Genomic DNA, 72,089 nt, shown 5'->3' with positions numbered 1-72,089 from the left:
AGTATCTCAGGGAATACCAAACTTGTGTTATTCATATTGAATTACTGATCAAATTTTTTTAGCATGAATTATTGATCAATTTTTGAATTATTATTTTAGTTAGAATATATATATATATATATATATTAAAAGAACCAGATACGAAACCAAGTCAAAGGACAAAGCTTCAACCAACATCAACCAATGCCAGTTCGAGTACCTAAAGCATTAGAACATAAAATATCTGCAAGAGGGGAAGGGGGTTATAGGAACCCAACCTAAATGGCACATTCCCTCATAAGCTGAACTAGTAAGCTAATAGGCAGCTAGATTAAGAGATCTAGAAATCCAAGAAAAAACTAACAAAATCAAAAGAAGATTTCAACTTCAATATATCAAAAATAAGGTAATTTGGATGTCATTCAGACCACAGCTATCTCCATTAGTTGCATCAACGAGCACCTTACAATCAGATTGAAACTCCACTTGATGAAAGTTTAAGTCGAGAGCCATTTGCATTCCTTTCCTAAGAGCTTTAGGCTCCACTATCCAAGGAGATACATCCTCACAGGGATTGCAAATCTAATCTAAAGGCTTAGTCTGAAAGTCACAAAAAATAATTCCTATGCCTGCAAATCTACCATCATAGCTAAAACTGCTATCAGTGTTACATTTGATTTTAGGATGGGAAGGAGGAGACTAACTGAGATGAGGAGATGGAGCTGAAGTTTCCCTATTATCCTCATCAAAGTCATTAGCAACCTAACCACGAGCTAACTAAAGTTCATTTAGTAAAGATTTAGCTTGTTTAGCCATAAAACATGAATCAATAGCATAGTAGTTATAAAGACAAGAACACCTACTTTTCCAAATTTGCCAACACATCATAGAATTTAAGCTATCTTAAAATCATCAAAATAAGAATCAAGAAAAACCCACCATAGCCAAGGCACAAAATTAGATATATTAAGGCTATCAACATGTAAAGAAACATAAGAGGAAAACCAAGCCTTTTTAACCTAATCACAGTGAAAAAATATATGCTTAGAAGTCTCCTCTTCAATTGAGCAATAAGGGCAAATGCTAGAGTTAATAATGGAAAATCTCTTTAATTTAACCTTCATAGGTAAAACCTCTTTAAAAATCTTCCACACGAAATGCTTAACCTTTTTAGGAACTTTTAATTTCCAAAGGTGTTTTTAGACCTTGTCCACATCTGAATAAAGATTTTTTCTACTATCAGTAGCTAAAGATTCAGCTTTCACACATCTATATCCTTCTTTAATAGTATAGTTTCCTTTAGCAAAACCAAGCCAAACTAAAGTATCATTACAAGAAAACTAAGAGAGAGCTTCAATTTCCTCAGGACACAAGTCATCATTAATTTCAAACAAATTCCAGGCACCATTCCTAATTAACTCAGCCAATTTCAAATCAAATGGGCCTTTAGGATTATCATTATGAGTCAGGCAATAGCCAAGGATAAACTGTGAAGGTGCTCAAGTTGATCTTTTTTTTTTTTGTCTAGTTTTTGAAAGGAAAACTAGTTAGGGTCTATATTTATTTACTAGGAATCAAAGATTCTTACTTGTTAAAGAGGACCTTACTCCCTAACAGTTCTAAGCAAGGGCACTTATGGAGACTCGATGGTCTTTGAAGGTAGATCACCTTACCCTTCAGCAATTAGTACAACAAACTTCACATCAACCCTATCACACAAAAATAAGAACATCCACTAAGCAAACTTCTTTCTTGCACGTATTCTCTTTCCCCTTCTGCTTCTTACCCTTTAAGGAGCGCTTAATCTTTTTACTTTCGACAAACCCCTTATTCTAATCAAGCTTAAACTCCATATCACGCTAATTCTCCAAGACAAATGTCTTCCAAACCCGTGCCTTTTTAGCAGTAGAATCTTCCCATTCCTTATCCTTACTACTCTTAAAATTAATCTTAGTAAGCTCTTGAACTAGAACACACTCATAGGGCCTAGGTCATAGAATAATTTTTGATAGAATTGTTGTATCCTCATCTTCTGGTGGAAATGCAACAACATAAGCAGGATTACTTTCTATATATGTACCTTTTGGGGCTTTGATAGCTAGACTAACCATAATAGGTTTTGGTGGGCTCATAACAAGCTTCTTAGATTGACTCTCCATGTTGACTACTATTGGATTCCCTAAAAAACAACTCTTATCAATAATATTAATTGAAGTTAGGCTCAGCTTACCCATATCATGAGGCCCATTTAAAGTATTTGTCTTTACCTTTTCCCCATCACCTTTCTTTAGGCTTTTCTTACTTAAATTACTGGGCCTATCAAAATCTGGTTCCCTATCCTTGTCGTGGCTTGTTACCTCTATGACATCCTCCTGATTGCTGACAACTACACTTCTCCCCTCAGTGCTAACCACATTTGTCTTTTCTAGAACTTATATTGGAGTCACATTTACAGCTTTCTGTAGTGGTGTGCCAAAATGCATCGCTCTTAGTCTTTGCTCCACCATAACAAAATCATGCTTAACATCCCTTACTCCTAAATGTGCCTCCCCCACGCTTCTTTCAGAGTCAGAAGACTCACGCGCCACCTCCATATCAACTAAAACGATACCATCATGAATAGAGATAATAGTTGACATAGTTCTCATTGGATTAATACCCAATGAAGCATCATAAAAAGGAATTTCAAGATTAACTTCTAGCATTACATGGTCTTTGATACACGAACATTGATCATGACCAAGAACTCCACGTTTATAATAGAAGTTTTTTAGCTTTTCATATTTAATATTAACCCAAGCATTAGATAAACGTGGGCGAGAAACCCAAAAACTAGCCACCAGTGGTTTACAATTTACATAAATCCACTTCTACATGAATGAAAACAAAGTCCCTAAACAGAGCATCATTTAATTTTGGATCCTCAAAACAAATTACCTCCCAACTTGGCTTCCCATAAGCAAAATATTTTTCACTATCATAGCTTCTTTAGGAAGATCTTGAGCTTGAATCTAGAATAGATATTTATCCAAACAGACCTCAAAGATGTAAAGCATTCGTAGCCATGGTTGAACATTCAAAAGATGGTCAGTAACGTTCCAAGGACCATCGTGAAGAATATGTTCACAATCAGCTTTAGAAGCAAAATTAAAAACATACCAACCACTGTGCTCATTTATCTCCACCTTCTCTTTCGGTCTTCAATTTTTTAAAATCATACCCACTTATCAATAAATAGCTTACCCACATGTAAACACTCTTTTTCCTTCTATGTTATAGCTTCAGCCTACTCCATTGGAACCTTTTGTTTTATCGAAGTGCTTGCCATCATACATGAGTAGACCCAAATCTCAAATTAAACAAAAAGAGCCACAAACTAAAATAAGGAGTGAGAAAAGTAAATGATAAAGTAGAAGAATGGATAGGAAAGGAAAAGGAACGAAAGCGATGATAGAAAGAGAAGAGGGATTGAAACGGAGAAGAAACAAAAAGCAAAAAAGCCAGAGCTTCTCTAACAAAAGAGAGGAGTTTCTCTCACTTGGGAGAAGGGTGAATTGATGGAGCCACTTTTTGAATGATTTAAAAATCCCAATTATTATAAATTGGAATGTGAAAATTATTTTAATTTAAATTATATTAACTTTCTTTGGTCAATCAATATAAGTCACTAGCGTCTAATACCAAACCTCATATAAGTAGAACTATTTAATATTTGTGGTTTTAAACAGTCCGTAAAACTTATATACATTGAATGTTGAATTGATGATGTTTAGGTGATTAAAGGGCAAGAATAGATGTAATTAGATTGAGTGGTAAAGGATTCAAAAATTAAAGACTCTTTAAATAATTTTTGAGTTTGAGCTTTATGAATAAGGACAAAAACATGTGAAGACAACTTTGCCCTCGTCGTGATCGGACTTGGTTTCAATTCATATTAACAGCAACAGGTGATATTAGATAAAGATGGTCTGTTAACCAAATTTTTTGTTTTTTTTAAATATAAAACAGAGATGTGGGATTAAATAAATCTTTCTTGGGCCTTAGATAGCCAATAGCATACCGAGCCCAAATATCATGCTATTAGGCTTTTTCTGGACCCATTTTATTATAACAAGGCTTGAGAAGTGAACAAATTAATTAGAAAGTATTTTTTCAAGTATTATTTAAAAAATATAAGATATTTTAAGTATTTTAAAGTATAACTAATATCCCTTCTGTTTAGAAATATAAAATATTTTTAATCAAGTCTCATATATAATAAAATAATTATTTATCTTTAAACTAATATTCTCTTTTCATATTTATCCCTGTGTAATACTCCTTTCATTAAAAAACATAAAGTATTTTTTCAAGTAGATGAATGTTAAAAATATAAAATATTTTTAAGTTTTTTAAGGTATAATCATTAGTACTTATATTGAATAAATTATTTTAAATTTATTGTAAGGTGAAACAGCCTATAAAATATGTAAATATGAAAATAGGATTAGTTTGAAGACAAGTAACTACTTCATTGGGAGTGAGATTTGATTAAAAATATTTTATATTTTTTAATAAAGGAGTGTAATGTTTTACTCTAAAATAAATATAAAGTGATTATTCAATAGGGATACTTTAAAAAAAATACAATCATTGCGCCTTAAAATATTAAAAAATTCTTACATTTTTTAACATTCAATCTTTCAAAAAATATTTTATATTTTTGAACGAATGAAGTATATTTTTTAAAAAATAGTATTAATTATGAGTGTAATTAATGAAAATTTCTAATTAAGATAATTCATTAAATAAAGATAAATATAGGAATGTACAAAGAGTATTAAATTTGGATAGCACAACATTTTAGAGGAAGATCGTTAGTTGTTCAAAAAAATAAAGAAATTTAATTAATATTAAAAATATAAGTAAGTTCCTATACACACAAAAATCATAACGATTTAGGCACTGTCTTGAAAGGAAGATTGAAGACCAATATATTAAAATCAAAAAGTTATCTATAAATTTATAAAACGCTAATTTGAGTTGTTAATATTTACAAAGTAATTTATAAATTTTGAATAAATATTTTAAAATAATAATATTTAAATTATTAAATAAGAAAATATTTAATATTTTAGCAATATTTATTAAATTTTATTTTAATAAGACTTTAAGATATTCAGTGCTCATAGAAAAAAATTTTAAGGTGCTCAGCGCTCTTGGAAAAAGAGTTCAGGGGTAAATTAACACCAAAGAACATAGTTAGAGTTTTACCTGTCACTATACATGACCCCACGAACATGCAACATCAGTATATAATGACAAAGTTAACGGTTCATTAACATAGAGGTTTTTTCCTTCTTAAAAAAATAGTTCAAGAGTAAAATTATCCTACTTAAAAATATAAAATACCCAACACTTTTAAAAAATAAATACTTAGGCAAAATTAGACTTTAATTTAAAAAATAATTTTTAATACACAAAATCATTCTTGGCCTGAACGGGTCCTTCACAACCACAAAGTCGTTATTGGCCTGTACTATTTTTGATATAATATTTGGGTAAATATTGTTTACAGTGTGATATTTTGATAATTTTTGTTGTTATTTATCATATATTGGTAAAAAAAAAAAAAACTTAGTTATTGTGTTAGCCGAGAAAAGGAAATGGATCAGTGGTGTGCACGGAGAGAGAGGGTGTGAGATAGATATCTAACATGCTATTTTTTTTTAATTGTATAGAACTTGACTTGATAGAAATCTAATTTTATAACACAATATGTTAAATTAAATTTTAGTTTATAGATGTAACATGTAAATAAATATTTTTAAAAGTGGAGTATTTTGATAAATAAAATAAATGCACTTGCCAACTACAACTTAGTCATGCCAGACAGAGGAACATCATTTTGTCTCGCCAAGACAGCGGCATGCACTTGTCCTGTTTGTTAGATTCCCCTAAAATCTGAATTTAATTGCAAGGTGGGGGAGGATTTAAGATATTCAAATCTGATTAGTAAATAAAATACTCTTAAACTTTAACCATCTCATCATCAACTATAAAATTATTCTAGAAAATGGCTTATTATCAAGGAATTAAAAACTCAATCGGTTATTAATATATCAATTTAAGGGTCAAAAATGTATATAATGGATTTGTGGCCAGATTTAACGTGAACAAATCATTTCATTCAACTAATTAAAACGCTGATTCAATAATTTATCAGTTTAACTAGTTGCTTTGACCTGATTTTCAATACTCTCTCCATTTCAAATTATAAAATATTTTTAGATAAAATCTCACATAACAATAAACCTCATTAAATATACTTAACAACCTTTTTTTTAAATAAACTTTTAAAAATAGTCTTCATTTAATATCCTTAAATCTATACTTAATTAGTATTAAATAGAGAGAGAAAAGATAATATTAAAATAAATTTATTTAATAAAATTTTAAATTTTTAAAGTATATTATATTTTGAGATGATAAATCTTTTTTAAAAATATCTTATAATTTAAAACAGAAGGAGTATTATGCTTATTATGCAAAGGGCCAAAGGAGTACATGTGGAGAATTAATTAAATTTTTTTAAATAAAAATAGTGAGATATATTTCAATGTTTTCATAACCGGATCGGATATTGAATCGAAAAAGTTAGTGATTTACAATTCACATGGTTCAATCGGGTTAGACCGATGGTCAAACTAATGACGTAATAATTAAATTAAAAAAAATTATATATGTATATAATAATCTAAATATAAGAAATACATATAAAATTGCTATTTAAATTAAAAAATTAAATATTTTAACTTTATTATGACTTAATAAGTTACATGATACAACATAATATCAAATGATTAAAAAAATTAGTAATTTTTTAAAAAAATTTGATAAAAAATAATTTTTTTTGAACAGTTCGGTTTTTAAAAACTGAATTCAGTTCCTGATCTGACCGTCGGTTCAAAACGGTTCAACCCCTAAAATAATTTTTTCATATGAACCAGATCAAAAACTAAATCAATTGATAGTTAGATTGGTCCAACCGTCCGGTTCGATCCAGCTTTAAAAATATTGATATATTTGTGGTGTGGCGCAAATTGTGGGCCCATGAGAAGGGGGCGATCAAGTTGAGTGAAAAAGGGGGAACATGAAAGAAGTGCAAGTTGGGGAGGGAATGGGCATGTTACAGCTAGCAGCTAAAGATTTGTGCAATAAATCTGATGGGGAGAAATTTCAATGTCAAGATATAAACAAGGCAAAAGAGGCTGCATGCCGACACAGATCACCACGTGACTCTCCCCCAACGATGTTTACGCTCCCAACTTGACCACGCCTTCCTCCCTTTAGCCTCCCCTCCCTACTCTTCACATTACAGCTCGCGTCCTGCCTACTTCCCCCAACATCCCTCCCTCTAACTAACCGCCCCCAACCCCCGTCGAGATTTTTTTTAATTTTAAATTAAAATGTGATCTCAAATTTATTTATATGTATCTTCTTAAATGCTTCCCAAGTCTAACATAAAAGTATGAAACTTACTTTCAAGGTATTGTATGCAACTATTTATGATAAGCTCGTGAAAAACGTACTCCATCGTATTTATAAAGTATTTTAGACGTTTTTCACATTCATTGAGAAAAGTTATTACTCCCATGCTTTTTAATATAGATAAATTTTAACCAACTAATCCTAATAATTATGTTTAACATTAAAAATATTTGAACTGCAATGTTATTGTAATTAATGTTTACTTTTTTTTAATTTAATAATATCATCCATTTAGAGGGGCAATTTAAGGAAAATGTATTAAGTGCATCTTAAAATTTATAATTTTTCTCATAAAAAATAATGAACCTTATTATAGTTTCTTTTATAACAAAAAACAGAGCAACTATGTTGCTTTATTTGTTAAAAAATATTTCAATTATTCAATCATACCTTTATTAATTAAAAGATTAAGGGTCATTTTTATTCTTATACTATATATAAAAAGTTAGATTATATTTTTTAATATATTTTGTGTATAAAATATTTGAGATGAGGGGTAAAAATAATCTTTTAAATAAAAGTTAAATAACAAAAATATTATTAATTTAATAAAAATATTAAAAAAATTAGTGAAACTCACTAATAACTAACGAGGGAACGGCAGCCCACATGAATGCGTTTCCCTTAGCCCACACAAAATGAAGACAAGGCAATCCCCACATGCCTCTTCCTCTATAAATAGCCTTCAACCCTCATCTGCATTCTGTAAGCCCTTCGTCTTCCATCAATCAATCACCCAAGAACCTAAAATGAAAAACCAAAGAAGGGAGAATCACGCTGTCTCTACGATCGGCAGGAAGAGAGCCAAGAAAGAGGTTCAGAATCAGAAGCTTAAGGTCAAGGAGGAAAAACAAGAAGAAAAACCAGAGGAGCAGAGAAGCGAATGCAAAGATTTCGGGTCGGGCGAGAGCGATTCTGGATGGACACTGACCCACTGGGACGAGCTTTGCTGTGATTGGCTATGGCTGGGCAGTGTCGTGGATTACGAGCAGATGTCATGGGGCTCCGTTTGGGACATGGGTCTCGTCGGAGAAGCTTTCAGTAAGTTATACGGCGACGTCGTTTGGGACGATGATATCTGGAATTTGAGGACCCAAATTCCCAATTCATCATGCCACAAGTAGCCAAATCATATATATATATATATATATGCTCTTCTCTGTTCGTCAGGGAACGAAACTTTTATGACTTTTTATGAAATTGGCAAATGACAGTTGCTGTGTGCTGAGAATTTGAATGCTGAAGATTGATCATTCTGCCTAACTGTGTCACTAGTGTTATGATGCTCCATGCCCTATGTGTATTTTGTTTTTTACACTTCAGGTAAATTCTTTTGGGTGAAGGTTTTGATGCTAAAAGTGAAATCCAGAAAAATACCAAGTGAATCTCCAAATGAAAGATGATCAATGTAACTTTATGCCTATTTTTGGATGAAGTTATCTCTGGTTCAAGATTACAGTTAGGGTGAATTGACCAAACATCTTGCCTTTTTTTTTTTTTAGGTTTTTACATTGTTTGTGTTTTATGAATATTGTTTTCTTTTAATAAAATTTAAATTTATAGATATGACCCTTATGTTTGGTAGATTGGATATTCATTTTTGGGTGGTTATTGCATGTGAGCTTCAAGGCTGTGATTTGACTAATTTCCATCAAAATTTATAATTGATCACCTAATAAAAATGAGATAATGATTCTTTGACCCCAAAAAAAAAAAAAATCAGATAATGACCAATCTTGGCAAGAGTTGTCGAAATATCTGGAAATTTAGTCTGCAATACTATAACCTTTTTTTAGTAAATAATCCGATGTTTGATGCTGACATCTCCGGCTAATCTGGAGCTGGGTCGGAATCTCTTTTGATGGAAACTCTACTGCCAAATGCTGGTGAAATATCACGAGACTAGAATCTTTATTGTGAGATTAGTCTACTTCCCAATTTGAAATTGGTGTTATTTTAATAAAAAACAGAGATTAGGACACGTACTTGGAATTTGAATCATCGTGAGCAGGCATAAGTAAACTGATAAAATTTAAAAGTCAAAAACAAGACCAGAAAAAGAAGCAAAAGGCACGGAGAAAAATCAAATCGGCAGCGAGTCAAATGTAACCAAACAAAATTTTGAATCTTTTTATGATAGCCCAGTCCATATTCCCTGTTAGCCCATAACAATCAAAATGGGTGTCTCTTTCTATTTATAATTTATACGAAGTCAATTGTTTATCAGATTTCAACACTTCGTATAAACTAGTCACGGGGTGAAAAATAATAGATAGAGTTAAGCAATAAGAAGGTGTGGTGAAAGGGGGTAAAGTGTGTTGGATGTGAGAGGAGTTGATAGTTTTGAGTTTTAAATATTGGTTAAGCACAAGAATTTTTAATTATTAGGGACAAAAAATCAATAATAACAATTAATGAAAGGTATTTCTCTTTATTGCATGACACTGGTTAGAATTTAGTTGTGTCATGCACATGAAAAGGTTGTGGGCTGTTTTTGTGTTCAGATGTTAAGATTGGGCATTGACTGATCAAGATGAAAAGACTATGGGTGACGATATCAAGCACATGCAAGGTCATATTTTGATCAAGATCGCTTGCCTCCACATCCATGCTTATCTTGAGCAACCAAAACATTGATCAATGCCAAGTATTTTATGGTTTACTTTAATCCTCCATATCCATCCTAATCCGCTATACAATTAAAAAGTGTCATGTAGGCCAAGAAATGCTACAGTTTACTTTACAAAGGTAATTTCAAAAGCCATTTACATGCAGGATGCTGTATCGATCTAATTCTTTCGTTGTCTTCTGGATGTCCTAGCCTGAAGTGTTAGGTAGTTCAATTCGTGGCAGTGATGACTTCATGTCAATCTCCATGCGTGGGCCAAGGAGAATTTGGATATAGGCAATTATCAGAGTATTTGCATAGAAAGCATAAGACATGCTGAAGGAAGACATTTATATATATATATATATATATATATAGAAACATGCTCGTAGATTGATTATTATAATGTTACTTATTGCATATGAATAATAATATTTCGAGTATTTTTATATTTTAAGAAAAGCCCTTATTTTATTAAACCACATCAATGCACCACATTCAAATACTGAACAATCTTCATCAATACAACCTGAACAAATAAAATGATTCCTACTATGAGTCAAGTAAGATGATTTTTTTTTTCTATGACCATAATTTATTGCAAACAGATTTCATCAACAAAAATGAAACGAACAGGAAATCCACAAGTGAGACTAACATACTATCAATACTAATGGGCAGAACAAACATCATTGATGATTTCATTGTCAACATTCATCATCCCATCATGGCTGCTACAATCTACATGGCAAATAACACATTAAAAAAAAAAAAAAAAGAGGTTGGAAAGGAAACACACACATAGCGTCATCTTTAAAGAGCCATTAACATAGGATCCACAATGCATAAATTGCTTCACCAACCTCCCTCATAGCTCCCATTTATTGCCTCCCTGTTATTTGGAGTTTCCTCACCTGTATTTTCACAGCCTTAAAGCTTAGAAGAGGTGTGGTACAGAGCACTGGTATTTGAATTTTTGCACTCACTTGAAAAGTATAACAAATTTTCAGTACCGAGAATTCTTACAAATTTAAAAGTAAGACACCAAATGGAGAAGTAATCAATGACAAACTTCAACAAAATTATAGAAAAGAAGCTACCCCACTTAGTTATGTGCTGTAGGCATCGCTGTTTCTTACAAAATGGTATTCAATATTTTTATATTTTAATAAAAGCCCTTATTTCTTCTAATAAAGGATCTGACGGAAACAACCAATGGCGGTGGAAACAAAATGATATTTAATATTTTAATAAAAGCCCTCATTTCTTCTAATAAAGGACCTGACGAGCCCATTTTGATTGAGTGGCTTAAACTATCTCCACATGAGACCCCACAGTCATTGAGCAACCTCTTGGCTTTTGCAATACTTAAGGATCAAAAAAAAAAAAACTTAAGGTTCAAAAAAATAAAGAAGGCCAGGTGACCCCAACAAAATATGCGTGGGATCCACTGAAATTAATGAGGCAAATTAATACCTTTGCTACTGTTCAAACATCGGTGCATCCACAGAAAATTGACGGATTTTACAATTAGAAGAAGATTAGAATAGAATTAGATGAATAGATTTTTGTTATATAAAAAAGATAAAATATTTTTAATTAAATTTCATTCCTTAATAAAATAATTACTTACTTTTAAACTAACTTTATATTTTTATATTCACCTTTATTAAACACCCTATAATAAATATAAAGTCATTATTAATAGGGGCACTTTAAAAAAAGACAATGATTATATCTCAAAAAATTAAAAATATATTATATTTTTTAACACCCAAATTTTTTAAAAAAATTATATTTTTAAACGGAAGAAGTATTATTTTTATCATTATCAACAAAATCTACAAAAGAAAATAATTACGTCATTTTGAAATCCATATCAGCATGTCTATGTTGCACGGTCGCACTACATGTAAAAACAAATTAATTAGTACTATAACTTCAATACTTTAATTCTTATATGGTTTCGATGTCGTTGTTTTAAAATTATGAGATGACAGGTAAACTCTAAAGAGTAACTTTTTCTTGAAAACTCACTTTTAATTAATTAAGAGAGCGTGCATGTGAGAGAATAAAGTTTTTAATAAAATATATTTATAAAAAACGAGGTAGCTTTAAAAACAACAGTTATTTTTTTTTATCTCTGTAAAATTATCAGGTAATTTCTCGGGCAGCAATTCTTGGAATAACTTAGCATCCATTCCCATACTCCTTCAGTCTCAAATATAAGATATATTTTGGTTCAAAGTAAATGACATCAATCTCCCTTATCCTCTCCATTTAATTTTGGCTAAAATGCATATGGTTGCATATAACCTCTCTCACTTTTAAAAGTTTAAAATTAATTTTTCAACCTTTAATTTTGTTTTTCAAAATTCCTAATTGTTAATTATATTATTTTTTTCATGAGGATTAAAATGTTATTCAATTAAAAAACATTATTAAACAAAAATATTATATTGTATAACTATTTATAATAAATTTTTATATTTTTTTGGATAGTTGAGGCATTGATAACCAAAAAAAAATATTATTATTGTATAAAATTTTAAATATTTGCATTTATATTATTTTTATCTATTTTTTGTTATTAATGGTGCATGATTTTATTGTTTTAAAAGATAAATTTTTATTTATATTTTCATGTTAGATTAATATAATGCACATGGCTAAAATATTTAAAATTTTAAATATTACTATGTTATATTAATTTATCTTTTAATATTAGAAAATTATACATCATTGATAACAAAAAAACAAAAAATTAAATATTTAAAATTTTATATGATGATAATAACATTTTTTCTGGCTATTATCAATGCCTCAACTATTTAAAAAATATAAAAAATTTATAGTAAATAGTTATATAATATAATATTTTTGTTTAATAATATTTTTTAGTTGAATAATATTTTAAGCCTCATGAAAAAATAACATAATTAATAATAGGGGGTTTTGCAAAATAAAATTAAAGGCTAGGAGGGTTAATTTTAAATTTTTAAAGGTAAGGAGAGTTATATGTAACTGTCTCAAAATTTAGGAGGGTTTTATACATTTTGGTCTTTAATTTTTTTGCCTCACATTACCCTCATTAATTTCAGTTTTTTTTCCCCACTTTCTTTATCTTCTATATTCAGCATCCTCGTTAAAAATGGGTATTTACAAAAATTAATAATTTAATGTTAAAAAATTAGTTAACTTAATATTATATTGGCTTTGCATTTCCTCCATGGAATGTAATATTTAATTTATTAGTGAAAAATAAGATTTTGGTCTTTACAATTTGGGCAATTCTGGTCAAATTCCTCGTTGTTTATTTCGTTGAGAGTGTGTCCTTATAATTTCAAACAGTATTGGTATTCATCCTTAGATTTAAATTCTCTATAATTGAGAATTGTGAATTTCTATGAAGCTCTTTTAGTGTGTTATTTTATTATTTTTTATGAAATGAAAAATATTTTTTTGAAATAAACGTCGCAAAAATTCACGGATTTGAACTTCAAAAACATTAAATCCAAATTAGCATGCTTAGACGTTCAGAAATGGGCTAACAAAGATTTTAAAAAAAAAAGCTGTTAAGTTGGATTATGTGGCAGACATATAAACATGGGAAAATTTCACTTAAATCCCCTAGACCAGAGATAATAAAAAAACCCAGAATTTCTGAAAATTTATTGTAAATTTAGGGTGCTGAATTAAAATTAAAATTCTTTAAAAAATAATAGGATTGTCCTTTCTAAAAGAGAAGAAAAAAATAACTGAAAAAATTGAACTATAAATATATAAGTTAGAAATAAGTAAGGTGGGGTAATGAATAACAGTTTGAAGGATAATAAATAATATACAATACGAACACGAACAAGTCGTACTAACATGAAAGCAACATTTGAAATTAATTCAAATGAAAGTGTTGTAATCAATAAATAAAATGGAGTAATGAACAACAATTTAAAAGGTAATAAACAGTATATAATAGGAACACAAATAAGTCATGTTAAAAAATTTTAATAGGATTAATCTTATTATTTTTTTAGAGAATTTTAATTTCAATTCAGTACTTTAAACTTGCAGTGAAATTTTAAAAATTTAAAGAATTTTTTTATTATCTTTGATTTAGGGTCTGTAATGAGATTTTTCTTATAAACATATTGTGTAACATCATTTTCAATCCACATGGCATTCTCTGTTCTTTTTTTTTTTTTGAGGTGGTGGGGGGCGGGGATGTTATCATTTTAGATGCTCTATTTGTTTCCATTAGTACATATCTAACGTCTAAACGTGCTAAGGATGAACGACAACGACACTCGTAAATTACAGGGACTCCCTCCCAATGAAATAAACTACAAGGAGCTTGACCAGAGTTGACCCAAATTGTAGGGATCAAAACCTTATTCCCCCCCCCCGGGGGTTTTTTTTCACTATATTCGATGAAGGAAATGTTAATTTGGTAAATTAAATAAAGGGCATGATAATTGATAAATAAGAGCGGTTCAAGAACTTCAAAATCGGAAAAGCTAGCGATGATCACATGTCGGGATTTGAAATTGAACGCTAACATGCATCGTGGTTTTTAAAGTGCGAGCAATCTCATTTTAATTTCCTGGGTGGTCACCATTTATTAATTAAAAGTTCGTTCTTTTCCACATCTGCATGATGAGACAGATCATATTGCTGGCTCACAATAGCTACGGTGGAAGAGACAGCAACCTACAATAGCTAGATTCCTTCCTAGACTAGCGCGTGCATGGCACACACCATCATTGGCGACACTAACATGCCTAGCAACAGTTACAAACAGCAGCAACCACGGAGGAAAACAGTCAAGTGTCCCTAGTCGATAAATATGTTGGCGAAATTTGCAAAATTTGTTCCCATGAAATGTGAAATCGATATAAAACGTGGTCAAGAAAATGAGATTAATTTTAATTAAATAAATCTTATTATGATTTGTTTAGTTAAAGATGAAAAAAGGGAAAACTTCGATAAATTACTGCATTATTCGTTTATATGACTAGATACAAACGTTCCTCATAAAACCCGTATTAATGAGGCTAGTAGCGAGGGAGAAATAATTATAATTATATTATAATTAATACTTTTTTTATTTAAACATATAAAATATTTTTAATCAAATTTTACTTCAATAAAATAGTTACATATTTTTTAACTAACCCTATCTTTTTATATTAGTCCCTATTAAATATCCTATAATAAATATAAAGTCATTATCAATAGGAGTATTTTTAAAAAAAGATAATGATTACATTTTAAAAGACTAAAAATACTTTATATTTTTTAATATACAACTTCCCAAAAAATATTTTATATTTTTTAATGAAGAGAGTATAAAACATAACATGTGTAAGATACTTTTGGGCAGAAAAAACTTGTGTAAGATATTTTCTCTATTTCATTTTATAAGACATTTCTTAATGTGATTTAATATTTTAAAATATAAAATATTTTTTTTAAATAAAGTTTTACTAATGATGATTATCTTAATTCTCATTATTTTAATCTTTTTTTGTCAGAAAATTTCACTCCTTAAATATATTTATTTTTCTCTCTTGCTAATCAGTGAAGGTATTCTTTAAAGTTTATAGAAAAGTTAATATTGTAAATTGTATTTGGTGAATTTCATTTATAAGTGTAATTTTACATTGAAAAAAACAGCTTAAGAATTAGGATGGAAGAAGTGTTTAGCTTCCGATGGCATAAATCTACGATTTAAATAATTAAATCCTTTAAAATTGAGACTGAATTTGAAGTTTACTTTGATGTTAGTATTTTTCATTATTTTATTACTTTTTATAAAAATAAAATCATATTAAAAAAAGTGACAATAAACTTATTTGCACACAAAAATAATTACAAAATGAATTGCTATTGGAATAGAAACATGTACTTTCTTTATTTAAAAATGTAAGGCATTTTCTGATAGTTGAATATTTAAAAATATAAAATATTTTTAATTTTTAATATATAATTATTGTCTTTTTTTAAAATATTTCTATTAATTAAATTATTTATGTTTATAGAGGGGATACTTGTTTTTTTTGAATAAAACTTATTATTAGTCTTTATTTTAAAATTTTTTTTATAAGTCTTTAGATATGATTCTGTATTTTATAAAATATAATTTTTTTTTAAAAAAATAAACTTGACAGAAGTACAGATTTCACCAAAAAGAAATCCTTAGACGTATACAATTGTTGGTAATTATGTGCTTCTCTTTGTCATAAGTTCCAACCATTCTTTTTTAACATTTTTACTATTGATTTTTTATTGGCCCGAATCACACATCGACTCACACACACTTTTGAGTCTTGAGCACGTACTATGAATATGAACTATGAAGGATGTTTCGCGCGTTTGAGTTAAAGATTCTTTTGAGGAAAACCTTGAAAAAAAAAATATTTTTGATGATTAAGAAATAAAAACTTATTTATACTAAAAGGTCTTAAAAATATGACAAAAGATTTACCTTAACCAAAAAAAAAATTAAATCTCTTTTACCAAAAATAAAAATAAAAATTTAAACTCAAGGTTATCTTAGAACTTATTAGTAATATTTGAAAACAAGTACAAGTCTGTCTGTCCATCTTGAATGTTACTTCCTATCATTAATCAATTTATTTTGGCACTAAATATAAATATAATACATCAAAGTTATACATATTTTTTAGCAAAAAGAAAAAATGAAATTAATCAATTTTTTAAATAACTAGGTCATGGCAGGGATTTCCCGTAAGTTATGGGTACTTTATTGCAACTCTCGCAAAACCTTTTCTTTCTGTCTTGAACTTCGTACAAAGGTGGTCACTTTGTTCATAGCTTTTGCACTGCCTCTTTCACTCCGCGCTTGCTCTGCTTCAGCTAGGGCTCCATTCTTTCTCTTCACAGGTACAGAGAGTTTCTGAAGCTCGCATTGCAGTTTCTCTCTGAAAGCAAACAATGGTAGAGGGACGAGGCTCCACTCTTGTGCACATTTTGGTGGTGGTTTTAAGCTTAGTCGCCTTTGGCTTCGCCATTGCTGCCGAGAGGAGGAGAAGCGTCGTGAGCTTCTTTTACTCTTTCTCCATCTCTCGTTGTTCTCAATTTCTGAAATCTAATTATAGCGTTTTCCTGTCATCATATGCGGACTTCTACATGAAAAGCTCTGTCATTATTACTTTTTCTACTTTTTTTTTTTTTGGGAACAAGAGGGATTTTAAGTTGGTAACCTGAGATCTACGTGTTCAATTGTGATTTCTTGGGCTAGTTTTAGATTTTACCAAGGTTTATGTTTTAAGCGATAATTTTGTGTCTCGAATGGAAGAGGTCCTTGTTTGCTAAATGCTAATTGCTGAGAGGAGACGACCGTGCGTTGTCTTCTACTTCCATGGTTTTCCACAACTTTCTGCATCTGTGGATGATTGCTTTTCTGTGGTGGCCGGTGAATTATCTCAAGGAAACAAAGAGGAGTTCTTCATCTATTAGTGAAGCCACTGCGATGGACGATGACATTAACTTTGCATAGGTTACTTTTTGAATGTGATAACTTTGCATAGATTACTTTTGAATGTGATACCGTTCCGAGCTAAGTATCGGGTCTTTTTTCTATTAGATTTCTTTAAGTTTAGTCAGCTGCATAAGGTGCTTGATTTAGGAATGTACAGAACAGAGTGGTTCTTATGGTTTCTTATTCCAGATATGCAAACTTCCAAGCATATCAAATTTTCAAAAGATCCTAAAATGGTTGCCCTTTTAAAATGTTAAGTAGGATCACCCCTGATCATGAAGTTTTTTATCACTGAAATGCTTGGATTATGATTATGGGTTATGATGTCTGGTATCGAACTTTGTAAAAATGATTCGTTACTGTATATAAATTTTGTTCATTTCTGGAACCTTTCAAGTTGGATATGGCTGAGCGGTGCTTTGTAGTCAAGGAAAGTTATTAGTGCTGCTGCCCTGCGAATTTAATTGTAGCATTAGTTGTTGACATTTTTTTTATTTGGTAATTATTATTGTTTGTTTTGCACTTTTTGTTGCTAGAAGTAAGATGAACAAACTTTAGTATATTTGTTATCTCATCTCCTTTGATAAAATACATTGATCTTCTTCCTAAACGTGGGAAGGTTGTATTCATCACAGTACATAAGATTTGGGGATAGAACAAATAGCTTCCAACTGCATGTGCCTCATATTGAAGATATAAGACTTACGTTTCTAAGTAATGACTATGAGTGGGCTATTTTTTTTTTTTGGCCTTCCTTTCTCTTCACTGTCTACCTCTTTATGTCTATATTTGATATGAACATCTGATATTGTTGTCTGAACAGTCATAATTGAGCATGTTCCCCATTTTATTGCTGAATTTATTATGAGGGCGAACAGTTTGGAAACTAGATCTTTTGAGGCACTAGAAATCTTTATTTAGCAATTGTGTTATAAATTGTTTTGGCAAAGATGAGAAGCATGAGATTTTGATTTCAGTTGTTGGTTTTGTTATAATCCAGTACCAAATGACTATGTAGGACTGGGAACCCTAATATTGCTCTTCATTTAACATGTCTGTGTAAAAAAATTTTAATGGAATGAAGACTAGAACAATTCTGCCATGCCCTGACCACAGAGAATTGTTTTCAAAGGTTGCAGCAAGTGTGTTGGTATTTTTACGGGTTAAGTCAAAGCTCATTCACAGAGTAGACTTGCTATTAGAAGGACTCCATTACACCATGGTTTGAAGAGAGGGCTACCTTAGTCATTAGAAATTTTAGCATAGAACATAGAATTCTAAATGAAAACTCTTAGCTTCCGTTTGGTTACTAGAAATGAATGAAATGGAATGTATTGAAAAAAAATCAATACAAAAATGAACTAAATTGCCCTTCCCCCTCATAGTAAGTATAATAAAATTTATTAATATATACTATAAATGTGGAAATTATCACACCCTCCAAAAATTTCATGAATCATGATTCCCAACCTCATAAGCTAAACTACCCCTCTCCATTATGAATTTGCTTCATCTTTTCTTATCATTTCATTTTTACTTTATTTTTCAATCCATTCCTTTCTAATAAGCAAACAATGCCTTAGAGTAGCTTTAATCTTCTAGATCCACTGCATTAAATGTAACATTGAAGTTATCCTAGGCTATTATCATCTGGGAAGTTGTTATTTGAGGATTATCCACAGCTAATTGATTATTTCAATGCTTCATAGGCTGGTGCTTTATGAAAAACATTATAAGTGGAAAATATTGAAGAAAGATAAGAGTATATTGAAGAACACATTTATGAGAAACAGTGAAGTATTTAATTTTTAGTGCTTTTTTGGAATTATAAAGGCCAGGGGTGATAGTTTTCTTGATCCAGGTGTTTACAATTTGGTTGTACTGGTTGTTTGTGGAATAGAAACAAGTCATCTTAGTATTTTCTTGCTCCTTCCAATCAAACGTCTTGCAAGACCTAGATTCAGGAGAATGGCTGAATATATCTTACCATTATCTACTGCGGTTTATATGCTGTGGCCAATTTTGTTTCAAATGTGTGGCAAGCTGTTCTTAGTGTTGCTATTGACATGCTTATTACTTTTCAGTTTTTTTATACTATTCCTTTCTATTTCTTGACAGGGAACCTTGTACAGAGATGAAAGAACAAATGAAACATACTGCATCTACAATTCTGATGTCGCAACTGGATATGGTGTGGGTGCATTCCTGTTTCTTCTTTCAGGAGAATCACTGCTTATGGGAGTGACGAAGTGCCTGTGTTTTGGGAGGCCTCTAACACCTGGGGGAAATCGAGCATGGTCCATTATATATTTTATGTTATCTTGGTATGAATTCTGGGTAAAAGCATGGCATCTTCAATTGCTTGTTTTATATGGACAGAAATCTCAAACCTGGCCCACTAGATCACCAACAAATCTTTTTAAAAAAGGAAAGGCAGATAGCATTCATTGCAATGATAAGTATTTATCAAATTCCATAAAACTCTCTCCAATTGATATATCCAAATACTCAAACGGCTCTTTCAATCTTCAGCCAGAAAAAAAAATTGCCACTTAACTAGTTTAAGTTTCTTTAACCAATTAAGATAAACCAAAAATAATTACTTAGCTAGAGTTGAAATGTCATCTTAGTTTTTTAGATTGTTAGGATTTGTTATAAAAAGGGGCAAACCATGGCTTATGTCAGTTGGCCCATTAACTTGTGGATTAAATGGATCTTAGCTAACATGACCCCAAAACTATGCAGGTTGACAAAATATAAATTGAACCCACCATTTTTATTTGTTAAACGTCCAGTTTGGTGGGTTTGAACTGTTTAGATAATTCATTAACAGATTTGATTCATTTTCTGTGTGCATCAATCCTCATCCATTTTGCCTAAGAATTAGTGCGAGGTGAATTAAAAGTTATCCCGTTTCAAAATTATGAAAAGTTCAAAACTGGAAACATTCCTTGTCCCATGTAATAGTTTGTGCTTTTTCTTCATTCTGGATAAGCTTCCTGATAGTTCTCATTCCCAAATGTTGCAAGTGAAAATACCATGCAAAGAATAGCATTCCTTCAACAACCCTGTTCAGAGTTTTGAATTTCCTTATTTATGTTTTATGCACTTGCAGGGTGAATTTTCTGGTTGCCGAAGCATGCTTGATAGCTGGTGCGAGCAAGAATGCGTATCACACCAAATACCGGGAAATGATTTATGCTCAAAACTTCTCCTGTGAATCTCTGAGGAAAGGTGTGTTCATTGCTGGAGCAGTTTTTGTTGTCACAACCATGATTCTTAATGTATACTACTACATGTACTTCAACAAGGCCACAACTACCCCACCTTCTCACAAAGCGAATCGGGTAAGCTCCACAGTTGGTATGGCTGGTTATGCATAAATTCTCCTGATTATGGCACAAGGGTCCCTAATTTTGAAGCTTGAAGTCAATGACTGTGTATTGTCTTTATTGTAACATAATGGCTTTCGGTTGGTGGCTTTGCTTAGGCATCATGTTATGGTGTTGCTCTTGGATGCTACTGTATTTAGTAATTATAAGGCAAGCTATATATATATATATATATCAAGGCTCATGAAACGAGAGTCTATTTAGTTAAATTTGTGTGAAGTACACAATGTTCAGATTTAAAGTTTGCTAAAATTTTTAGACTTAAAATATATGAATTAGTAGAATTGAACTTTAGGTTGCTCTGTTGTCTAGATGAGGGGAACCATTGGAAACACCTACTGATGAAGCTATATATTACTAAGTACATGCAGAAAAATTCCACTTGTCTTGTGTAGGTGAACAGCTTAAACCACCACCTAATTCCTTCCTATAAGGGGAACGGTAGTCTTCAGGGTGGGCCATGTGCTAGTTCAAATGATTCAAACTTATCCGTCCTTTTTTGGGGACTATGAATCTTAGCCATCCTTATCCCTAGCCGAATTTAATCACGCTGTACTGTCTCAACAAGGAGCATATCAGTTTTTGCCAACAGAAAACGAAGAAAGATCATAATTCATACCGAACATTTACGTTCTGGCTTTTTTGGGTGACTGAAAAAAAACCTAGTCCTCACCAACCAGCCCACCAAAAGGTGTTAGAACATGCCGTTCTGGATTTGGGCAGAAGTTGACATGTAGGGTTTTAGTTTGGATGAATGGAAGGGAAAGTTGGAAGGGTTGGAAGGAAACAAGGGGTGTGAAATTTTCAAATATAGTGATTTTCTAAAAATATTTTTGGAAGTTTTACTTCTTATTTTTCTTCCAATTAAAGTATACTTTTAGTTTTTGAACTTTATATAAAATTTTAATTTAGTCTTTTAATTTTGTAAAGTATTTGTTTGATCTTTTAATCCTCACATTGTTAGTTTCAGATGATTATTTTTTGTGTTAATCATTATTATTTTAAAAAAATTAAATTTAATTAGTCAATATTTGATAATATGCTAATATTTAAAAGTTCAATATAAAAATTTGATGCTTTATAAAGTTAATGAATTAAAATGAAAGTTATATAAAATTAAAGAATTAAATGTATACTTTAACTTTTTTTCTTTCTATATAGATGAAGGTTTAGATTATGATCACAAGGAGGATGAACCGTTATATTTTACAGATAACTAAAATGTTGATCTCTTGCTTTGTACTCAATTGGGGATTCCCTAATTCATTTCCCTCGATTTGGCAAGATTCGCACATGTTCAAAACTACCATTGAATCTTGTATTAAAAAAAAAAAACTACCATTGAATCTAACTTCGTTTTTCTTTTCTTTTCTTTCTTTGTTTTTTAAACAAATATTGAAATGCAAAGCATATTGCATCAATTTTAGGGATCTTGATTCTATTTTTATGACTGTTTCGAATTCTTTCACTCTGTAAATGTTCATATTATGGGCGTTAGATTTCATTAATGTTTAAAAGTTAATGCTTGACCAAAAATAAATGAGAGAGTTAAAAAGCGGTTTTATGAGGATGCATTTTTACTCATTTCTTTGCAATCATCATAAGATAGTAAAAAATAGAGCTGTAATTTGGTGTTATTTCTATATCCCATGCCAACATTTATAGCAATTGTTCAATTGAATTGATGATTTCTATAATACTACAAGGCCATGAGACACTTGTTGAGTGAAATAATTTCAGATACTCATCGTATATGGATCCCAATTTCAAAGACATGTTCCGGTACCTCCGAAGCTAGGAATTGGATGATGATTCCTAGTTGGGCCTCAGAGTTCTTTGTTTGGGCCTGCCCTTGATTTGCCATATGTAACCCACTAAAGTTATTAACATAGATTCCTACAAAAAAAAAAGGTTATTAACACAGATTTTGTCCCAAAAAGTTATTAACGCATTCCTGAAGAAGGAATACAGGGACATAACGGCTTCATTGTAGATCCACAATCCCACATGTTATTGACACCTATATAACTGAATAATAAATCAGTAGGACAACTGATTTTGTTTTTATATACTATGTTGATTATAACAAAAATGTAAAGGATATTGTTTAAAAAAGACCAAAAATATTACGATTTTTAATGTTCTCACAACAATAATTTTAATTGTTAAAATAATTTATAGTTAATTTTCTACGTTTTGTGTATTCAAACGTCTTTTTCAATTTTTAGACATGATGTTCCTTCCTTGTCCATTCCTGTGAAAACTTTGGAAGCTACAAAGTGATATCAGGGAATGGTCGAATGGATGTGGGGAGACATGAAATGAAATATCCAAAGGGGACACAGATCTAAGATCATGGAGGACATCTGACAGTCAAATAGTGTTGTGCGCTGTGCACAGCAATCAAAAGTCAAACATCTAATCACATCCTTGTTCACGTCCAAACAGTGGCGGAACCACATGTATGTAGGGGGCATGCCCCCTCACCTGAGAAAAATAACATACATGGAATATGAGTTTTTATATTTTATAATTTACTCCCTCTCTTATTTATACTTTACCTCTTTTATTTTAATATTTTAAACTTTAAATTCATTTCAATCTTATTTTAAATTTAAATTTAAAATTTAATTTTTTGGCTCAACTCAATGAATAATCCATAATTTCATTATATTTAAATATCAATATTATTTATTAATCTTTTAAAACTTAGAAAAAAAACTTAATTGATTAAAGTGGACCCGCATCGCCCTTGTCCTGAATACTACTCAAGGACAAGTAACAAAAAAAATAATAAAAAATAAAAATTGAAGACTCAAAAATAAATCACATTAAATACTTTTCGTTATCTTACAATACTTACAAGTTTATAATTAAATATTAAATTAAGAAATAAAAAAAAAAGAAATGAGGAAAGAGAAATAATAAATTTAAAAGAGATCGAAAAGTTTTCCTTGCACTTGAGAATTTTATCTTCACCGTTGCCCACCAATTGAGAATTTTCCTTGGCTTGGTCACTGCATCCAAATGACTTCTTATTATCCCCTTTATGTCCTCGGTTATTGGCCAGCAAACTACACAATTAAAATTTTTTTTAATATAAATATTATTTGCATTAGTTTTTGTGTTATGGAAAAAAAATTCCCTAACACCTCAAATATAGCTTTAATTAACAAAAATATTTGTGAGATACACCAAACTTTAAAAGGGCAAAAAGCCAATGGCTTTCACCCAAGCAGTGTTTCATATCAAATTTTAAGTGATCATGCTTCTTGAGCTTCGTTTAATGTCATTTTAAAATTTAAATTATTGATAATAAAATTCAAATTCCTCAATTTTACTTCAGTCATCAATTTAATTTTTCAAGTTTAACTTCTAAAAATTTAGTCCTTTACATTTTTTTAAATTATCATGTCAGTTTTTAAGTTTTAAAACATATTGACTGTCAAATTAATTTTATATATAAAGTATGTTGGTGACTTGAATATATATTTAGCTAAATGAGAAAAAAAATCATCTCTTAAATCAGTTAATTTTTATCTATTTTGTCCTCTATGATGCATTTTTTTAAATTTCTAAGTCTTTTTCTACATAAATAATTACATTTTTTATTAATTTACATGGCTACCCATTTATATTCTATTATTCATATCACCAAATTTTAATAGTGTTATCTATTCTTTAAATAATAAAAATTAAATTGATAACTTAGACAAATGAAAGGGACCAAATCAATAAAAAAATACATTTGAAGTAAATTTGAGAGATTAAAAGTTCATTTATCCTTATTAGTATAACACTTTAAAAGTATAACTTTGCTTAGCACTCTAAATAATTAAGTATAGTATTAGGGAAATGGTTCGTCATTTTTGAGAAAACTCATTTTTTATCGCTAAAATCATAGTCTAAGTTAAATTTGGTGATTTGAAGAGGTTGGCTTAAAACAAGTCATATTTCCTATCGAGCTAAGCTTATTCAACTTAGCCTAACTAAATTCAATTTGGGTTGATGGCCCTAAGTCACACGCTTGATTCTAGAGAACTAGACTAGTGAGCCAACTTATCAATCATTGTTTCTTTCTTTCTTTGGTTTTCTGTTCGTTTTCATTTTTTAAAAAAAGAATATGGATTTTGACAACATGGATAAACTTATAAATCATGTAATTCAAGTTAAATTTATAAATTCACAAACTCTCTAAAAATCAAACTAATACAGTACAAATTTCATACATCCTTGTGTAATTCCAAGTTCAGTGCAGGCATAGATAAACCAGTAAACAACATCGAGCCAACAAAAAAAAAAAAAAACCGATCGTCAACTTGAAAGGAATTAGCTCTCTCCATCAAAAGACCAAAGCCCATATTTTATTAATATATAAAAATTACATTTAAAAAAATTAAAAGGGCAACCTCTTTTTTTTTTGGACAAATCAATTTCTGTCCTATCAATTGATTTAATAGAAAGAGTTAGTTCTTTATAATGTAGTTAATCAAAAATTTAATTCTTACATGGAGAAGTGTCATATTTAGTGACTGACAGTGTTTCAAATAGAATTGTCTTCAATAAAAAAAATAATTATAAATAAAAAAACACTTTAAAATTTTGCATGCCTAAATAGGTTGACCTGTTGGGGCGAAGCCTAAATCACCACCTCTATAATCAACTTAAACAAAAGTTCTTATTAATGATACCTGAAGTCAGACGTTTTAACTAAAGTATATCACAATTCTAAGGACTAATTCCTTAATGAAAAAATTATAGAAATCTTGACTTAAATTCACCACAACTCCATAACAAAAGGACAAAGGGCATATTTTTTCTTATTTTTTTCGTTTACCTATTTACAAATTACTGGACTTTAGATTGATATGGGGGAAAATCTAATCTGATTATTATTTTTCCATCAATATTCAATTTCAACCTACTAGTTATCATGGCATGCATTTAGTACTCCCTTCGAGGCTTTCAACTAATTTACTGAATCCACAAAATTACAATTAACTCATTAAATATATTTTAAAATGAAAAAAATTCAAATTTACTTCTATTAAAAAATAGGGAGAGAAATTCACAATATATAATAAGTTATAAAATTAAATTTACAACAAAAATAAAATTAAAAATAATAATAAATAACTCTGCATATATGTTATATTAAGAATAAAAATTCTTTTAAAATACTCTCTCCGTTCAAAAAATGTAAAGCATTTTTAATTAAATTTTACCCTCCCAATAAAATAGTTACCTATTTTTTAATTAATCATATTTTTTTATATTTACTCCTATGAAACACCTTACAATAAATATAAAGTTATTAATTAATAGGGGTATTTTTGAAAAAAGAACAATAATTACACCTTAAAATATTAAAAATATTTTATATTTTTTAACATCTAACTCTTTAAAAAATATCTTATATTTTTTAATAGGTGAAGTATATTCTATAATAAAAATCACAGGTAGTAGCTTATATATAAAAAAAAAAAAGACTATAGGGGGTATTTTAAAATTTGTGAATTAATAGTTTTTTTTCCCCCATCCACTTGGCACCAAGGAGTAAAGAGCACGTGAATATACTACGGAGGAAGGGAAATAAATAAAGAGCATGGTGCATATTGATTGATTTGTTGACATCATTGGGGATCGTTTTTCTATGTTTCGTACACACTGATTTAATTGTGTTTAATGAGATAAATAATTATAACATGATAAGTTGGGTGAATCAACTATTGGACAGTACTAATGCCTTTTCCCTTTTAGTAATTTCCCCTTTTTTAATTAATTATTCTGTCCGCTTCCATTTATAAGCTTGTTTGGATGAAAGTAAAATTGAGGAAAAAAATAAAGAGGAGAAAAAATTAAAAAATATTTTAAAATTTAAAATAATGAAAAATTTTATTATTTTTAGAAATTTTTTCCCTTAGTTTTATTTCATCTCTATTTTTTCCCATCCCAACAAATGGAAGATGTTTTTTAGTTAAAATTATATATACAAATGAAACCCCTAATTATAGTTTATAATATTAATTTTTATAATTTTTTAAAAACACCTTTCTTTAATTGCGGAGAGGAAAAAATTATTTAAAGAGCGAGATAATGAGAAATAATATAGAAATAATCATATTTAATAAAAATATATTTTTCAAAATATCTTATGTCTTAAGATATTAAATTACTTCTAAAAGTCATGAAAATTATATGTTAAACATCTTATAACTTATAATGAGAAAATGTATTGCATAAAATGAAATCCGTTGGATTTCAACTTTGCAGCTCCCGTGGAGCTAGGCTCTCTCTGGTACATTTGTGATGGCCACTCTACTTCGTTTCTATTAATTAATGTGCCGTTTTCGTTCAATATTTTCATTTTCACATATTACATCATATTTGGTGATAAATAAAAGTCATGAAAACATAGTGAATCTTATCTTATCTTATTTTATCTTACTATTTAGTAAAGTATGTCATTTTACTGTTCATCCACAGTTGGATGAACAGGAAAATAATATCTTATTTATTTTTTAAAATATTTACATATAAAAAAGGATGTGTGAGGCCCATTGTTAAAAAAATGAGCATAAGATTCATAGTAAAGAAAATTCATAGCAAAAAATGATGATAAATATGAGGTCCATGAAAAAATTACAGGCATACCAGGCCTGCCATTTGTTGCTTTAAAATAATAGTGAATATAAAACTTACATTTTTGCTCGTACTTTGTATATAATATAAATTGCAAAAGAAAATGCAAAATTAATAACAAATCATGAAATAATATATGATTCATTATAATACATATCTCATTTTTCTAAAGTTGATGAATAGGTAAAAAAATTCTCAAAGAGAATGAGATACTTATATTTTAATTTGTAGGAGGTAAGATGTAAAAACTGACAATATTTTTTTTAATAAATTGTAATTTCTGTGGGGTGACAAGTGATGGATCTAGGAACATTTATTGTGGGGCAAATTTTCTTCTGTAATTAATTATGAAGGGTATTTTTTAACATGATTTAAAATTTCCCATCATATTAATAAAAGAAGTTTGGCCAAAAAAATCAATGAAATAACAAAAATGTAGGGACCCATAATTCATAAACATCCTGAACAACACATTATAATAAAAAAAATAAGTTATTACTTCTTCCATTTAAAAATATAAAATATTTTTTTGAGAACTCGGATGCTATGTATTTTTTTAATATGTAGTACTCCTATTGATAAATGATTTTATATATAAATATTTTAAGGTATTTAATAAGGATAAACATGAAAAAAATATAGTTAGTTTAAAAATAGGTAAATATTTTATTGAGGGGTGAAATTTGATTAAAAATATTTTAAATTTTTTAACGAAGGGAGTATTTACCAACAAGTATTGGATCTAGCGGAAGAGATTAATTCCTCATAATAGGGCAAACCAACATTTGAATCTTTGTTAAGAGAAATACTTACATATAGTACCTAACCATATTTTAAATAAGATTGCTTCTAATAGGATGATATTCACAATAAATAAAAAAATTATTATTTCTATATTGATTATGTATGAACAAAATAAATGTAAAAATAGAATGAATTTTTATTTTATTTTATTTTTATCTTTCAAATATTAAAATATTCACATATATAGTTAGGAGAACAGTGAAATGAATAGTAACAATAGGGCTAATTATTTTTAAAAGAAATACTCCCTTCATTCAAAAATAAAACGCATTATTTAAGGAGTTAAATGTTAAAAAATATAAATATTTTTAGTATTTCGAGATGTAATCATTATCTTTTTTTAAAGTGCCCCTATTGATAATAATTTTATATTTATTGTAGAGTATTTAATAAGGATACATGTGAAAATATAGCATTAATTAAAAAGTAGATAACTATTTTATTGGGGGTAAAATGTGATTAAAAATAAAATATTTTACATTTTTGAATATGGGACTATAATTTTTTAGCTTTTTATGTTTAACTTTTTTATTTTGCTTAAAAAAATTCAAGAGTACTTCTCAATTATGAAAACATACAGTTTAAAAAAATTATATTATATTTTTATAATATTATACTAAAATATTTTTCATGCAATAAAATATGTGTAGGGATAATAACAAATTGTTATTAGCCGTTTGAATTTAGGACTTTCAAAAGGGTGACGATGTTGCTGTTGGAAACGTTGACAACATGTTATTATTACTTATTAGAAGTACCCATGTTAATAGTATTGAAATTCTTATTTTTTAAAAAATTTGGCAGAAATTATAAATGTATCAGAGATGTAATTTTATTTTCAAAAATACCTATTTATTTAATAATATTATTAATAAAATTGATTAGTGGTTTAGTAATTGACGAGTAATGTCTAACTCATTTGTTTATGAGATTATAAAAAATTTCATAAATACATTGAAAAAAATATTTATTTTCTTACCAATAAAATCAAAAGAACTCATGTGAAATTATTTAGAAAAAAAAATAGAAAGAGAACATATCAACTTTTAATTAAACTTTTAAAAAATTTAACAAATATCCCTGTATTGCACATGACTAAATATATTTACATGTACATTTTCAACAATAACAAACTTTATTTCACTGGGTGAGTACCTGTAGATTTTAAATAATTAAATTACACATATAATTTTTCAAATTTGAAAATACCATTTTTAATATTAGAATTATATATTTTTATTTATATACAAATCTTTCTCAAAACAAAGAGAAAATCAATATCAAAGATTAAATATAGAAAGTTGTATTTTTTTTTAAGCACAAAGAGTCGGATTTCACCAACAATATATACTAGAGATTATTTGTCTCTCAAAATGTTTATTGAAGATAACTAATAGACCTATTTTAATTAAATCATTATAAATACAAGTATTGCGATGCGAAACGCCACTGAAATATAAAAAGAAAAAAGGAAAAGAAAAGAAAAAGAAACCCCGCTGAAATACTAGCGATTTGTTTCATAGAATTCACTGCCTACGCAATTTACAACGTGCATCAAGTTCCACAAAAATTTTTAACGAATCTTTTGAAAACTTTCCAACTTCCAAGTATATGTTTAGAAATAATTTAATAGTGAAAAGAATATATGTACGATTTTAAATCAAATTTAAAATATTCTCCCGCCCATTTTAAATATAAGATGTATTTGAAGGATTTATGATGTTACTCTTCTTTATCTTCCTTATTTCACAATTTCACAATTTTTCTCATTTTCTATCCCCTCCCATGCTCTTTCTCTTTGGGGGATATTCTAAGAAAAATGACATGAATTTTTATATGATAAATAGCAAATAATTAATGAGAAAATAATAATTAGGTTTCAAAGAAATGAATTCCTGATTGTTAGGTCCTTGATAAAAAAATTTATAAAATAAATTATAAATATCAATTTAAATAGTTACAAATAAAAATTTATGTTACAATTTAAAAGTACATTTAATATTTAAATACTTATTTATAATTAAAACTTCTACATTTATAATAATTTATATTGATATTTTTATTTTTTAAAAAATTATCAAGAACTTAACTAACATTAATTAAGTATTTTGGGACCCAATTATTAGTCGTTCAATAATTAACTAACTAAACCAATTTCATTTACTTGTCCTACATTTAGGATGAGAGAGAGTAATTCAAAGCCTTGGCGGCTTGGTGGCACCTACTTTACCCTGGTGGTGCCTCATCACGGGTTTGGTTACATATTTTTTGAATAATAAATTTTTTTTTCTTGGGAATTGCATTTATTGACTTTTAAAAAAAATTATTCATAAAAAAGAATTAGCAATAAGTCACCGTTTAAGAAAAAAACAAATTAATATTATCACTTTAATAATAAATAATTTTGTATTGATTATTATTTATAAATAATTCATTCTTTTGGAAGGTCCTCGGATGTAACCCTCTCCCTTTTTATGACTTGAAAGATTCAACTTCATATAAGTTCAACAAAATTACAAGCACGGTCAGTCCAGAAATAAGGAAATGGGACAAAAAGCAAAGAAAAAAAAAGAGAGAAGCCAAACAACAAATAAAACGCTAATTCAGACTCTAATAAGCTTTTTTGCATTTGCTTTGCCTAAATGTTTGTACAATACTTTTTACAAAACCAGTTACATGTTTATAATTTATCCTGAGAAATATTTAATAAATTAGATATATGTCTATGTATTTATTTGTAAAATTAATAATCTTATCTCATTAATTTTAACTTGATTACAATTTAATTTCTAAAATTTAACTCTGTACAACTTAATTTTTAGGTATAACATATTTAATTTATTGGTCCCTGCATTTTATGACTTAGTTAAAATTTATCCTTTCAAAGACTAGATGAACTTTTTTTTTTTTTGATAGCATAGGGATTAATGTACTAAATGTCTGAAATTTAAGAAATTGAGCTAAGCTTCAAAAATTGAATTGTAACTAAACCAAAATTAGAAAAACTAAATGGTTCATTGATGGAGTGAATCACTTGGACATAAGTTCAAACGCTCGTAAAAAGAAAAAAAAATTAGAGAAACTAAATCAATGATAGAAAATGTAACTTTTGGTTTTTCAACATTTTTTAATTATTAATTTAATTTCTAAATTTTAACTTAAAATAACTTAATTTTAAATTTTATTAACTCAAAACAACTCGATTCTTATAGTTTTTTAACTTGATATAACTCAATTTTTATGATTTCTTAATTCAATAAATTTTAAAAATTGAATTGTATTGAATTAAAGTTTAGAAATTAAATCAATAATAAAAAAAATTAGGAATTAAAAGATTTATCTCAAAAACCATGATTGTTTTTCTTATATAAGAGTAGCAAGAAAATTATTAAGAAAACCACATTCAAGAACGTCTGCAGACCATTAATTACAAAAAAAAAATGATCAAAACATTTTGAAATTGCTTTGAAATCCTTGAAGGGACGTCTGATAAAAAGAATGAATGTGAAAAGACAAAAATTACCCTTCTAAATTTCATTTGTTAACAATATTGCCATGATAAGCTTAAATATAAGAAATAACAACTAACGCTAACAATGTACAAAGGGCAATATTCTAATAACATAGTAATAAAAAAACAACAAGAAGTGAGTGTATTATTAGGGCCGTATAAAGAAGTTTTGGATTTTAAGGTAAAATTATTTAAGAGATATAATGTATTATCATTTATCTATCTTTATATTACTTTTTTAACCTTTTGAGTTGCAAAATCATATATTAAAATTTTCTAATTAAGTAATTTTAAGCTAAATTCTTAGTAAAAATACATTAATGCTTAATGGGAAGATCGATTATATAAAATCTCGCAAATATTTTTTTGAGGCTTAAGGCAGTGGCCTCAATGGCCTAACACTCTACACTGCCCTATGTATTATTTTGACAAGACATGAAAAAAAAACAAGTAACCATAATTTCTTAACTAGTGTGAAAAATAAAAGTGTAATATTTTTTAAATAAGCATGGACTCACATGCATGGTGGCGTTGTTTTTATGAGTACACATATGGAAAATGACAACTAACCACAACCTTTTAACAAGTAAGAATATGAAAAATAACAAGTGTAATATCTCAACAAATATAGCGGTGAGGAATGACAAGTCAAAGTCGTTTTGATAAGTATACATGTAGAAAATGACAACAATAATAATTTAATAAGCTAGTACGAGTGTGAGTAATATAATAATAGAAAGTGACAAATAAGGTTATTTTTGTCATTATTTGTCTTTTGGCAGGTGTCATGTTAGGAATTTTATAGCAATTTCAGAATATTTTGATTTTTTTTAGTAATTAAAAGTCTTAAGAAATTCTTGAATGGGATTTTCTCAAATATTTTTGAAGGGAGTTGCATAAAAGAAAGGTAACAAGTAAGAACAAAAGAAGGGAAAGCAGAGTAGCAGAGTATCTTGTTACGTACGTCAACGTTCATCGTCCAACACTCTCTCACACAGCACGCTCGCGTGATTCCCGCCCCACCTTGCCTCCCTCTCTCTCTCTCTCCCTCTCTCTACGACTCTACCTCTCTCTCCTCCTCTAATTTACTAATCTAATCTCACTACTAATTTAATCACTGATTATTAATGTTAATAATCTAACACAACATGAAATGGCAATCAAGCCCCTGACCCCACCTTTCGAAATTCTTTCTCACCGACATTCATATTTCAAACCCAAAAACCTATGCTCATCATTTTATTGTTTTTTGTGTAGTATTGTACAAGTACATACTATTCTATTTATGATTGCCTTGTTAAACTTGTAATGTGAACCAGCACATTCATTCACATATGGTGTCCTTAAACGTCACTTATATATATGTATAATTAGTGTATGATTTACGTTAATAACACTCTTTCTTGTTTTTATAATCACCTACTACTAACTTAGTCATCAAAACCTATTATATATATGTATGTATATATATATGATTAATTAAAGACTCCTTGTTGTCTTGGTCTTGTAGGTTACGTTGCCCTCCACGTAGACACGGATTAGGAGCCAGCTGGTTTGAATATTCTTCCTCACCAATCTACTAATGTTGACCACTAGTCTTGTTGAATTTTAGGCCTTGCAAATTTTGTCTTTTTATTTTCAGTATAAATTAATAAAATACTCTTTTAGACTAAATTTTAAGACACTTTCATGTATTTTTTGCATATCAATAAAATTTAATTATTTTTTATTCTGATGAAAAAATAGCATGTCTTCTTCTCTTTTTGCCCTTAACCCTTAACTGAATTAGAAAGAAATTATGAAGAGTGAGAAACAAATGATATTTTCCATGCTACACAAGAAACCCATGTTAATAAATAGAAGGATAAAATTGAAAAAATAATTTCTAAAAATGCTAACTGTCTTATATACTGGATTAAGCTCAGTTTAGAAGAATGTCTTACAATTTAAAAAAGAAAGAAGTAAGCACCACAAACTTAATTCATCTATAATAGTACTAATACTAATAATTAAACTAATTAAACAAGTGCAACTGCAAACTTTCATGCGTGGAGTTTCGATCTCTACCTGCCCTATCCATCCCCATTCTTATTAAATTTAGATTTGAATTTGATAACTAATACAAATTCATTCATTTATTAAGTGTTTCGTGTTGCATGATAACACCTATCGATGTAATCAAATAAATGTTAAAGATTTTATCATATGATAATAAAAAATATCAAATCTACCATATCACAAATCAGGTTAGTGGCTATTATTTTTTGAGGAGAGACAACGTAAATGAGTGGTGTTGTAATTGTGAGAATTGTTTTAAATTTTTAGAAAAAAATATATTGATAATTTTAAAGTGTTAATAAAATCAAATAGCTATAATATAGTTGGAACATTTTCATTTATTCAGTGAATTAGTTTAAGCTACTTACCAGATCCAAATCCGTTCCACTCTTAACATATACCATAATATATACTTGAACACCTATTAGGCAAAGCATACGACAATATCTGTTAATTAATTCTTTTGAAATTTTTATTATAAAACTTTTTATAGCTCAGAGATATACCATCTCATGCGAACAATGGGATTGATATTTTTTTATAAAATTTTAGAAAATACAAGATAAATAATAATATTAAAAGATTCAAAGTAAATAGCATGTCAAAATTTTACTATTATAATATAATGAGGGAGAAAGTAAGGCCAAAGAATATGATTTATCTGCGAACTATTATTATCTTTTTTTTTCCAAAGTAATTATTTAGTAGCTAATATTAGCAAGGGAGAATGACATTAAAATTTCCAAAACAATGAATGTATATCAGTTATGTTTTTGATAAATTTTTTATAAAACCAATTATAAATATATTAATTCAAACAGTTGCAATTTCATGAGTTTTAATTACAAATAAAATATTTAAATTCTAAATATAAATATCAATTTGTAATTGTGATTCCTACTTCTAACTGTTTGAATTAATATTTATAACTTATCTTTTAAAAAATTTTATCGTGGACTTAATTATTATAAATTCTATATTTTTTGAACTTTATTTTCATTCTCCTTATTAGTAATCAATTAATTTAAATCACATTGTGTTGAATCTTAAATAGGATGAAGCTTTCCTAATTTTATCTTTTTTTATGTATAACACTTGCATCCAAAACTTAAAGAGGGTGATTTTTTTTTTTCACTTAATATTATGAATACTAAAATAGATATTTCAAGAATTTAACTATTTACGGGTGTCTTTGAATTTCAATTGAAAAAATTGATTAATAGAATGTGGTGATATTTCAATAATATTTTTTAAATTTAATTTTGCAAAATCGATTTACCAAATGGAGGAAAAATTAACTTATGCAAAATGGAGCTTCAAGAATCAAACAAAGCATGAAAAAATTGAGTGTTTGGATGACTTTTTCCAAAGTTATGATTTCAAATCTCATAATTGATTCTAGAGGAGTATCAAATGGACCCTAAATCTTTTGAAATTGAAAATTGATGAATTTTATAAAATTTATCTTTTTTTTTAAAAAATAGAGATGATTTTATATTTTATAAAACATAATAAAATAAATGAAAAATACTGAAAGAGAAAATCTTTACGTAAATTCATTCAATGATGACGACTTTAAAAAAATTTAAATCCATATATTTTAGAGGCTTACCTTCCTTTTATGTTTGTAATACACTAATGCTCATTTTCTTGGGGAAAAAAATCTTACAGAACACTGTATTGGTTGATTTGAGATACAAATCCGTGTTGTATCTTGTGGACCTCCCATCTCTGTCTCTCGCTCTCCAAATAGCGAGCCGTCAATTGACTTCGTTTGCTCTCCTTCTCATCTCTCTCTCTCTCTCTCTCTCTCTCTCTGCATCATATATCCCCACAACACAACCACACACGAGATTCAGAAATTAGAGAAAGATCCGAGTCAAGTTTCATTCTTTTCAACGCTTTACAACAAAGCATCTCCGTCTGGTCTGGTTCCTGTTCCTCCTCGCCCGGAAAATTGATGTGGCTTTCTGTCCGGCCATGTGCTTCGCCGGCGGCAAAACTCTCCTCCACTTCTCTCCGCTGCTGCTTTTGCTCCTCTCACTTCTGCAGATATGGGTCTGCTGTCACCCTTCGTGCCTCCTGGTCGGAGCCATTCGGATATTCCCAGAAAATGTTGCCGCCAAAGTGAGACTCAGTCACACCCAAGACGACGACGACAAGAATCACTTCTTCCAAAAGTACTACTTCCATGGAAACACTTCTGGTCCCACCACCAACAACAACACAACCCATAAGGGCTTCGAAGAAACTAAGAGAAGGGTACCAAGTTGCCCAGATCCTCTTCACAATTAGCAAGTACTAGAATTCTCTGTCGCTTTCCCTTCTCTTATTAGATTTTTCTGTGTGTATTTCTCTGTCGTTGAAGCTCGATCATCCAAAATACCCACTTTTTTCTCATCACTTGCTTCCTATTAATATATATGCGTCGAAGGAAGATTCTGAGGGAAAAAAGAGGATATTTTGGCATATTCTAAAAAAAAAATTATTCTTTTCTATCAATGGAGGTTTTCCAGATTTATGGCGTTTGATCATCACCATCATCATTATGTTTGTGTATAGAAGGCAAGAAGCTGAGAGAAGAAAGCAAAATTTCACGAACAGTAATCTTTTTAATATATATTTTTATTATTGTTGTTGCTCTACGGCGTAAAATCTCTGTGAGTTCTGCAACATGAATCCCTTTTCTGTCATATCTTTCTCCCCTGCAAGCAAACTGCAGATTTTATTATGAGTAATGAAAAAGCAGAGATTCATGCCTTTTAGTTGCACCTACAACAATGTCAAAAAGCTTTCTTTCATTGACTCCATTAAAAAACTATTTTTCGTTCTTTTTTGATTTTGTTTGGTAATGCTATTTTGCTTCTCTGGGTATCCAACTATCCATGAAAAAGGTTTTTGCAGAGGTCGTCCAAAGGGGGGAAAAAGAAGTGTAGAGCTTTTAATGAAGGGCCATTAATGGCCACTGCACAATCTGAAGCATTCAGTGAAAAGATCTTTAAAATGTAAATTTGGGAGGTTTTTGCATCTTTGATTTGATTGATTCTCAGACTCATTTTCTGAACGTACCACATTATCCTTTGTAAATTCTGGGGTTGGTTCATATCTCTTCACCTTTTTCTAAATATTTTGACAAAAGATCTCATTTTGGATTCTCAATTCTGATCTTCACTTCCTTTTAATTTATCATATATAGGACTAAACTTTGATTCAGTACAAATCTGTAGTTTATTGAGTTAGTCAGTTATAAGAACAATGTTGTTTTATATCAAGAAAGATTAGATGAAGCTAGTTTGTTTCAAGTCAAAAGTTTAAAAACTAAATTGGTAATTGAAAAAAAAAATTAGAAACTAAAAATCAGATATTTTTTATATTTTTAAAAGTAATTTTTAGTAATGGGAGGCTTCCTTATTAATCTCTAACTACCTATTTGAAAATTACCACTCGAAAACTTGAAAGAGTCAAACAACTTAACATTTTAAATATCATAAGAGGTATTTAAAAAAAAAAACTGATGAATATTGATAATAATTTTTTTTACACGAACTAAGAATGGCTAGCTTTGATTGCTGGATGGTGCACAAGCCTAGCTGTTAAATAATAATTTCATTAGGACTTTGGATTCTTTCTTGTTTCGTACGAGCAATCACTATCATGTGAGAAAAAGATTAAAAAAATTAATGAAAAAAAAACTTGCATGCAATCTCGTTTTTATATAATTTTTCCTTTTTTTTTTTAAATTTTCAGAAGAATGATGCATTGAATAGGAGAGATATGAATCACATGGGCAAACACATGCTTAGTATTGACATGAGAAATAAATCCTCCTGAACATTGCAAGAAATTATCCTGGCCCTAACATATATTACTATAAGTAATTGAGTAACATATAAAAAATTGAATTCTTACTTCTGAAAAAAAAAGGTAAAATAAAACATTGGAGGTTCGTGTGACTTAAAAAGGAGTTAGCTAGTTTGGTCTTAATTATAGTTTAATTGTTCTGGAGAGGAAACTTTTAACTGCACAGAACATGGGAAAAAATATGAGTGAACTGAATGTTAGGTGATTTTGATTGTGTCTCTCTGTAAACTAATGAGTTTTGGGAAAGCTTTGCTATCACTTTTCTAATTAACAAAATCATCTTTTTGTCTCTTATATCAAAAGTGCAAACAGACATCCACATGCAATATATTGGAAAATAATGAATGTTTTATAATCATACTTTTATGTTTCTACTCTCTACCATTGATCATTTTAAGGATAGTTATGCTTTGTATAAAAGTAAAGCTTGGTTAAGAAGGAATCATTTTTTTGCCTTCTATCTCCCAGTATTAATAAAATAAATAAATATTCTCATTTTAAAGAAAAATTCATTAACTGCTTTTATCTACTCTAATCGTTTTTGACCGCATGTGAGATTATACCTTGTCAATACTTTTATTTGTTGTTTCCTCTTTAATATCTCTGGGAAATGCATTATATATAGTGGAAATAATTTGAGTCCTGTTTAAAAAATTAACATCTTCGTTCATACTCAAAAAAAAAAAATCAATAATAGTTTTCATTATTAAAATGATCATTGTTCGCGGCCTAAAAAAAAATAGCATTGTTCAAAACGCCATAGCGTCCGTCAATAATTGTTTTACAAGAAAACCAAATGTCATTCTCGCCAATGTATACATATGTTCACCTTTATAGTGACAAATGTTAATTTAGTTGATATTGATTTAACCCATAATTCTTCAAATTGTGGGTCCAAACTTCATTATAAATGCTTTTAAACCCAAAAATATGTCATAATTTTAAAAGAAATTCTTAAGTAGAGTCAGAAAAGACAAAAAAATTTAAGATTAAATATGTTTGATAAAAACTTGACATTAATGATAATAAAGTCAGAAAAGGCAAGAAATTAAATATATATTTTATTATAAGAATAAAACCAATTAAAATAACATTATTTAAAATTTTATTTAGATGACTGCATTTAAATTGAACAGACCATAAATGACATAGTACATTTAATTTGTTTAAGAATTTTTCCTAATGTTAGTGAACTTTTGACATGATTCATTTAACTTACCTAAACTTTTTATTAATACAAAAATATATATTTACCATTGTGAATTTATAACCCAAGATCATTTTTTTTTTGACATTTATGATCTTATTTGGAATCGACTTGTGATTATGATGAATGAATGCAGTGTAAATAATTTGTAGTTTACGGCTGGGGCTGAGATGTTTAAATTAAGCGTTGGAGGCACAGAAGAGAACAAACAAAGTCTCGTATTCTGGAAATGTGAGTGAGAAACAGCAGAGAAATCGATGTGGCATGGCGCCACGTATTATGCGGCGATGAAGATGTTTCACCAAATCCTTCCATTGGTTCCTTCTCTGTTTCTCTTGTCTTCTTCCTCTTTGGATTCAGAATCATCTCTCTCCCTCCCCCTCCCCTTCAAAATTTAGCTCATCGATGCATTTCCATGTCCCTACTTGATTTTCCTTCCTTGGGTCAATCTACCTTTCATATTTTCAATTTCTTTTGAATGATTACAAAACGTCCTCTCCTTGATTATACTTCTCATGACAGAAGAAGCTTGCGATACTTTGGCTTCGCTTTATTTATTGTTTCTGAATTTATCAACAGAATTCTCATTACACAATTAGACATGTAAAATAAATTTGTCTACGAAAACTCAGTGAATTGTCCACTTGGATTAATCTCATTCTCATGTATTCCTGATTCTGAATTGTCCACTTCATTTCTTGAAGAAAATTTATGCAAGTGTAAAGTGAAAAGGAAACAAAATTCCTTTCAATGGATGAACACTGAAAGCTACAAAACATCTCGCTGTTCATTGGCACAAATAAATAAACCAGTATGCTCTACTTTTCTCTTAAAGCTTTTGAGATGACTTCAATGGTAGAAGGTGTTGTCCGGCAACAGCCTCCTATGATTTTTGCTCCTAAATCTCGCCATCGCCTCGCGTGCCAGTCGAAATTATCATCGTCAAAGCACTTTGATGGCTGTCAATGGAAAACACAGCAGATTAATACATACTACTCAGTAATTGAAGTTTGCATGCCATGACAACAATAAGTGGATATGTCAACAGTGTATCTCACTAACTAGATATCTATGTTCCGTTGACTTGAAACATCTGAATTGGGTTTGCTTAGGAATCATCCCTTAATTAGTAATTGCAGATTGTGAGAGAGAAAGAAGGAACCTGACTTACTAGCCATTTCTTGGCTCTACCATCCCATACTTCTCCACTGTTAGGATACACAATGATTGCCTTCTTTGTCAACTGGAAAAAGATATTTTAACCATTTCAATGAAGTCTTTCTGAAGTAGAGATTTTTGTATAAATAAATAGAGGAAAGTGGAAACCGCTAATAAAGAAATATTGACGATCTTGTTGAAAAGTTTGTCAGACATGTTTACAAATTCGTTTAAGATTGACTCAGTCAACCAAATCTTCATAGTCATGTCTAAGAATTTTGATTATGAAGAATAATACCCTTGACTATGTCATAGATGAGTCTTGTTGAGAAGTTTGTCAGACATGTTTATAAATTCGTTTAAGATTTGACTCAGCCAACCAAATCTTCAGAGACCGAGTCTATCTAAGAATCCTGTCTGAAGAATTCTATGTGATAAAAAGTATAAGATATCTCAGTACCTGCTTAAATTTGCAGATGATGTTTTCCATGAAATGGGGAGGTGCACAATTTATGCCAACAGCATTTACTCTGTCACTCTTGTTTATTACATCAAGGCACTCCTTGAAGCTCTCTCCTGAGGGGGCATTCTCACCATCAACAGAGGTAAAACAGATCCAAGCTGGAATTTGGATACTTTCTTCTTCAAGCAGTTCAACACAAGCCTGCAAAAATATTATTTTCTTAAATGTCAACAAGTTTCATCAATAAAGCAGGCCCACATGAACTTCACAAGTTGGTTAACTTTTGGGGGGAAAATGTTGAACTTGAAAGTAAAAGAATTGATAATCAAACAGTAACAATCATATATGGCTCGGTGCTTAAAATCATTGGCCTCAATCAAAATATATGATAAGAAACAGCTTCCACAGAAACCTACATGAGTATATTAAAATATACTCCATTTATGATTGATACCCTATCAGATCAAGACAGATTTCTTTTCTTTATATTCCTGCTTCACCTAAAAGAATCTGACAATGCTTATTGTAGAAGTTCTAGAGGCAACACGATCCTTTAGGAAGATCGTACGCTGGATACTGAACATTTAATACATTGACCAATTTTTAAGAACTTCAACATTAAACATTCTGTCATGAGCCAGCTTCAGAACTACAGAGTTTTAAGGTAAATCACAGATAAGACTCATGATTCTATAAACTAAGAAAGTAAAACAGAAAATATAATAGAACTTAATGCCATGTTTTGTCCATCATGTGATCATGGATTCGAGATTTTTTTTTTCCCTTTCTCTGGATCATCGGGAGTTCAAGGATGCTTAACACAAGAATGACACTCTTGCTGGTTTTTCACATTATAGGATTTGTACTTTCTGAATTTTAAATGAATACTGCACTGCAGGTTAGATAAAATTAGCATCTTGTTGGTCTTGAGAACCACCATTGAATTCTCCACTTCATTATTGAATACGCTTTGTCAAGAATCCTACATGGCTGTCATTTGCATTTACTTAACATAAATGTACTTTACTCAATGAAAACTATTGATTGTCGGTAGAACATGCCTCAGCTTCAAGTTTGTTTGGAATAGTTTCAAAAGCAAGCAAATCTGGACCAGCTTCGACAAGAATTTGCAATCTACGGCGGTGAAATTCCTTTAACTTCTCCAAAGTAACGCATGGGCCATAGCAGCCACTGCAAGAAAAGAATGGCAAGCCTAAATTCTGCAATTATATCAGAACTATACAAATAATTGCTGACAAGCATTGATCAGAAACAAACTGCCAAGTTCATAAAAGAGCCCAAAGAACCTGTATTCTGATCCATCAGCAAGATAAGCTCCATAACTTCCAATGGAGGCTGCAACCAAAGCCCTTCTATAGTTATGTCCAGAAGTTTTCTTAATGGAATTCCAGAAACTATCACGAGCCTCAACAGCCAATTTGACGCTTCTCTCTAGAAGTAATTCCCCTTCTTGGATGGACAGTCCCTTGGACACAAACCCTGGAAGGGTGGCCTAGAATTACAGAGAAGTTTCTAAGAAAACAATGAACATCTATTCCAATCAGGTGACAAAGGTTTCAAACATCAGTTTCAAGTCCCTTAGAACAATGTAAGTGGATCATGCAAGCACATTGTTGCAGCTTGATTCAGGAGATAGCAAAAGATCAGATCATTCTGTCCTCCATTCTAATGAACACAACATACATATAACAACGAGGATATATATCTTGTATATTCGAAGCTTGATTTGTTGTTGATACAATGGGAAACAGAACAAATAAATCAAACCCAACAATGTCAATGCAGATTCAAAAACCTACCTGGTATGAAGAAGTCACCAATATATCCGCACCCGCCTCCAAGTATTCCGAATGAACCTAAACAAACAAACCCATTTCCATTAAAGTATTGAGAACAAAACAACAATGCGAAATAAAAAACGACGAAGCAGAAATTGGGGCACAAAGGGAAAGATAGAGAGAGAGAGGGAGAGGACCTTCTTGATGAGATGAGGATTTTTGATCAAACAGAGAGCGCTCCAGAGAGGGTCGTTAATGGAAGCGCCATGTCGTTCAAGCTGGGTGGCGAAGCCTCCATCAGTGACAGCACAACCACCGGCCTTGTCAATGAGATCTTCCAACAAGGAGCTCTCGTTCTTGATGTTACCCATTTCTCTATTTTCTCTTCTCGGGCCCCGAAAACTGTGTGAGAGCCTGAGATTCGAATGAAGCGTTTTTTGTGGTAATTTTAGATATCAGAAAGTAATCTTTTATTGTCGCCGATGACTATGGGAGTTGTTGGGCCTGTAGTTTGGTGAAATAGCGACATTTGGAAACGTGAGTGTGGACAAAATAGCACTTGGGTTCTTCTAAATTCTAAGGGAAACGTGAATCTCAGGCCTTGACTTTATTATTGTTGTCACTGGTACGACTTAACTTTAATCGGTAATAATGGTTAGATCAGCTGTATCCCCGCCTATTTTTTTTTTATAATAAAAAGTTTAATTGAGCTGGGCTCACATATTTTATCGGAATTTAGATATGTCTTTTGGTTTGGAGAAGCTTAAAAAAATACTTATAAATCATCATTAATAAAATTCTTTTATCAATAGTAAAATTTAATTCTATGGCTTTATGAATTATGAACCAAATACTTATTAATGAATGAACCTATATTAATATCTCCCAACCTATTTATAACAACAAGTTATAGTTTACTTTATATATATATATATATATATATAAAGTGGTAGTTAATTATTTTTTTAAAAAAAGATTGTATATTTCATCATCTAACTTTTTATAAAATTGATTTTGATCTCTTAATTAATTTTATAAAATATTTTTTAATCCTCTAACTTTGATATTGTTAACCTCAAATGATGATGATGATTTTTTTTTTTGGGTCATAATCATTATCGTTTAAAAAAAGTATATTTAATATATCCACATTTGAAAATGAAAACAAAACCTTATAAAATTAAGAAAATTAAACTGAAACCTTGTGTAAAGTTACAAAGAACCAAAGATACACTTTTGCATTATTAAAAAATAATCTAAGAAGTATTTCTCTTTACCCACAGCTTTTGAAAAGGTTGCAGAAGACTATGCATGATTAATTCGAATGAAATTGAATTTCCATAGCAAAATTTCAACTTAAATATTTAAAGGAAACAACTGTCAAATACTTGAAGCTAGAGTGCATGTTGTTTAATAATTTTTATTAATGTTGACTAGTCCTATATTCTTTAAATAATTTCAAGTTATATTGGACGACTTTGTTAATTCAAAGCAAATTGGATTTCCACAGGAAAATTCCAACTTGAATATAATATTTAAAAGAAGCAAAATGTCAATGAAACTAGTATTGTTGAAGTAATTTGTATTCATATTGACAACCATTATTTTTTGGTCAAATTAAAACTCAAACACTTGAACCTAGCATTTTTGTTCATGTTGACTACCACTCCCTTTTCTGTGCAACTTTGATTTTTCTGTTGTGTTATGAGAAAAATGCGACTGAGACTGAGAAATAATCAAAGGGTTGAAACTATCTTAAATGAACATATGGTTGCGTGATGAAATTACAAAGTCAAGAGTTTATTGGAATTTCCTTGAACGTATACATATATAAAGCACGTTGTATTTTTATTGATTGAAATTAAACTTCAAATACCATAGAAATTTGATGAAAGAGATGAATTGCATTTTTAATTATCGACAAACGCGCGCGCGCGCACATGCAGAGAGTTTGAAGAAACAAATTAAGAGAGAATGTTCAATAGCTCCAGCACGACGTGGAAAAACGTGTGTCTGAATTTAGTTTTCGAATGTCCATATTTGATTGAAAGGTTAACGCTATTATTGCAATTTTATCTAATTGAAAGTTCCATATTTAAATGTCTTAAATAATGTACAGTAACGCAGCTTGATCGACCTGCAAAGCCACTTTGAGTACTCGACCTCTTTTTTATCCCCAACAGCACGCGACGTCTCGACCTCTGGTAAAATTACAGTTTACAGATCTCAACAATCAAGATGGCTGATAAACAGACAGCTTTTTTATGGTATTAATTAATTAGTTTTATCGACACACTTGTTGATCTCTGCAATATGTATTACACACAACTTTATTTTTATTTTTTTGCATGCGCAGCCGGTATTATGGAGCTATTCTATTTCAATTAACTGGAGGATTTACCAAGGCTTTAGGCTTAAATTCGAAACTTCAACCTTGTTTGCTAAATCAAATGTTTGACAAGAGGATGGATCTAGTAGCAAATGAATGGGGTAATTAATTGAAAATAAAACGTGAAGTGGAGGGCCAAAAAACTATTTTAAAATTTTTACAAGTAAAAAATCTCAGGTTTTTTCAATTTCAATTGTACGACGTGGGGGGCAAGCACCTCTCCTTGTCTCGTGGATCTGTCCCTCACAATGGCACAAGCATAGCTTTATATGTTCAAAATTTAAAACACTTTACCCTCAAATGAAAATTATCATACACTACTATTAATATTGTATGATCTTTCAATTTCTCCCCTTTCTTCTTCATACTTAGGTTGTAATAATTTTATAAACCAAGAAATACTCTAAAGTCAACCCCATACAAGTTCAAGACACAACCCATAGATCCCATAGTTTATAGAAAGTACAGAAATAATGGAGATAAGGCAAAATGTATCATGTGTATTGGTTACCCTACTAATTGCATTATATGGATCACATTAGTAATCACGTTAACAATTAATTAATAAATTAAAGTTTTTCATTATTTTTGATTCAATCAATTAAGAGATAAGGAATAATTGACAGCTATAAGGTTGTATATTGAACCTCTGCTCATCATACTCACTTGTGTTGTCCACTTATCACAGTTTACATAAGTTTATAAAATCAATCTATTTGGGTTTAATATTTAATTAATGCAAATTCATATATATATATATATATATATTTCATAAATATTCCAACATTATATCCGCGAGCACAATTTTAAGAAAATTTTTTTGAAAAGTTTAGCTTTTATTGCAAGTAGAAATGACTTCATATTTCGTCTTTTATATTATTCCTCCATTCATGTTGAATTGACCTGCTTCAAACTAGTTTCTCTCGATTCTCATTACACTAAACATGAAGGCTACCTTACCTAACATATCAACACTTACAAGTTTTTGAGCAAACATATATACATCAACACCTTTAACGCAGAAGTTTAAAACCATTTGGAACTTCACTTGACAGCATGCATACTTCGTGCAGCAAATAATTAAGGCATTAGTTACTCTCATTGAACAAATCTTGGGCCTTGTTAGTTATTGAAATCTCTATATATGTGAAGCATTAGCACACAATCACTTGTTTGATTATATTTCCTAATCTCCTTAATTATTTATTTGTTTAATTACTGTCACCACCACTAGGATGTTCCATATTCTCACCAAAAACATGGCGCTATGCAGCAAAAAACTCAGATACCGATGACATAACAGCAGAAACAACAAGGATCCAAAGTCTCAATCTTGTGGAAAAATCATTGGAGCATAGAAATTCATCATAAAGTGTACCTTGAAGCTTCTGCAATGAATTGGCTTTGGAGACTGGACTTTGAATCCAAGTCTTCATTGAAGCTTCTATGTATACAATAACCCTATTCAAGCAAAGCTGGGTGCTGTTCCTTGAAGCTCATGCAATCACTGCCTTCTTCCTTGAAGCGTTTTTTCAATCTGCTTAGGCCATCCATACACATCCAGGGAGACATAATGTTTAGGGTTAGTCATACGGAAAGGTTTTATATGTTCAAACATATCAAGAGTGAGGGAAAACACAGACAAGCCATTAAATGCATCTTTTTATACTTTTAAGTAATAGCAGGCCTTTCCAATAACTTCCAACTACGAAAAATAAACCAGAACGTAAGCTGATGATGAGAGGGCTCAAAAAAGAGTGGGTGTGTAATGTAACAGTATCGCTCTAAAGGACAACAATGGGTACTGAATCAAAGTCAGATTTCGATTTGTTAGCAATCTGAGAGTAGGATTGGAATTAAATCTCTGCGACTGAAAATGAATTTGGTATTCTTTTAGCAGGTATATTTTAAAGAGTGATGAATATGAGGTTCTTTTTCATTCATCACAAACTGTTTTACATGTAAAACTTATCCCAAGGGTAAGTGTTAGGGTTATAGGTTATCTAAGTGTATGTAGAATTGAATTGATATAAGAAGTCCCATATTAGATAATTTTAAGCCTCAAACGATCTGGTATGCACAAGTTGCAGTCAAGATTAGTCCCATTTTAGATTTCTAATGTGTGCATAGTTAGCAAAAAACTACAAACATGAAAATATAGTAACTAGCAAGAGACACTCCTGGTTAATATAAGTGAGATTCTTATAAACATTGTATAGCCATGTGGATCAAATGTGTGTGTGTGTGTGTGTGTGAATTAATGCCTTATTTCCCATCTCTTCAAGAATATATATAACAATCTACATACAAGCCCACAACATTTTGACGAAAAGAAAAGATTTCTGATTATGCAGAAAAAGGCTTCATTATTCACCACTAATAATACAGTATAAAATAGTAAAATATATTTATAATAAGTTGCCCAATTCACAAGTCAGCTCAGAAAACTTGGTGACCCACCTAAACAAGTCAAAAAGTGTGAGCCAGCAATGTCCTATAAGAGAAGTAAAAGGTACGTAATTGAATAAATACAGGAACAAAGCAACTGGCATCGTCTCCCCATAAGAATGATAATTTATAAATACAACCATATGGCAAATAAATATGTGCGTGTTATAAAATAAACACGAGCTATGTCATAGACATATCACATATATATATTATCAATGTCTTTGGTCCTGCAAGCACCTTAATTCATTGGGCCAGCATATATACAGCTGCTTTTAAAATAGCATCTGTCAGCAGCCTGTCATCTGTCAATTTCTTAGCCTTGTTCCTTAAATGATCCTTCTTTCTCTGTCCGCAACTAAATTACCAAAACAAAATTATGATTAAATATTATAACTTGACAAAATTCACTTTTTTAAAAAGCATAGTATATTATTTTGGCCCAAAAAAACATAGTATTAAAAATTGGGTTAATTAACCTGACCATTTGAATCAACAAACCATTGAATTAGTGATTTAACTGATTTAATGGAATATTTTAATTTTCCATGACTACTATGACCATTGTTCAACTGCAATTTTGATTATTAATTTTTGAATCAGTATAATTGATTTGATTTTCAGTACTTTATTTAAATCATCTAGTAGGAATTCATATATACTGCAAATATGAACATATTACAAAAATAAACTCCTGAGTTTAATCTGATAACAAAAGTCAAAACAGCTTGTTACTCGTCTCTTTCAACATTAATATTATATATGGTTGCTCGTCTCTTTCTGTGACTTGCGCTTTGAGTATGCGATAACATTTTATGACGTTATTTGCATAAACTTCGTGTTTTCTGGGTTCTTCAACTTGACACTAATTTATATTCTTGATATGGATAATTATATATGATCACTTTCTTCCAAACTAAAAAGAGAGAGAGAGATTAAAAACATTCCATGTGACTCTAAGATGGTGATCATTAGGTCAGGCTCGTGATTCGGACAATACACCAACATATTAATTCCATTTAGCTTCGCCAATTTATTGGCTAACACTTCATAGTAATTATCCGTAGTTTTTTTTTCTCTACTGCATTTGGACCCAAATAAGTATAACGAGTAGTTGTCACACTTAATTATCTGTGTGTATGTGTGTGTTTTTTTTCCTCTTTTGGATATTGAGTAACTTCTTAATTCTTAATTTTTTTTATCTTCTTTATCTCAATCATTGAGTCAATTAATTTATAATTCATATACAATAAATAAAATATTACCAAACTTAATGTAAGTCTAAATGATCCAGGCTAGATATGGATGATGTGTCCTGAAACTAAGTTTTTGATATAAAACAATTAATTTATTTATTTAAATAAAAAATGTCCGTTCTCAAATCCTACCAATTAAACTTTTCATCTACTTTTTCTTATACAAAGGAACAAGCCTCAGCCTCAAGAATTAACAATTTCTTTAATTAATGAGGGTGCCACCTGATCCAAGAACTCTTTGCGCCAATTTTTCTTATGATTGATTTGTTTATAATTACTGTTTTTATGAAATTATATCCTATATGATTTGTAACTCTAACAAGTTTTACTTAAAAAAAAAAAAAACTACCAGACATAGCTGTGTCACTCTTTTTTTCCCCCCAGTGCTAGTGCTGTGGAGGTTAGCGAGGCCTACATTTATTTATTAGTGACATTACATATTTGTTTTAGTCTAAACTTGCTGTTTTAATGAAAAAGACAAAAAAAAATGCAGGTTATTATTCATTAAGTGTCTTTTACACAGAATTTAGGATAAATTCATTTTTTTACACTCTTTTTTTATTAGTCTCTATATATTACATGGATGAAAATTTCTTTTTTTTATATAAAAAAAAGTTTAAGCAAGTTGGACCTGGGAGCTCTTCATACGCTTAAGAAAAAAATTCTTGCTTAATAGAATGAGACCTTTTGCTATAAACATGAACTTCTCGGATGCATGATTTTACTCACAAAATTTTTAAGTTCCACCTTCGTGTCTTATAAACTTTTAAGCCAAGGATTCTTTTCACATAGATCTGCAAGGAAATATGTGGCTCAAAAACAAAAAATACTAAAAGAAAAATCAATTGAATTTCAAAGCAAAACATTTGTTATTCGGCAAATGTACATGATAAGGTATTTCAATAAAAACTTGCTTCTTTTTATAGTTTGTTATTTCTATATATAATAAAAATATAAACACCTTATTTTGTTTTTGAACTTATTATTTATGAAAAAATTACAAGTAATTTGAAAATTGTATAAATAAAAAATCTGTTAAAAATGATACCATAAAAAGTTAATATAAGATATTTATGAAATGGAAAGTTGAAAAAAAATTATGATGTGAAAAAAAAAGACCAGCATGACGCAAAAATATTTAAAAAAATTGAAACAAAATCATTGTTGGCAAAAAAAAAAAATTGTTCCTACTATATTGTTGATTTTACTGTTCATGAACAGTGAAAATTATATTACATTTTATATAAGATTATTTTTTGGCCCCATATTACTTCAGTAATTTCAAAGTCATTTCAATTTTATCATAATAAGCACCCATTGCAAGAGCCAAGAAGTTGACTTAAACGTTCCTTTAATCTTTTATTTGGTTTGCCTTTTAAAAAGTAGTTAAAAGTTGTTCACACATATACACAACATCCTCTTCTTTATTTCTTCTTAGTGATTTTTTCATAAGGATTAAAAAGTAACCTTTTTTTCTAAATTATAAGTTTAAAAATATTTGAAATTTAAAATTTATTTTTAATGCAATATCATTCTTATCATTAATAAAAGTTAACATTGACAGTTGGTTAAAAAAAAAACTCAAAAAATTATAAAAGGACTCAAAATAATATTATAGAAAATGAACAAGAAAATTTTTTAATTATTTTTTTGCAATTTTTGATTTTTTTTTATAATTTTATGGTTAACTAATGATTAATTTTAATACTATCTTCTTCTCAAATTATAAGGTATTTTTTAATAAAATCTTACATATTAATAAATCTCATTAAATAAATTTAACAATCTTTTTTTTAAATAAAAATATAAACTTCTAAAAATAACATTCATTTAAGAACTTTAAATCTACATTTAATTAGCATTAAATAGAGAGAGAAAGTGCAAAATTAAAATAAATATATTTAATAAAATCTTAATATTTTTAAAGTGTCTTATATTTTAGAATTGTAAGTCTTTCCTAAAAGTATCTAATAGTTGGAAATGGAGGGAGTATTTGTTAATAATAAAGGTAAAATTACATCGTTTTCAAAATTTCAAAGAAAAGATTATACTAGAAATGAGTTTAAAATGTTATTGGATTTAGTGTATTTTATAATTTAAAGGTAAATTTGTTATTTAATTTTTTTATAATAACCTTATTCGTCGTGATTTTCTACGACTGAATATTTCGTTCATACAAGATTTGAGAGATTTTTAGTCCAACATTCTGTCTCTGACAAATTTCTTTTCTTCTTTATATCGGTTTGTCGTTTATTCCTTTTAGTTGAAGTTCCTATGTCGTTCAAGATGCCAATTTGAGAGCAAATAACACGCATCACCGAAACAATTTGGCCTGATCACACAATGACCTATTCCCTCTTGTCTAAATTATAGGACAAATATAACTAACTCTGGGTCGTCAAAAAATGATAGTTTTTTAAATTTACAAAATAAATATTTTACTTTTCAATTTTGTCTTTCCTATTAATAACCACAATAAACTGTGGCTTGGTAATATTGAGAAAAAATAACTATTACTCTTTTAATTTTATTTGAGTCACTTCTGATATTTTTTTTACTAGGATTGAGGAAAATTTTAAAATTTATAATTTTTTCTAAAAATTCAATAAATTTTTAATTTTGTTCCTATTATAAATAGTACATTCTTTAATAGCTTAATTTCTCTCGCCGGCATTGACATTTAATGGATGGTAAATGAAAAAATCTGTGATAAAAAGTTTGATGATTGACTTATAAGCAAAATTAAAAAAATCTTCTCTTTGTCATATAAACTCAACTATGAATATTTTATAATTAAAAAATATTAAAAATATAATGTGGGATCCATTAACGGTGAGAAAAATGTGGGATAATGAAGAAAGAAATCTTTAAAATTAAAAGATATAATTAACTTATAATTAAGTTTAAAAATATTTGTGATCTTTTATGTACAGTTCAAAGATAAAAATTACCTTTAACCCTAGTTTAATTTACTCACAAATATTCAAAACTATTATTAATTTTTATCACGTAAATTTTTAAAAAATTTAAAACTATGACGTTAACTATTCAAAAGTCAAACAGAGATACAATAATAATAAATAACAGAAAATTCTCCTATTAATTGAAGTTTGTGAAGATATATATAATTAATTTAAATTTGAATATCTTGTAAAAGATAGTAAAAGTTATAAACAGCAAAGTATACAGGAAGAGTGAATGAAAATAGATAAATCAATTTTATTTATATTCTCATTTTAATGTCACTCATCCTTACTTCAGAAATATTTTACAACTTTTACACTTCAATTTATTTAAATTTCTTTAACAGTTTAATCTGTGCACGTGATGTAAAGTATGGCAAATATTATTGATTTAGAAGTTAGGACGGCAGAATACAGTTAGATGTACAATCATATGTTAAATTGTGGTAACGCCTAACAACTTTGGGGACAACGATTCATCAAAAAATAAATATATCTCCAACTAATACCAATAACCTTTTAATAATATAATTATTGCATTCATGTAATGTCTATTTGATTCTCAACGAACCCTCAGTAAATATCTTGTTTTTATTTCAAACTCACTTATCTATATATATAACCCTTATATCCCTTTCTTCAATTTCATTTTCAAATTTAATTTCCCTAATTCATCATTAACATTATGATCATAAAATGGAATATATCTCATTTAGTATGAGTTGTGCTCAACATGATAGGTGATACCTATAGTTTTATATGAATTTTTAAAGTTTTTCTTCCAAATAATGCTTCTAAAAATATCTTTTGTGTGAACACAATACAATGATAAACTATGGCATTCTTTCTCAAGGAAAAAGTAGAGTAAATTAATTAATAATTACATCTGGTAAAAAAATTAATTAATAATTACATAATTAAAACCATACATGTGTTCATGTATATTATATGGCATGTGAAATGAGTTATAGTATTAATTTTTTTATAACATACAAAAAAAGTGACTCGCTACATATTTTATATACCTTTTTTAGGGCATCCCGTAACTAAGACGGGCAATATCAAAAAGAGTTATATATATATATATATATATATTATATCAATGATATAATATATATATATATATATATTAATTACTTACATTTAATTTATTTATCATTCATTCCCAACGGACCCTTAGCTATTTGCTGTTTACTTCAAAGTTCAAACTCATCTCACCCAGACACCTATCCCTATCTTCAACTTCATTTTCACATTCAATTATTTTCCAATGCATCATTATTATTATAAACTTAAATGGAACATAGACGCATTTAATGTTCCAAAAGAATTTGTCAATATATATATATATATATGTATGTATGTATGTATCTGAAGAGTTTAGTATTTTCGCATATCAACTGTAATTTTACATCTCTTAATTTCTGAAATGACTTAGCTGGACATTAGTTTAATTGGAATGTTGGACAGTATAGGACAAAAGAAACAAAAATTGAAATGCTCCGTATTTAAAAAAAAAGGAAATTTTTGGTTAAAATATTTAATTTTGTTAGGGTATTCATACATGAGTAAACTTGAGTTGATATGAAAAGACTCATATGGAATAAAATTATGATTAATAACTAATATACCAATAAAAGAAAAAGACCTGTAAAAACTTAAATTTTGAGTTAAAATATGATATATTTTCATGACTCTGTCTCGGATGCTCATTACAAGTGATGAACACTAATGAGATATGGGCAATCAAATTTAAAGTTCTATTTTTTATTTTATTTTTTATTAAAATAAAAATTTTAAAAATTAAAAAATATATTTATTATTGATCTAAATGGTATAGATTCAATATAGTCTAATTTAATATTAATTTTTTTATAATTTTTGTATATTGACTATTTATATATAAAGCTAGAAAAATAGACTGAGCTCGTCAAGTTGACTTGTTTAAGCCTAAAAATAACTAGGATTGAGTTGCTGATTTAGGGAGTATAAATTGAATTTTGAATTTAAAAGAGTTGACCCTAATGCCTAAAAATATAATGGCCATCCCTTTTAGGCTCTACCACCACCACCACCACTATCACTACCACTACCACTACTTCGACTACTACTACTACTGTTACTATTGCTATTGCTGCTACTTCTACTGCTAGTGCTACTGCTACTACTATTACCACTACTACTACCACTGTTGTTACCACCACTGCCACCACTGTCACTACTACCACTACCACTACCACTACTGCTACTACAATTGCTGCTGCTGCTGCTACTACTACCACTGTCACCACTATCACTATTACTACCACTACCACCACTACCACTATCACCACCACCACTGCTGCTAGTATTATTATTATTATTATTATTATTATTATTATTATTATTATTATTATTATTATTATTATTAATTTCATGTAAAAACATGTAAAAAATAAAAAAATGATCCACCATGAAAGTTATACACGAAGATTGGCTTCATCACTTGCCACAAGAAGATTGCCAATGTCAAGGGCAAATAACATTTCATTTTTTTTTAATGAATATTCAAATATGAGGACATCATCTGTTAATGTTAGATTTGGTGAATCAAGTTCTAGAGCTTTAAATGTTATAACTCATCATACAATTTATTTAAAATTTATTTTTTTATACTTAATTTTATGTGTAATAATTTTTTTAAATTATAAATATATATGTTTATTAGGTTTCCCTTTGGCTTTGAGGGTCAGGGCTAAGCTTCAAAAAGAAGAGTCTTAAAATATTTTTGAGCCTAGTCCATTTAGATACTTGTCCTTTAAGTTAAACACTTAAATATGAACTGTTTAGAGTAAATTTAGATAATTAATTAATAAAAATTATTAAAAAATTAATGTTGAATTTAGATAATCTAAATTAAATGTAGACTGTCCCATTAATGATAAGAAGATTTGTTAATAAATATTAAATAAAAATATGAATTATAAATTTTAAATCTTGACCTTCCAGATCAGGGGTGATAAGTGAAATGAGCAGTCAAGATGGTTCCGTTTTTCCATTGCTCTTCACCCATTTAATCTATTCTCCCGTTACAGTAGCTATACAAACACATTTTAAATTAGTTTTTCTTAGGCAAATATGATTTTTAATCTAATAAACGCTTTAAGATCAATGTGATGCGGTATAAATTCTTTTTAAAAATAATTTAACATTCAGTTAACTCTTTTACACAGAGTTAAAAAACATTTGATTAAACACAGTTAAATTTTTTAAAATGTCAACTTACATTTAACAATTTTTTAATTATATACATTATAAATGGAGTAAGAAATTGGAGAGGGAACAATCACCAAGGATGCGTGTGTTTGATGAAATTTCGATGCTACAAGTAATTCCAGTTCATGTGGCTGAAGCATCGATATTTATGAAGTGCAAATGTGAAACTAAAGATGAAATGTGAAAACTGATCACACATGGGGCATTAATCTGTGTAAGCGTGCAGTTCACGTACGTTAGGTTCTATACACAAAAGAAACTGACTTTATTGGTCGGTGATCATTACTGGTCATAAATTCTTGAAGCAGAACAAGAAAAACGAGTTGCCACCCAATTTACTTGCAAAGTACATCAAGAAAAACGAGTTTTTTTTTTGGCCAAAATCAAGAAAAATAAGTTGATAATTGGTACTCCATCTCTATATATAAAGTATTTTTAATTGAGTTTTACATATCAATAAAAATTTATTATTTAGTTAAACTCACATAAAACACAATAATTTTTCAGTTTTACTCTTAATAATATCATAATTAATATTATGATGGTGGTAGAAAAAATATATAATTAATTATCTATCTCATTTTTCAAGATAATGATCTAATTACTCAAAAATATTATTATTACCTCCTATATTTAGGGGTAAAATAAGTTTTTAGAAAATACTTTATATATAGGGACGGAGGGAGTATATTCCATCCGTTTCTATTTATAAAAAAAATTATCACTTTTTATTTATTTTTTTATATAAACAAAATCACCTATTTCAATAAGCATTTATTACAATTTCTTATATCACTCTTCATAAGTTACAGTAATGAGAAATAATTGATGAATGTTTATGTTGATTAACATAAAGTATTTTAGTCCAATTTTTTATTTTCAAACATAATTCTTATGATTATTATTAAATTGTGTGATATATTTTTTTTTCTTTTGTATATATAAATGGAGGGAGTATTTGTTAAAAAAATGGATATCAAATTAGTAATGGCAATAGATAATGCTCATATATACACACACACACATGCACATATATATGCATATGCATATGTGGAATACTGATATAATTAGTCTCGCATTCAAGACATGCTTTACCTCCTATAAAACACTCATAAAATTACTTACAAAAGATTTATTATCATTTATGAGCATGCACATGTTGGCAATAGAATTTGAATTCGTCACATCTAAATATAAGCTATATTATGTTATTTTTATTTAATAGTATTTAGATTATTGCTGATTTTCACTTTAAAATTTATATTTTTTATTATTTCAGATTTTAATATTATAAGGTGCAAGTGACAAAAAAAATTAAATTATAATTTTTTTAAAAAAATAAATGATAATTGAAATATGACTTATTGAAAATATGATTCAAATGTGCATACTCCTATTCTGTTTGGTTTACAGCAAAAGGTAAACTAAAGGAATGGAAAGGTAAAAGAAAAATATAAGATTTTAAAAAAAGGTACCCTCTCTGTTAAAAAATATAAGACATTTTTGAAAGAGTTAGATGTTAAAAATATAAAGCATTTTTAGTTTTTGAAGTGTAATCATTGCTTTTTTTTTAAAGTATTTCTATTGATGAATGAATTTATATTTATTGTAAGGTGTTTAATGAGGGTAAATATAAAAAGATGGGATTAGTTTGAAAGCAGGTACTCCATTTTAAATTATAAGACAATTTTAGATAAAATTTTATATAGCAATAAATTTCATTAAATACACTTAATAATCTTATCTTTTTAAAATAAAAATATAAAATTTTAAAAATATTCATAATTTAATATATTAAAAAGAGAAAGGACATGAATTAATCATAAAGAGAAAAGGGATAAAATTGAAATCGAAGTATTTAACAAAATTTTAATTTATTCAAAGTGTCTTATTTTTTGAGATGAAGAAACTTCTCTAAAAATGTTCTGTAATTTAGGATGGAAGGAGCAACTACTTTATTAGAAAGTGAGATTTGATTAAAAATATCTTATTTTGAATGAAATGAGTATTTGATTAGCTATGAAAATGAGTAATATTTGACGGAAAAGAAAATGTTTGGTTTGTATAAAACATGGGAAAGAAAGGAAATTGGAAATAATAGATGCTAAAATGCCCGTACCCATAAAAAAAAAAAAAGAATGTAGAAGTCCAAAATAGGCTTTTATACAATCTCACCTTGATAGATATAAATTTATATAAATTAATTATCGATGATTGTTAGGTCGAACGTTTCTTTCCAACTCGTAAAAATATAAATTTTAAACCTTACAGGGTAAAAAAAAAAAAAAAGCTTTGTCACAAATGACTCCCAATACTCAATTTTAATTTGGATATCACATAGATAGTCATATAAAACATATTTAAATTGATTGAAGAAATTATTGCCAAAATTGATTGCAGCGCATAATCAAAAACCAATTTTGATTTGGAAAAATGATGAAAAAAATCTCTCAAATTATAAAAATAATAATTTGATTTCTAAAAATACTATAATTCTACTGAAATACTATATAGAGATTTTTGTGTCAATAAATTTTAAATTAAAAAGACTATTTTAATTTTATTGATAAGTTGTGATTTTTTATTTGATTCTTTGAATAAAAATTATTATTTTTTATATAAAATTTGTGATTGAGGCTTATTATTTTAAAAATTTATTTTTAAATTATAAAAATTATACTTGATAAATTGTGATTTTTTGGTTAACTTTTGCGATTTATAAAATAAAAATCGTTATTTCTTTAGTGAAAGTTGATTGAGGTTTATTATTTTGAGATAAAAATTACACTTAATAAGTTGTAATTTTTAGTATAATTTTTATGATTTATAGAACAAAAATTTTTATTTCTCTAGTAAAAATTATGATTGGAGCTTATTATTTTCAATAAAAATAAAATAATTTTTTTACTTTAAATTTTATTGACAAAAGAAGTCCATAGAAACTTAAGTGAAATTATGACATTTTAAGAGACTAAATTATCATTTACTTTCTCCATTAAAAAATATAAGGCATTTTTTGAAGGGTTAAATATTAAAAAATATAAGGCATTTTTAGTTTTTCAAGGTGTAATCATTGCTTTTTTAAAAAAAAAATATTCATATTAACAATGACTTTATATTTATTGGAGGATATTTAATAGGAATAAATATAAAAAAATAGAATTAATTTAAAAGTAGGTAATTACTTTATTGGGAGGTGAGATTCAATTAAAAATATTTTATATTTTTAAACGAAGGGAGTACATAATTTAAAGAAATTTTAATTTATTTTCATTTTCCTTTTGCTTTTGAATGAATCAGAACCTTTTTAAGTTTATGGTTGGTGGCTTACAAGTTATAACAAATAGCATACATGCATGTGATTTGAGAAATATTTTGAGAAATATACCAAAGAGTATGGTTAACTTAGATTATGCGAACTCGTGAATCTGAGTCGATATGACTCTTTTTGATAATCCTGTATATCGCCTTATGTAATATACATACTAGTATTCATATGATTTATGAATAGTAAATTAGAAAGAAAAATATATTATAATTTAAGGAAAACAAAACTCTAAATTTTTACATTTTACCCGAGTTTCGTTATAAGTTATTATATATTTTTTTTGTATTCTAGATTTTTATTTTTTTTAGTATTCTAAGTTACTTCATGATTGATGTTATAAGAACCTAATGTAAATGAAAAAAAAAATGTAAGAACTTAAAAAATTACAAAAATAATAATATGAGGATTCATAATAAAACTTGAACAAAATGTAAGAATTTAAGTTTATATTTTTTTAATAATTTATAAATAATGTGTTTGGGATTAATATTATTTTTATATATATTTTTATCCAGGAATCAAAAAAAATTATTCACGATCAATATAATAAATCATTATACAAAATAAATTATTATTAAAATGAGTCCCCGAGTAATGAGATTTTTCACGAAAAAGTAGCCCACCGTTGAATTTATTGGAGAGCTGTGAAGTTGGGTAGGAGGCAGTATCCCATTTGCCACTCTCAAGTAGGGGTGTTCATGGGACGGGATGGGATCGAAACACCCCCGTCCCGTGTCCCATCCCGAAAAAAAGATCGGGACTGAATTTTGGTCCCGTGTCCCGTCCCGTCTCGAAAAGTCGTCCCGTCCCGTTAAGAGTCGGGACGGGACCGGGACAAGATCGGAACGTCCCGCCGTCCCGATAAATGAAATAATATCGAAAAAAGATTTAGATAATAACGTTCATTAAAATTTTAAATCATATAATTTATTAAGTTTAAAATCAAAATAACACAAGCACATAAATAACAATAATTTAAAATCAATTATTGAATTATATTAATCATAACTACATATTATAATAATAAATATAAGTGATCTTTATGCTATAAGATTAGCAACAACAGGCAAGTCAAACACAACATCAAATCATTATTCTTCTACTTTAGTGAAAATGTACTAAGCTAATTATTCTTCTAAAAATAAGCAAGAAATATGTTATAAATAAAATTTATTAAATAGATAGATATAAGAATAAATTATATTAATATAATTAATATATTATAAAGAAAGATATCGCCATATTTACTCTATGCCATTAAAATTATCAATATAAAAAAACTTTAGTTTTAAATAAGAATTGCAAGTATTAAAATTATAATTGATATAATTAATATAAGTATAAATTATATTAATATAATTAATATATTTAAAATAAAAAATAATATATATAATATTCGGGACGGGACGGGACGTCCCGATGGTAATCCCGTGTCCCGTCCCGTCCCGAACCCCTTTCCTGTCCCGTCCCGTAAAGTCCCATCCCGATTATTTTTGGGCCGGGACAAGCCCGTCCCGATATGATCGGGATGATACCGGGCCAATCGGAACGGGTCTAGGCTGAACACCCCTACTCTCAAGTGAGCGCATATATCCGCTTCCAGCCTGGCATGCGTCAGCTTTTTGCCTTTTACTCTCACTGGATAATTTTTTATTTATATTTATATTTTTTAAAAAAATATAAAATATTTTTAATAAAATTTTATCACTTAATAAAATAATTAATTATTTTTAAATTAATTTTATTTTTTATATTTATCTCTATTAAATACTCTATAATAAATATAAAATTATTATTAATAAGAATATTTAAAAAAATAATTATATCATAAAAAATTAAAAATAATTTATATTTTTAAATATTTAACACCTCAGAATATATTTTATTTTTTGTGACAGGGGAAGTACATGAGCAACATTGATGTCAAAAGCGAAAAACTTTACCAATTGCAATTACCGTCGATTTGACATTTTAATTTTTTTTAATTTATATGGTTAGAACAGGTGGAAGTTGTGGAATTTATATTAAAAAAATATGGAGTCTGGGCCATGTGACGTCATAGTAAAAAATGAACATGCAAAAATTTTTAATTTATACACGAATCATAATAAATACTCCTTTTTTAATATTTGTTTTTTATTATAATATATACTCCTTTCATTTAAAAATATAAGACATTTTTAATTTTTTAAAATTTAATCATTGTCTTTTTTTAAAGTATTTCTATTGATAATAATTTTATATTTATTGTAAGATATTTAATAAAAGTAAATATAGAAAGATAAGGTTTGTTAAAAGTATGTAATTACTTTATTAAAAGGTAAAATTTTGTCAAAAATATCTTACATTTTTTAACAGAAGGAGTAATAATTTTTAGAAGTTCTCTTGGTCTGAAAATTAAGCAATTGGTATATTTTATTTTTTATTTATACCTTTATTTTACACTGTCTTTGGTCTATATTATAGGGCCTTCTAAAAGAATTTATCAATCCGTAGCACAAGACACTGGACAGGGCATTAATTACATTTTTATAATATTATTCATATTTAAATTTATTTATTATGAGAGAAGATATAGGAAATTTTTAAAAATTTTATAACACTATTTACCTATCTTTTTATTGAAATGATTAAAATGCCTGTTTCATTTTATTCTCATCCCCATGCATCACACGGGGGGTAATATCTAGTTACTAGTTATAGTTAAAAATAGAAAGTTTTAGAACTCTAAAAATCTCAAAAGTTAAAATTATTTTTTTCTGAATTAAATATTAAATGTTGGAGAGTTTTCACCATTTCTACATTAAAATTTTAATTATAATAAAATTTTTATAATTTAATGTTCAAAAATAAAATTTATCTCTCAAATGATAAGTTATTAATTAACATTAACATTAACAATATACTCTAAAAATTGTAATTCTTGACCATTAAAATCATATGGGTAGAATATATGGTAAATTTGAGGTAAGGTTTGAAACGATACTAGAAATAGAATCATCAAATCAAGCGATAATGACAGCATTGGAAAAAGGACAATGAAATTGGATTCATTAATGAAGAAGAAAACGATAACTTGTCAAAACCAATTACCATGATTTTTAAACCAAATTCAAATTGGCGGGTTAATACAATAAACCGATGAATTAATCTTCTGATTAGTCTAGTTAAGAGTTTGGGACAGATTGACAGGTCATATTTCATATAAATTTTTTCACTTTGCTTAGCCTAAAATATGTTTTTGAGTTTTAAAAACTCATGACTAGATTGACTCAATTGTTTAACCATAATTTAAAACATCAAACCTTGAACTACTATCTCAACGGGTTGAAGTTCAATGATGGGTCTGTGTTTCAGTACCAAATATTGACTAAAAATGTTATATTTTAATTGGCCTATAAAGTTGGTTGTCTTCCCAACTTAGGAGAATCATTCTGCTTTGTAAAATTTATATGACGCGACTAAACCCATTATTTTATGCAAATTGACAGTGACATTTTTGTATATATCAACCCTATCTTGGGATTTTTTTTTTTTGGATGGAACTCTACTTTAGATTAATCTAACTTTCCATTGGCACTACTACGTATTCAAACACATTGTCTTTTTTTCAAGTGATATATATAAGTACAAGCTTCAAAAGCATTCGAAAATACAAGTAGGGACTTAACCTTCTTGTTTTGCCCCTAATTGCATGATACATAAAAATAAATAGGAACCTCAACAGGGATTTTCACTGCAAATTCACGAAGAAATCCCTTTTTTATCTTTAACAAAAAAAGAAAATCAAAACGGAAAGGATAGATATAATCTATAAATATTAATTAAAAGCAGAGCACTGTCATCTAAGTAGCTGAACCTTGTCGTCGTCGTCGTCTTCTTCTCAGAGCTTGACGACCTCAGGTATATGAACAGGGTAGCGATCGATACAATCAGCCCAAGGTCCATCAATGGGCGTCTTGATGCTTTTGTTGCACTTCCACACAGCACTGTTACACTTAAACCCACTTCCGAAGGCGATCTGCCACACTCTGTCACCTTTCTTCATCCTCCCTTTGGACTCGATGTAGTTCAGCTCGTACCAGAGCGACGACGATGACGTGTTGCCGAAGCGGTGCAGAGCCATCCTGGACGCCTCTACGTGCTCCGCCGACAGCTGGAGGTTCTTCTGCAGCTCGTCGATCACGGCGCGGCCGCCGGCGTGGATGCAGAAGTGCTCGAAGGCTTGCTTGAAGTCGGGGATGTATGGCTTCCACTTGGGGTTGAAGATTTTCCGGCCGATCAGTGTCAGAAGAAAGAGAAGCTGCTCGGAAGCTGGCAGAACCAGAGGTCCCATGGTTGTGATGTTCGATTTTAGAGCTTCACCTGCCATTGTAGTAAAATTTTAGTACCATAGCAATGCAAGCAAAACGTTACGTGATTTAAATAATATTTTTACTGTTGCCGAAAAAATATTTTATACTATTTTATAGACAAAGTAATATTCACTGTTCAGTTTTTTTCCGGGTTAAGTACGGTACGGCGTACGCTCTGCGGATGGCAGAAACTATGGTGGTGTTTGAAATTATTTTTATTTTATTATTTAAAAATTGTTATTTTATAAAATATATTTTAAAATATAAAAATAATAAAAATATGTTTTTTTTCATTCTCCCTTATTTTTTAGAACAATAATTTTAAAAAACTTAAAAATTATTTTTATTTTTTATTCTTTAAAATAATATTTTATTTTTTGTTTTGAAAAATAAAAAACTGTTTTTAGAATAAATTATCAAACAAGGCTTATATTTTTAAGATATGACAAACTAAATTATATATATATATATATATATATAAAGATTGAGATTATTTTTTTTTTCCTACCAGTTGCAGGAGGAATATTCTGATCCCAAAAAATTGATTCAACAATTTCGGCTTCACATTTAATGCCAGAGATAAATTCAGGTTGTTTGGCCTGTATCAAATTTGGGCCAGACTGGAAAGGTTTTGTTTAAAATTGGATCTAAAACCAAGTGTTTCTCGGCCAACTGATTTTAACGTAAACAAAGTACATATAATTTATTAGCTTTCAAGATATGGTGATTTGATCTGAGCAAGCTTATTGAAAAAGATGATGTCATTTTCAAAAGCGTATTACCTTTTTTAGAAATAAAATTCGTTTTTTCCTTTATTATCAAAACCAATTCTCCATCATTATATTAATAATATGTGAGCAATATATCAATCAATCAATATAAACTATAAAAGTTACAGTGAGTCAACTTTTCAAAAAATAAAATAATTTTTTAATTACTTGCTCCTCAAATTCTTCTAATTTTGTCCAAGGCATGAAAAGCCTGTTATCTTAATTAGATATATAATACATTAGAGAACTTTTAGCCAAAACAGTTTCAATCATGCCATGCATAATATATTTTTGTAACATTTTTTATTCAAAAAATTTAATCTGCCGCTTAATAATACACATGTATATATATAGTAAGTAAGCAATATGTCACTTTGGCAAAAAAAAAAAAAAAAAGCAGTATGTCACCTGCAATGGCCATGAGGTCCTTGGACAGTGAAATCCCCACCTTCCCTTCTTTATCTTCCTCTTCATACACACACCTGAAGGCCTTATCATCGGCTCCCTTGTGGGTTCGAACCACGTGGACCAGTCTGTACTTGGCTCGCCGGCGCTCCGACCTCCGGTTCGACAGCAGTATCGCCGCCCCGCCCATTCTGAACAAGCAGTTCGGCAAAAGCATGGCTCTCTCGTTTCCCTGATAATAGTTCGGAGTAATAATCTCCGTGCTCACCACGACGGCGTTCGAGTTCGGATGCACCTGAAGAAGGTCACGAGCCAAGTCGATGGAGATCAACCCGGCGCTACAACCCATCCCGGATAAATTGAAGCTCTTGATATTACTCCTCAGCTTGTACTTGTTAATCACCATTGCCGACAACGACGGCGTCGGCGAGAATAGACTGCAATTCACGATCAGAATATCGATGTCCTTAGGTTTCAGCCCGGTTTTCTCGAATAGCGAGTCCATGGCGGAGAATATCACTAGCTCGGCCTCGTCTCTGGCGGCTTCCATGGTTGGCTTGGGAGGGATATAATGAATCGCCGGAGGGAGACACGTCTCTTCGCCGAGGCCGGAACGTTCGAGAATCCTCATCTGAAACTCGACGCTCTTGGGACTGTCCTTGAGGTTGAGCCTGGAATGTTCCATGAAGGTTGAGAAGGGGACGCGACATGTCACCGGAGGCTTGAAGCAGGCGTAATCGACGAGGAAGATGGTGCGAGGCTTGGAGGAGAAGTAAATGGTGGCGATGAAGATGATGATAAACGAAGAACAGAGGATTTGAACGAGGTCGAAGTGAAGAGAATTCCAGAGTTTCAGAATCTCGTCAGGGCCTAAACGAAGAAGCTCGATCATGATTCCGAGCATTATGGGTATGAGAGTGAAGATGAGAATGTGGTTCACAAGGTACTGATAGCCAAGTTTCACGTACTTGAGCCTCACGGAGCTAGAGAATTCCGGCAAGACTGGAGGCATCTTCAAGACTTGAAGAATAGAAGCTGATAATAAATTTAAGATTTGAGATACAGAGACAAGAGAGAAAAGGGAAAGTTTTGAGAAATGAGAAATGAGAATTGAGATTTGAGAATGAGAAGGGAAGGGTTGGGTGAGGATTTAAAGGCGAAGAGGGGCCAAGTTAGATGAAGAGAATAAATGAAGGACGTGACGTCACTCAACGCTCTCTTAACCTTGCTATTAATTGTTCTATTTCATAGCCTCTAATCCTACTTGTTCATGGTTTTACTGGTTATGCCATGGTAAAGACACTTCACATACGTATATTGATGATCCATCTTTGAAATTATGTGACCTCTCTCTATTCATGCCACGTTGCTTGGTTTCATTATTGTTCATTTTGTAGCCCAATATGGTTGTGTTACTTTTAATCATTAAACGTGGGATTTGGAAATCCAAAGTCCAACATTATCTTCGGCTATTACTCCCTCCGTTTTTACATATATAAAAAAAATTATATGATACAGTTTAAAAAAATTAATTAATCATAATAATTATATTTAAAAATAAAAAAATTAGATTAAAATATTCTATATTAATTAACATAAATATATATTAATTATTTTTTGTTAATATAAATTATGAGGGATGATTTAAGAAATGTGTAATAAATGTTTATTGAAATAAGTAATTTTATTTAAATAAAAACCCAGAAAATAATAATTTCTCTTACACATAAAAACAGAGGGAGTACCATTGAGTAACATCGATCATCCTCACCCTGGCACATCCACAATAAAACCGTGTCATGGATTTTCGAGTAAATTAAACAATGAGAAAGATGATTGATTGCTAACGGAACCTAACAAGAGATGTGAGTAAAGTATAGGTTGGCCTCTATTGCAGTTTATAATTTATTTTATTCTACCATTTAATACTATAATATATTTTTAATTAAATTATAGTCCAAATAAATTTGTTAATTGTTTTTAAAATTACACTCTTTTTTCATGTTATCCTTATTTATTAGGATGTTTTGATTAAATTTTTTATTAATTACACCACTTAATTAAGGATATTTTTTTAAAAAAACTCATTAATTGCACTTTGAAAGATTCAAAATGCTTTATATTTTTTAATATCCTACCTCACAAAAATGGCTTAGAGTTTATGAATACATATTTATAGATACATATTGATATTATACATAGATATTGTCTAGATATTAAGTATTACTATAAAGTATTTTTAACTGAATTATACCTTAAATGAGTTAGTTAATTGTTCTTAAAATTATACACTCTTTCTATATTTACTCTTATTTAATAGGGTGTCTCAATTAAAAAGAATTATTAATTACACCCCTAATTAAAAAAAATCTTATTAATTGCATATTGAAACACCCAAAATGCTTTATATTTTGAACACAATACTTTTAAAAAACGTTTTGTAGTAATATTGGAAGTAGGGATTACAGATATTATATGTAGGCAAATATCTATATTCTCCATCTGGTCCTAATTATAGGAAAAAGTTAACTAGCTTCACGGGTTATTAAGAAATGATAATAAAGAATATCCTTATTAAACTTATAAAAATGTTTGACTTTCAACTCTTTTTTTTATTGAAATTGACTTGATGCAATAAGGAGATGGATATATAATTTTTGAAAAACATAATTAACTATTTCTCCCCCAGTCCCTATTATTAGATATCTCTAACCATCACACTATAACTAAGAAAAAATAATTATTAAGTCATTAACTTTATCTTAAAAAGAATAAACGTCCAATTTAACCCATATTTAAATAAAAGGTAAATGTACATTTTTATTCTTGAAATATTCTCTGAGGAGCGTCTAATACCCTAAACTATTTGTTGGAGCAAGTTTTTTCTTAAAATAATTAAAAAAAATATTTTTGTCCTTACCATCAAATCTCCAACATTGATAGCTAGAAATATTAACTACGACTCCAACGTTGATCGTTAAAAAATTTAATGAAAAGGATAAAAATGCTGTATTTTAATTAATTTAAAGGTAAAATTGCTCTAATAAATAGTTTAGAGAACTGGATACTATTCGGAGAATACTAAAAGGGCAAAAATGCACCTTTATCCTTAAGTAAAAAATTTTAAATTTGTATTACATTTTCTGTTATAGTTAATGATTTTAAATAGGGATAGTATTGAATATTGTAATTAATAACATATCAAGTATCTTATATTAAAGATCATCAATCTTTTTATCCTATATTTAGGATCAAATAGGGCTTTAAAATTACGTCATATAATTAGGACCAGGAGGGAGTATGCTATTAGGATGTATTTATATTAGAATTTTTTACAGCAAAGTATCAATACGTAATTAATATTAATTATGACAGAAATTATTCCTTGAAAATTTGTTATATGCCCTAAAATAATGTTTACTTAAATAACTAGTTTTTAAACTCTATATAATGAATTATAATAGCCTAGTAGTCTCCATACATTTGTATGAGATCATGTAAAATGAATTATGTTATTTATATTGTTAATGATTTGCGAATAATTATATCTTCACGCAAGTTTTATAGCTATATTGATGATTTATCTAAGCAATGCATATATCAAAGAATTTATTGTGGTTAAAATTATAATATTGACATGGTCAGGAAATTAAAACATCATTGCGCTTTGACTTCTTCCAATTTGTGAATTCATGGGAAACATAGAAGACAGTAATCTTTCCCATCGGTCCCCACGTTCAAAGAAAAAAATAAAGTCAAAGAAATATGTGTATGTGTGTATGTACAGAGAGATCACATCCATTATGTGTGCATGTAAGTATAGAGAGATCACATCGATTAGTCCGTCATGATCCCACTATATATTCAATTTTTGTCTATGTTAATATAGGGTTTTAAATGAAAAGAACAGTTAAATATATTTGATTTAAAATTTCTGAAATTGAGAATATGTGAATTTCATAAAGTTTGCCTTTAAAAAGAGAAAAAATTTTATGTTTTATAAAGATAATAAAATGAAAAAACATTAAATAAGAAAAATTTCACATAAATCCATGAATCTCGTTTTCATAAGATTTAAATTCCAATATATTAACAACAACTTAATTTCAAGAAAAACATTTTTTATATCAAAATTGTAAGTGTATTTATACAAGGTGCAAGAGAGTGCCCCTTTAGCATTTTCTATTTATGTTGATAACCAAAAGAGTAGCGTAGTAATTGTTGTCCATATAAAGAATATTTATCTATTGTGTCCCATTCTCTATTGATACATTTTATGATTCCCCCCCCCACTGTAATTGCTCTAAATTTAGCGCGAAGCAGTTTAATGAACTTAGCCTCATTATGTTTTCCGAAATTAATTTTTGATTCGTAGAGGAGTAGAGATATTTTCACTATATATAATTAAATTATATTTTAATCAGTTATTTTTTATTATTATGATTAAGAAGATTTATCTATACACGCGATGGATTCCAAAATCTTCTGTGAAATATGTACTAGACGTATTTGTGTATGTGTATTAACGTTTAATTTAAGGTGAATTAATGTATACGTGCACATTGAACTAATGTAGTTAACGTTTAATTTAAGTTTTGGCTATTCAATTTATAATTTTATATATTACTCTCAAATATCGTCAAATTAACCATTTTTTTATTGAAGAAGTTGCTATAATAATCATACGATAACAATTAATCCATAAAGGTGAATTAAGTCGCTGTAATGTTAATCTAAAAACGTAATACAATTGTCTCACCGTTCATATCCGTGTAATCAATTTATACTAAGCCCTAAATGACTAGGTATATGATTAGGTAAAAAATAACTAAGCCCTAAATGACGACTATAGTAATTTTTAACCTTATAATACATGATTGATCCAACGTTGTCTTCTTGAGGTTGATAATGCAAGATTAAGTTTTCTCACATCCACTTAATAATTGGTCAAACAAGTGGCCGGCCAGTGAATATTAAATGCCCTATCAGCTAAGAAAGACAGAGATGGCTGGGAATCATTTTCTTTCTAAATTTATTTTATTTATTTAGTTGGAGTTATGAATGGCTTTATATATATTGTAAAAAATTTAATAAATAAATCATATTATAATTAATACATTCAAAAATTTTATGAATTATTATGAATATTATATTATATTTTATAATATAAGACTCGCTAAAGTGTCAACCTCTTTTTATACATGAATTGAATTGTAAGCATGCGCACTTAATAATTTTTATTTTATTGTAAAGCATTTCGTGTCCTTTTACTCTTTTTTTTTTAAATTTTTTTTATCATTGAGGTACGCAAAGTTTATCATATTTATATCATTATTATACTTAATTATGTCTACATTTTCTCTTATTTATATATTTTATTTTCATAAATAATAAAAAACTTTTTTATCACAATTTTTTTTATTCATTTCAATTATATTTTATTTCATGGATTAACATAGGTTTTCAATTTGCAATGGCATTTACACCACCCAAAACTTTTTCAAAACAAAACCAAGTTTGGGGTCACACATCTCCCCCAAAGCATATTCTTTCCAATTATCGAATGAGTTGCATTTTCTCTTTATCATGCTGATAAACTGCACATGCAATTTTTTTTAATAAAGCGTACATGCTTTTTTCCCTTTGTATTTCATTGAAATGAATCTTTTATATTATTTATAATTTATTAATAATATGTTTTAATATTTATGTTATATAAGATTATATATTATATTAGTTTTTTATTGAAATTTCTAAAAAATTATACTTATTTTTCTAATATTTAAATTAGACCCTATAAATTCTATTCAGAAATGTTATGCGAACATTATGGAGAAATATTGAAAAACAAAGTTATATAAAGCCAATAAAATGTTTAAAACAGATTTAAAAAAAATTAAAATTTCAGTGTCTAAGAGAATTTATACTATTTATAAAATCTGCCAATAGTACTGCTTTTTATAACCTTTACCTCTTCTGTTCCTAAATGTAAGAGCTAGTAGATGAGTCTGTTTTGATCTTAAATGTAAGATCTTAATCTACTTTGTATCCTAAATTTATAATTCTTTTTCCAAACTATCCTATTGATTCCACATATTAAAAGGTATTCCATCAAAAGTGTAGTTTCAATGCAAACGATTAATTGGGGTATTTAGAAAAAGGAAATACACATTTTTACTAACAAGTAATTAACTAGTTTCCTTCATATCTGTAAATTAATTTTCTTGCTCCTACATGTAAGATCGGTGAAGTATACATTATATTGATGTCAGGTACAACGTTGGCGGTGGGCCCATATGTTTGGGACACGCCACAAAAAACTCCAAAGGATTAGGAGTACTGACAATATTGTTTTGTTTGGTACAAGTTATTTGCTTGGTATCTATATATATATATATATATATCTATATCTATATCTATATCTATCTCTATCTCTATATCTATATCTGTATCTGTATATATATAATGGCTTGAAGCTGTCATTCCAGTTAACAGAGGGATAGTTGGAGGTTGGGGTTGTAATGTAACCTACTTTGATAATTATTCAATCCTTGAAAACGATATTTCATCTCACGTCAATATATATTTCTATTAGTCTTAATTAGTCTTCTGACTGATTTTCGTCGATAACCAAACTAAACTACCAATTTCAAATGTGTTAAGCTTTTATTGGATCAAATTTTTCTTTAACAGAAGCAACAGTTAGGAAATATTTGCACTATGCTTGAATAGCTAGACAAATGTGACTAGAATTTTTTTTTTATTGGCCAACTGAAATTTGCATTGTAATGATTTGAAAAGGAAAAACAGGTAAAGGATACAGACCAGGGTTTCATTCTTCTTGCGAATTGCATTAAATTTTTTGTAAGTTACATTATAAACAATCATATTTGGTAGTATATGCAAATAAAAAATTAATTAAGTTATATTAATGTATATAAACAATAATTAATACTTCGCTGTCGGGTAACCTAAAGAATATCAAAAAGAAATTAAGTGTGACGAGCTTCTTTTATTTTTCAAAGACTAACTTGTTATGATCCTTAATTTTTGAAAATTAAAATAGAATAGGCCGAGATATCAAGAAGACAAGAACCAAATTGTTAGTTTAACTCACTTTAATTTTTGGAAAGAATTTTCTGGAAAGATAGAAGAGGAATGGTTAACACACTCTACCTGTAAACCAACGTGAAAATATAATTTCGATTACGAAAATTAATATTTTTTAATTTAACCTAATTGGCATCAATATAATTAGAAAAAGTAATAAAAACATAGTCTGATATGTTATCCCCCCGCCCCCAATTTCCTCTCCCTCCAATTTTTCTTTTCCTAGTCAAGTGAGGAAAAATACAATTTTCCCTCACTTTTTTCTCATATATTGATTTTGGAGGGACTTACTTTCATCTTCACAATATTTCAAAAGGATGAAATAACTACTAGTACTCCATCCTTGCCTGTGTATAAAACACTTTGGACCGAAAACAGAGATTATATAAAGTCATTCAATGTTGTGTGAACTCTCTGGTGTATATAAAGTTTTAAAAAAAGGAAGCTACATCAAAATAAAAATAAAAAAATTTACCATCTTATAGGTTAACGCATATAGTAGAGACTTTTCTCAAATAGTTGCGAGTTCGGTTTTTAACTCTTATGTATAGAAATTTAGAACGTTTCATAGAATTGGATTTTTTTTTTTCGTCCTAGATTTGTTTTCTTTTTCTAAAGTCACATGATCCATTTGGCATATTTTAGTTTAATTGCACAATTTATTGGGTCAAATGGTGGAAGGGGTAACTCGTGAAAAAGTTAGCAAAGCCAGCTCAGTTTGAAGATAGCGGCAAATGCATTCGTGTTCTAAATATGGTTATGTTGGTTAGGGTCGTTGAGTAGACGTGCATCTACCCACGTGTCAAGCACTAATTTCTTTGTCCACCTCAAACAACACAAGTGCTTCCTCCTTCTCTAGAACTTATTAATGATCCTGTTATTAAAAAAAAAATTGTGACTTCTGAATTTTTATTATAATTTTAAAATATTTGTCAATTTAAAAATTCAATAAAATATTAATTATTTTATAGAATGATTTTAAACCTTCATCAATAAAAATATTGGTAGGTGAAGTATTCACTTCAATTAAACAAATATATTCGAATAGTATATTTGAGAGAGAATATTTAAATTGAAAACATTTTCATGAAATATCACTAAATTTTACAAACTCTTTTTCTCATTTAGAAAAAGAGAAGAAGACCCAACTGGGATCTATTATTGCAAATGCAAGTCTAATTAACGCACAGAGCATCATCTTGCAAAAGCTTATTCAAGTCATCCAGTGGATAATCAAGGTCATGCATACTCATATCTTAGGAAATAGCAAAAGAGGCCAAGAAGTCTACACATTTAT

The 72,089-nt window shown here is 29.0% G+C and overlaps 4 protein-coding genes across 6 annotated transcripts; 2 read left to right on the top strand and 2 right to left on the bottom strand.

Moving 5' to 3' along the window:
* The first annotated feature begins 16,947 nt into the window (after positions 1-16,947).
* LOC129323133 (uncharacterized) lies at positions 16,948-21,229 on the top strand. The gene is made up of 3 exons (XM_054969708.1): positions 16,948-17,173; positions 19,737-19,942; positions 20,734-21,229. The coding sequence occupies exons 1-3, from the start codon at positions 17,072-17,074 to the stop codon at positions 20,999-21,001; spliced, it is 576 nt and encodes a 191-aa protein (XP_054825683.1). The 5' UTR covers positions 16,948-17,071; the 3' UTR covers positions 21,002-21,229.
* Positions 21,230-35,784: 14,555 nt separating this feature from the next.
* On the top strand, positions 35,785-36,540 carry LOC129284411 (CLAVATA3/ESR (CLE)-related protein 27). The gene has a single exon (XM_054919890.1). It carries the CDS (start codon positions 36,006-36,008, stop codon positions 36,318-36,320), a length of 315 nt encoding a protein of 104 aa, XP_054775865.1. The 5' UTR covers positions 35,785-36,005; the 3' UTR covers positions 36,321-36,540.
* A 3,191-nt stretch (positions 36,541-39,731) lies between these two features.
* LOC129322895 (homocysteine S-methyltransferase 1) lies at positions 39,732-42,967 on the bottom strand. 3 transcript variants are annotated; one of them, XM_054969353.1, is made up of 7 exons: positions 42,711-42,967; positions 42,535-42,591; positions 42,022-42,227; positions 41,776-41,905; positions 40,712-40,915; positions 40,256-40,336; positions 39,732-40,052 (listed from the first exon to the last, which is right to left on the bottom strand). In XM_054969353.1, exons 1-7 carry the CDS (start codon positions 42,882-42,884, stop codon positions 39,912-39,914), a joined length of 993 nt encoding a protein of 330 aa, XP_054825328.1. In that variant the 5' UTR covers positions 42,885-42,967; the 3' UTR covers positions 39,732-39,911. The 3 variants fall into 3 exon arrangements, with proteins under 3 accessions (XP_054825328.1, XP_054825329.1, XP_054825330.1); XM_054969354.1 differs by having other exon boundaries at positions 40,265-40,336; positions 42,711-42,964; XM_054969355.1 differs by lacking the exon at positions 40,256-40,336.
* An 18,772-nt stretch (positions 42,968-61,739) lies between these two features.
* On the bottom strand, positions 61,740-64,808 carry LOC129321431 (3-ketoacyl-CoA synthase 6). The gene is made up of 2 exons (XM_054967192.1): positions 63,686-64,808; positions 61,740-62,517 (listed from the first exon to the last, which is right to left on the bottom strand). The coding sequence occupies exons 1-2, from the start codon at positions 64,692-64,694 to the stop codon at positions 62,036-62,038; spliced, it is 1,491 nt and encodes a 496-aa protein (XP_054823167.1). The 5' UTR covers positions 64,695-64,808; the 3' UTR covers positions 61,740-62,035.
* Positions 64,809-72,089: the final 7,281 nt, after the last annotated feature.

Source organism: Prosopis cineraria, unplaced genomic scaffold, assembly GCF_029017545.1.
Source record: "Prosopis cineraria cultivar Desert tree isolate PC_DT_omini unplaced genomic scaffold, ASM2901754v1 PC10, whole genome shotgun sequence".
In the NCBI taxonomy this organism is placed as follows: Eukaryota; Viridiplantae; Streptophyta; class Magnoliopsida; order Fabales; family Fabaceae; genus Prosopis; species Prosopis cineraria.
The sequence above is the reverse complement of the archived record's forward strand: the minus strand, read 5'-3'. Positions and strand labels throughout refer to the sequence as shown.

Bases quoted from the DNA above. Each gene is read 5' to 3' on its own strand.
- LOC129323133 (XM_054969708.1), top strand. From the start codon at position 17,072: ATGGTAGAGGGACGAGGCTCCACTCTTGTGCACATTTTGGTGGTGGTT. The intron at 17,174-19,736 runs GTGAGCTTCTTT...ATTTCTTGACAG, and splicing joins CCGAGAGGAGGAGAAGCGTC to GGAACCTTGTACAGAGATGA. The intron at 19,943-20,733 runs GTATGAATTCTG...ATGCACTTGCAG, and splicing joins ATATATTTTATGTTATCTTG to GGTGAATTTTCTGGTTGCCG.
- LOC129284411 (XM_054919890.1), top strand. From the start codon at position 36,006: ATGTGCTTCGCCGGCGGCAAAACTCTCCTCCACTTCTCTCCGCTGCTG.
- LOC129322895 (XM_054969353.1), bottom strand. From the start codon at position 42,884: ATGGGTAACATCAAGAACGAGAGCTCCTTGTTGGAAGATCTCATTGAC. The intron at 40,337-40,711 runs GTACTGAGATAT...ATCTTTTTCCAG, and splicing joins TCATCTGCAAATTTAAGCAG to TTGACAAAGAAGGCAATCAT. The intron at 40,053-40,255 runs GTTCCTTCTTTC...TTCCATTGACAG, and splicing joins AGAAATGGCTAGTAAGTCAG to CCATCAAAGTGCTTTGACGA.
- LOC129321431 (XM_054967192.1), bottom strand. From the start codon at position 64,694: ATGCCTCCAGTCTTGCCGGAATTCTCTAGCTCCGTGAGGCTCAAGTAC. The intron at 62,518-63,685 runs GTGACATACTGC...CTACAATGGCAG, and splicing joins GGACCTCATGGCCATTGCAG to GTGAAGCTCTAAAATCGAAC.